The 72,089-nt window shown below is 38.8% G+C and overlaps 1 long non-coding RNA gene across 1 annotated transcript; it reads left to right on the top strand.

Moving 5' to 3' along the window:
* The first annotated feature begins 37,825 nt into the window (after positions 1-37,825).
* Positions 37,826-40,470, top strand: LOC131492815 (uncharacterized). The gene is made up of 2 exons (XR_009252303.1): positions 37,826-38,072; positions 40,311-40,470. It is a non-coding gene; the product is annotated as an uncharacterized LOC131492815 (long non-coding RNA).
* Positions 40,471-72,089: the final 31,619 nt, after the last annotated feature.

Below are 72,089 nucleotides of genomic sequence, written 5' to 3'. Positions count from 1 at the left end.
GAGAGAGGGGGACACAGAATCTGAAGTAGGCTCCAGGCTCTGAGCTGTCAGCACAGAGCCAGACATGGGGCTCAAACTCACGAGCTGCAAGATCACGACCTGAGCTGAAGCTGAACGCCCAACTGATTGAGCCACCCAGGCACCCCAACAAAGACTTCTAAAGATAAAAAGTCTTATCTCAAATTATATAATGTGGACAAATGAGTGACTCTCTGATGGTGAGTATATCACCCACAAAGGCAGAGACTTCCTTTGGGGAACTATTATGAGGCAACAAATCCAACTCTTGGGTCACTTAATAAGAGTTGTCAGCTCTACTTTGATACAAGGTTTGCACTAAGAAGCTGAGTGGTAGGTTTAATTGTAAGGACTATGCAAAAATGAGACCATTTCTCTTCTTATATAAAGGAAAAAAGGAAAGTGAAATGAATATTAGCAACTTTGATATAAGAAATGAGCAGATACTATAATAATTCTTTATGTATATAAGGAATCTCCATTTAGATATGGTTTGGGCATAACTTGATATATTAAAACTTAAGCAGAAGTCTCAAGAGTATGAAATTTGATGTGTTTTGTATAAAGCCAAGAACTGCTGGATGATTTGGACTATTTTTAGAGTCATATTTCTTTTTATTCCTCTGATATGAAAAGTTTGGAGTGTCATTAATACCCATAGCCCAATTTCTGATGGTTTGCACTATTATATATTTGATGTCATTGATTCAGCACCCAGAAGTGTTTTACATACCTTTCTTTTCTTTTTTTATTGGCATGTAGTTGACCCACAATGTTGCATTACTTTCAGGTGTACAACAGAGTGATTTGCAAGTCTACATGCTGTGCTCAGCACAGGTGTAGCAACCATCTGTCACCAGACAACACTATTACAATGCCATTGACTATATTCCCTATGCCTTTCATCCATGTGACTTAGTCCATAACTGGAAGCCTGGACTTCCTACTCCCCTTCACTCATTTTCCCCATATCCCCAGCCCCCTCCTATCTGTCAGGCATCAGTTTATTCTCTGTATTGATGAGCCTCTTTCTGCTTTTTGTTTGTTTTACATACCATTTCTTAAGAGCTTCTGTGGATGATGGCTTTCAGTTCAAACCCAGATTAATGAACAGATCTCACTTTGTCTTACTTTAATCCAGTTAGATGAAGGCATGTGTGTAAATTGCATCTAAGAAATATTTTGTTAAGAAACTGCATGTCAATTCATTTGCATGGGGTAGGCTTAGTAATACTCTTCCAGGGTCAATATCTGATTTCTGGTAGCCAAGTCCTAAGTCTCTAACTGGTCTAGAAGCAGGATAAGAGAACATATAGCCAGGTCTCAACATGGAGAGAGGGAAGGGGAAGCCTGGGGGAAAGATCTGGGTATGAGTTGGAGGGAGGCTTGCCAGGAAGGAAGCTTAAAATAAGCACCATCCTTTGACAACCTTACCTAAAGTTGTCAAATACTGGTCATCAATGTCTCAATAGAATATTTTGCAATTTCTTTTAACAGTTACCATTCATTTATTCAGCAGATATTTTTTAAAAAATTACCCACCAAGGGGTGCCTGGGTGGCTCAGTTGGTTAAGTGTATGATTCTTGATTTCAGCTCAGGTCATGATCTCACAGTCATGAGATCGAGTCTCATGTTGGGCTCTGTGCTTGGAATTCTCTCCACCCTCCTCTCTCTCTGCTCCTCCCTCTGCTCTCAAAATAAATAAACAAACATTAAAAAAATTACCCATCAAGTACTAGGCATTGTTCCCTGTACTGGGGATGGATCAGTGAGGGAAAACGGATACAATAATTCTGCCTTATAGAGGGAAGAGATGGGGAGAAAGACCATGAACAATAAATATAATAAATAAGTAAGCTATATAGTGAGCTAGAAAATGATGAATGTTAACCATAAAGAAAAAGAACTGGATAAGAAGATTGGGAATTTGGGGAATTATAATTTATGTTGAGAGACTTTGTTGAGTAGTTGACATTTGAGCAAAGACTTGACGGAGATAAGGGAAGCGGTCATGCAACTACTCCTTTAACACAGGCCTACCAACCATTAAATCAACATGTTAAAGCAGCTCTGTCCACTTGGAATATAATGCAAACCACATAGGTGATTTTAGATTTTGTAGTATTCACAGTTTAAAAAGTAAAGGGAAATAAGGGTGCCTGGGTGGCTCAGTCGGTTAAGTATCCCACTTCAGCTCAGGTCATGATCTTGCAGTCTGTGAGTTGGAGCCCCACGTTGGGCTCTGTGCTGACATCTTAGAGCCTGGAGCCTGCTTCAGATGGTGTGTCTCCTCCTCTCTCTGCCCCTCCCCTACTCAAGCTCTGTCTCTCTCTGTCTCTCAATAATAAATATTAAAAAAAAATTTTTTTTAAAGTAAAGGGAAATAGGTGAAATTAATAAAAACCAAATGGGTTGTCCAACTAAATATATCTCAAATATCATTTCAGCATGTAATTAAGATCTAGAAAAAAATCTTAGATGTTTTGCATTTCTTTTTTTTAATAAGTGTTTAGCATGGAGTATTATTTCATAATTACAGCGCATCTCAATTTGGACTGGGCACATTCAAGTGCTCAATAGCTATACTTGGTTAGCCGCCATCATATCAGACAGTGGAGGCTTAAAGAGCACTGACAAATTGCCACTTTTGAAGAAAACACTTGAGGGGAGTGAGTGGTCCCTCTCCTTTCCCATCTCTCTAAGTCAGGCTCATGGGCAATGGGGAAGAAGCTAGCTTAATTTGGGGTTGGGGAGAAATTTATTGCAAACAAAGCACGAGGCAATTTTTTTTCTATTTTAATCCAATAAGGATAACATATTCTATCCCCTTTGGGTCGACAACTTGGCATAAAGGGTCACATTTATTCTCAGATGTTTGTATATGTCTTCCACCAAAACCTTCCTTTCTTTTAGGAACTGTCTCACTCAGAGACTGGTTTTGCTGGATTATCCATTCAAGGTCAAGCCTTTGTGGTATTTTGTGTTTGTTGGACATGTGGATGATCACCTTAAACTACAGGTTAAGGATATAAATAGGAATTTTAAGAATGCAACTGTTTTCAGAATGCCTGAGTTCTGCTTACAAGATATCCAATTCAGCAAGAATAACGAAGAAATAAACCATACATTAATGCCAGTGTTGTAGATACTAGTAAGATGAGGAACAGTTGTTACTAGTTTTCCCCTCTGCAACTAGATTGGAAGTCCCAGAGGATAGGAACTAGGTCTCCATGATTTTCTGTTTTCTTTTGTTTTCTCCATAGAAGATGGTGCTGAGCACATAGATGATATTTTATAAATATTTATAGGTTTCTCCAGGGGTTGGCAGGGCCAGATCATAAATATATTAGTCTTTGAAGGCCATACAGTCTCTCTCACAGCTACTCTACTCTGCTGTGGTAGCACAAAAGCAACCATAAACAACATGTAACAAATGGACTTAGGTATGTCTCAATAAAACTTTATTTATGGACACAAGTTTTTATGTAACTAATAAAAACTAATAAGGCTTTTTTATGGACATGCAATTTTGTGTGTCATAAAATATTGTTCTTTTGGTTTTTTTAACCAATTAAAAATGTAAAAACACTTTCCTGGGACTGTGCCTAGACAACAGGCTGGGTTTAGTTAATGAACCATAGTGGGCCAGCATCTGGCTTACAAGATCCTCAGTTTTTGTTTCCACCTTTTTCCTTGTCTTCATTTCCTTTCTTCCTTATTTCCAAATTCATTCTCTTTTCTCTTTTTTTGGCTTTCCTTCATCTCACCGCTGATTCCCCTATATCCTCCTTTCTTCCAGATCTTTCTTTTATTCCTTTCTTCAAACATCATTGCCATTTTCTTCTCTTAGTTTACATCATCACTGTCAACTCAGGTGGAAGGACTTCCTGAAACACTGATTCATTCAATTACGGGGGCGGGGGGGGGGGAAGATAGATGAGATTGAAATCATATTTAAAACATGAAGTCCTAAAATTATTATATTATGACCTCCCCTTCTCGTTCTTCTTCTCCTCATTTTTATGCTTCTCCATACACCCAGTACAAGTGTAAAAGAATAAAAGTGACTTATATGTATGTATTGACAGAAGTGCCATTACTAATATGTGCAAGTATGTGGGTGGGGAATGGACATTCCAGTTGTGCTATTTATTCTGCATTAACCTGTAATAACTGGGCCTCTCAGCTATTTATTCTTTCACCCCTTCTTGCAGATTCAGACACCTATTTGAGAAAATTATCTTGATTCATTAACAATTTTGTCTTTGCTGAAAGTCAGGTTTTTTTTTTTTTAATTTTCAATCATTCCAATTCATAGCTTCTAATTTTACAGATGGCCTTATTCAAGTCTTTTATAAATAATTTGCCTCAAATCTACCAGGTTTGAGCAATAGCCTTAAAATTCAGTTACCAGGGCAATTTTAGAAAGTACAGACATGACAAAGACAAAAACAAACAAAATAACCTCCACAAAAAACCCTGCTTTGGTTCTTGTCCACAAATGTTCAGAGCATGTCTCTTTGAAAATAATGCTGTTTTAGAGCTTTGTTCCTAAAACAAAAGCAGCAGATTTTCCTTTCTTGTCTTTTCTTTCTTTACAAAATTACCAACTTGAAAAATATGATAGAATTTTACCCTTGTCAGCAGTATGCAGAATGTTGCCCATAAATCTAAGACGCTTCTGCCTTTCCTTCATTTTTTTGGCTACTCTAAGTGTTAGGATCAACAACCCTCCTTTTCTGATAGAACTCTTTTCTCCCACTAAGAAATATCCTCTGAGTTAAGGTGAGGTGGTCATTTTCTTCAGCTGTGTTTATCATTGTGTTAGGCACAGAAATCTATCTTTTTAAGATATTCCATGATTTTTCTCCTTAATTCAGAATATATGACAGAATGTGATATAGCACAATTAGCAAAATTGAGACCAAAGCAAAATATTTACAAAAGGTATGATAGCTTCATAATCATCCCATCCTCAAATGTACACACTGTATGATTTGAAATACCATTACAGCTCTTGTCCTCTTTGGGAAAATATTGTCATTTCACTGAATCTCACCAAATCATCTCAATCACATGGATTGCCAAAAAATGTTGACCTTGATCACATCTGATATGTTACCTAAAAATTCAAAGATAAAATGATTATTTTTGGTTGCATAGCTTTTTTTTTTTTTGCATTGCAAACAAATCACATTCACTCACTTGATAATATTTCTAATAGGTGAAAAGTATGAGGAAAATACTAACACTAATATTTTCAAACAAAAAAGCACAGGCATCCAGCAATAATGGTATGTAATATAATTTACACATTATTGTAAAGCTAATCATAATTGTTAAAATTTAATCTATATACATTTTATATGTACCCCTTAGGTCATTATAAAAATATTTCTAGGGGTGCCTGGGTGGCCCAGTCAGTTGAGCAGCAGACTCTTGATTTCAACTCAGGTCATGATCCCAAAGTCGTGGAATTGAGCCCCTCGCTGAGATTCTCTCTCTCTCTCTCTCTCTCTCTCTCTCTCTCTCTCCCTCTCCCTTGCTCACAGTTTATCTCTCTCTCTAAAATGAAAAATAATAAAAATAGAGAACAGGATTCTCATTAAAAAATATATTTCTAAAGACCACAGACATAGGAAAAGATACTGTCTATAATACACATAACTTTGCCAGTCATATGTCCTATAATCTTTCATTTACCTTATATGGAATGTTGCCAATGTTAGAGTAAGAGAAAAAGACTTAATCTTCTCTTTGAATCCGGGAAGGAGAAAGAAAAATACTTTCATAGGCATTCTCCAAGAAACAGAGCTGAAAGTAAAGCCTCCCTAAAAGTGTCATTGCTCTCTTTGGGCAGACTAAAACAATGTGCAAAGAAACTAGTAGGCCTTTGTGGCTGATTGTATCTTCCAAAGATTGTTTCACCAACATTTATCCCATTTCACAAGTTCTTCCCACACAATTGCATTGATGTGTCTCCATTCAGAGGTGAGGTCTGCTCCAACCTTGAATTTGCATATGTCTTTCTAACTGCCTCAACTGATAGAATGTGATGGATATGGCGTTGCATGATTTCCAAGGCTGGGACGTAGAAGGAAATCCAGCCTCTGCCTGGTTTTCTTTTTCTTTCTCAGGGAACCTGCCCCTTTGGAATCATGCCATCATGTTTTAAGGAAGTCTGGGTCATATGAAGAGGCCACATGTAGGTGTTCTGGTTTAAAGTCCTAGTTAATAACTTGGCTGGCAGTCAGCATTAACCATCATTTATGTAAATTAATAAGTACAATTAATAATTGTAGCCCTCAGCCTTTGAGCCACACTGGCTGATATTAAGTGGAATAGAGATGAACTATCCTCCAAGCTATTTTTAATTTTAGATTTATGAGAAAAATAGGTATTATTATTGTTTTAAGCCTCTAAATTTTGGAGTAATTTAACATGTAGCCATAAATAACTGGAATAGCCTTCAACAAGATAGTTCTTTCATGTTGCAAAAATTACATTGCTTGTGTAATTTGAGTTCCATTCTATCTCAGAACTAATGCTGAACCATAGCAACCCCTGGCATACTTAATATATCTCCCCTTTTATTGAATATACAGTTCCCTTTTTGTGATTGCTTTGGGAACAGAAACAAATAAGACCACTTCAGAACAAGAAGTGGCCAGAGAATTATTACTTTATGGTTTTTGTGAGTCCTCAGAACTAGAAAAAAAAAATAACTAGAAAAGCAGTAAAATGCTTCCATTAGTTGAGCTCTTGGAGGAAAGCCTTCACAGCTAGCAATACTATGACACCACCCCTGTGTACCTATTATGAAGCAAGAATGATCTAGTCCCACCTTGATCTACCTTTGTCATCCCAACAAAAATAATTTTTGGGGTGCGTTTGAGTAAGCGGTGTGTACAGACAGAGCAATAACTTAATTTATGTTCCTATTTATTGTGCAAGTCCTCAGGTAGGCTGGAAGCATATGGCTATAGCAAGTTTAGAGTTATTTCCCCATTTGTAACTCAGTAGGTTGGCCCCTGTGGTTGGCCTTAGAGTCACAGAATGAGCTAGTGAAATCTGTCAAGATGTGTTGGCCAGCTCCTTGGATAAGCACTTCAGTTAACTTAGAGGTCAACACCACCATTTCAGCCGGACTCTCCAATTTTGGAAACTTGGATAAGAGTCTTGACCACAAAACCCTTAAACTTGATTGAGGTAAATTGTTTACAGCAATCTACAATAACTAGATTGCTGAAAGCTTATTTCCAGGTGTTTTAATGACTCCATGTTAATAACAGTTCTTCCTATGATGTGGTCCTGAAAATTCCATATGAACTACTGAGCAAACATACACTTCATAGAACAGAAGAGGCTTATATGTAGCCATGGAATCTACCATTATAACATCTAACTCAATTTCAGTTCGCTAGGCCAAGCTTCACACCGAAGCTTTCACACAAATACTCTCTGGACATGCCACAGAAAGGTGGCCAAGACAATTTAATAACCATCTAGAAGAAAAAGTCAGGGATCACAGTATTTAATAGTATGGACTCTGGAGCCAGTCTGTCTGGGTTCACATTCTGTCTCTGACACTGATTATGTGATTCTAAGGCAAATTCTAATTTCCTAGCATTAGAAAATTAATCTTCCTTTGTCTCAGTTTCTTCATTTTCAAAGTGAAAACGATAAAGTTGTGATGTTTAAAGAAGTTAATAGACATGCAGTGCATACAACAGTGCTTGGTATGCAGTGAGTGCTTACTAAATGTTAACTCTTACTATTATGTTGTGAGTGAACAACTTGAATTACTTGAATTACTCAGTAATTACTCTTTCACCATTATAAAGTGTTTTAGGGTTCTGGGCAGTTAATCATACAACTTGTTCAGATGGAAGATATGTTTCAAGCACATTTTTTAACATCAACGTTTTCTCTAGAAGTGTCACAATCTCTCCAGAAATCAGTTGTGACAGTCAGCTCTGGACATCAAGATTACATACAATCCTTTCCATTGCATTCTAGGCAAGTAGAAAGCACCCTGTGACCACTGAGAATGTGGTTTCAATGCTGTGTAGATTGTGATCATGATAATTAATATAAAAGCCTGCAGTTAGAGCTTCCAATAAGATTTGTATTATATTGGTGAAAATTGAGCAGTGGGGAGAGTTTTGACTTCTGAAAGAACTCATAATATAGATAATATTCTTCAGAGCACTTCTCAGAGCCAGCCACCATGGGTTTTTAGACTATATGGAGCTCCCTCACCATAAGCTGAGGAATCATTAGTGGGGAATTATGGTTTATTCTCAACATAAGAAACTGATTCTGACTGGGAAATGAATGATCATATAGCATTCCCAGAAAATAACATTTTGCTGAGACCAGTTCCATAGGATGGTATTTCCAAGAAGCTGTGAAGTGACCCAGAAATGGCAGACTTTTGAGGAAGAAACATAATAGAAAGCATGGAGCCCCAGGACATTTTAGTTCTGCTTAGCTTTACATCACATCCAATATTGCACATACTTATCTCAGTTGGCTAAATGATGAAAGCAGGGATGGGGTAATCCAAGAAGGTGCCAGTGGAAGTTCTTGTTCCAAAACTTCCCTTATTATGTGGATGCCCACTATGTCCTCCTTTTATGAGATTATCATCACTGTTTCCATCCTTGAAGAAACCTTAGTATTTTATCATTATCAGTACTTATGGGAAACTTTTTGTGAAACCAGGATTATTCTTCTCACTGTATTTCTGAGTTTTTCTGTGGAATTCAGCTTTCTTATTGACCCCTTGATTAACATATTTATTTGAGTGTTAGCCCCTTTTTGTTAGTCACCTGTCTGTTTTGCTCTCAGATGCATTCCCTGCCTTTCTCTGTGCTGGGAGGGCGCTCCATTTCCCAGGTTCCCTTGAACTGTGGTGTGTGGATAGGTTTGGCCAATAGGAGGCATAGGTGAGAGACGGGAGATCAGGAAGAAGGGAGAAAATAAGGTATTTCTCCTCTCTCTTTCCTCTGAGCAATATCTCTAACAAGTATGTCTCATCTGTGGCTCCAACTCCCATTGAGTTGTCTACCTTGGTTCTATTTGGCATTGGGCCTTTGCTTTGGCACTTTAGTAACATTGACTTCTCCCTTTCTCCTTCTACTTCTAGTTTTGCTAACCTCTGGTTTTCTCACCATCCTTTTGCCTTTTCAGATATTCCAGTACTAGTGCAACAAATTTCCTGTATTAAACTCCTCTTTTGGAAATATCCAGAGTAATTTCTATTTTCTGGCTGGATCCTGACTGATATATACATGTAGAACTTTGTAAGAAGTCTGAAAGACACTCTAGAATTCAAGAAAATTCAAGATTTTGAAGGATGACAGAAAAGCTGGCTGCTATAACTGAGACTATTTCTGAACCATTGATTGCTTGGACATGTACAGTCATGCCATTAATGATCAGCTATTAATAGCCATAGAGAAGGCCAATTTTTACAAAGATCTTGTCCTCAGTAAGGATAATGAGAAGTTTACTGTATACAAACACTACATTTGGGGCTTCTTAAGGACTTTCTTTAAAGTCTTTGTACTCGGGGTGCCTGGGTGGCACAGTCGGTTAAGCATCTGACTTCAGCCAGGTCACAATCTCGCGGTCGGTGAGTTCGAGCCCCGCGTCCGACTCTGGGCTGATGGCTCGGAGCCTGGAGCCTGTTTCCGACTCTGTGTCTCCCTCTCTCTCTGCCCCTCCCCCGTTCATGCTCTGTCTCTCTCTGTCCCAAAAATAAATAAAAAACGTTGGGAAAAAAATTAAAAAAAAAATAAAGTCTTTGTACAGTCTCTATAGAGTTTAACATAGAGCATTAGTGACAGTATAATTATATTAGTCTATAGTATGCAAAATGTATTCAATGTTATGTTAGTTGACCAGAACCTCAAATATCTCTTCTATATTTTTACTTAAAACAAAATGTTCATTTCTGACTTGGAGTAAATTATTTCAGAGGCTGAATGTGGGTAGAATGGCATACTTTTTAGTACAATTTTTCAGAGACATCATGAGAAATCTGTTACCATTTTGTTGAAGCTGGGATTTTCCTATGGTATTGGATATCTTGGAAATTAATTCCTAAAATTATGAGACAGTTTCTTCCCTTCAGTGTATTTTCTTGACAAATGGAAATGTGTCTATCACCACAACACAGTTTCTGATAATATCAATTATCTGATTTTTATAATCTTAAAGAATTACGCTGAGTGGTCATAGCAGTGGGGTAAAAGAGCTTGAACAAAATATTACAGAAGGGTCTCAACCATACCTTTAAACCATTCCTATAACATCACCTGGCATTTATTCTGCAAGCCACTGCAATCTGGCTCCCACCCATTAACCCTCACCCTATCTTCCACCTCTTTAGTGGAAGCGTCTTGAGAAGGCTATCAATGACCTGCCAAGTTAAATCTAGTCCCCTTTTCTTAAAAATTTCTTTCTTTGGTTTAGGCTTTTTGAATCTCACTTTACTCTAGAGATACTTAATTAAGGATCTCATTTTCTCTTCCCTGAACAATACAATGAGCTTGTGTTGTATTGTATTGTATTGTACTGTATTGTATTATGTCTCTTTGCCTCTACTGTGTTTTCTCTCCAATTTATCCTTCACATTGTCACAGCATAGAAGGCAACATAGTACAATGAGGAGATCATGGGCTTGAAGACAGAAAGACCTATGTTCAAATCTCAGCTCTTCCATGTAAATGATTTGATGCTGACCTCAATTTTGACACATCTTGCAAATATGATAATAGAACTTACCTTGAGTAGCTGTTTTCATAATCAAAAACAATAATGTCTATGAAGTGGCTTGTACATAATATAAAGTCATTTTGATTTCTATGCACATGTCTATCTTCTCTTAGTTATAGGATAAGTCCAAGCCTCCTTAGCCTGGCACACATAGCACTTAACAGGCTATAGCTTCTTTTCAGTCTTAGCTTCTGTGCCATCATCCCATGTTCTGAAAATATAGTTGGGCTTGCTCTTTTCCACACTCAGCCTCTCATTTATGTTCCCGCGTATTTGCATATTTAGTTCTCCATCTGTAATGTCTTTTGCCCTCCTGTCTGAATGGATGGCTCCTAATTTATTCCTCAGAGCCCTATTCAAATATTATCTCTCAGTCCTTTGCCCTATTCTAATAGATTTTGAGCAGTTTATGCTATTAAAGTGGTCTCCTATTCTTGAAGATTCCACCCTTCATATACTGGAATTTGCAAACACAGTGAGTCTGTGGCATCACAAATTTAAGAAGTAGATAATCTACAAAACCCAGCAGATATTGTGGGACTTAACTTTCCAGACAGTCTGTCAACCCTGCTGTCAAGGGTGTGCTATTTCCATGTTAAGAACAGATATTTTATTTAAAATTACTCATTATAATAATTCTTGGTGCTGATGAAGATATGACAGCTATTCCCATATCACCTATGATGGGGATGCAAATTTTAGGATAAACAGTTTGTCAATATATGTCTAAACTGATACTTAAAATATTCACCCAGGGATTCTATTTCTAAAAATTTACTTAAAGAACATAAAAAGATACGTGCAGACAAATTTATGCATAAACATGTTCATCATATAGAGTGAAAAATTAGATAAAACTTAACCACCCCAAATCGGTTTTAGTTATATAAATTGTAATACATACATATAGGGGCTCCTGGGTGGCTCTCAGTTAAGACTCTGACTTCGGCTCAGGTCATGATCTTGTGGTTTGTGAGTTTGAGCCCTGCGTCGGGCTCTTTGCTGACAGCTCAGAGACAAGCCTGCTTCGGATTCTGTGTCTCCCCCTCTTTCTGCTCCTCCCCTGCTTACTCTCTGTCTTTCTCTCTCTCAAAAGTAAATAAACATTAAAAAAATTAAAAAAAATATATGTACACACAACATAATACTATGTAGTCACTAAAAGTTACATTCTTGAAGTATTTATAATAAAACAGAAAATCCTATGACATAATGCTGAATTTTTTGAAAAGTCAGTACAAAGGCATACAATTGTATTGAATATATATAAGGAAAAAAGACTTGAAGGATGCCTGAGTGGCTCAGGTTAAGTGTACAACTTTGGTTCAGGTCATGATCTCACAGTTCGTGGGTTCGAGCTCTGCATTGGCCTCTTTGCTGACAGCTCGGAGCCTGGAGCCTGTTTCAGATTCTGTCTCTGTCTCTCTCTCTCTCTAAAAAGGAAGTAAAGAAAAACTTTTTTAAAAAAAGAAAAAAGACTTGAAAAAATGCTGAATGTTAGTGATTAGCTACATTAATCAGAGTGGGGTACCTGCTGGAATAAACAATCCCCCAAGTTTCTGTGGGTTAATAATGATAGTTCATTTCTTGTTATGTCATAGTCCAATGCAGGGTTGAAGAGCAGCTCTTCTTCATGCAATTATTTGAAAATCTAGTCTTTTCCTATCTTCTAGAGAAAATTCAATCATTAGGCAAGTAAAGGAAGGAGGTGTGGGAGGTATGGCTTGGAATTGACACACGTCATTCTGTCCACACACCACAGGCCAGAACTCAGTCATATGATCCCGCCTATGCTCCTAAAGTTTTGGGAACTGTATTCCCGAGAGGAAGGAAAGGAACTTTCTCATCTCTGAGAGTAAATCTAACAAATAATTTCTATTTCTTCACATATTTCTGTATTTCCCAGTTTTTCTCCAGTAAGTATGTATTACAAGAAAAAATGTAGAATTAGAAGCCTTCACATTTTTAAAAGAAGCTACTCTTTTAATTTTTGTGACATAAATTAATATGGTCTAAAGTACTTTCTTTGACACTCAAAGGTTAAATTTGGTTCGGGCAAGAGTTGCTATCTCGAAATGTCACTATTAGCACCATAATGAGAAATCCATGCGATATGAACAATCGCTTGAACTCATGAAATTTATATACCTAAATAGCTTTGAGAACTACATTGATTATCTCACAAATTCATCAAATATTGTTTAAGAAAATGAAGTGTTAAGAAATCTAACTTTATGTAACTAAATCACGTTTTTAATAGAAAGAGATGGAGAGGTGGAAATGTCTGACCCAAACACTTGAACCTCAAGCCCTCTGTTAACTGCACTCTTCCAATAGTTCTATTGTTCCCAAATTGTCCTTATCCTTAACCTATCTGCATCAGCGCTCTTATTTGGGAATAGAAAAGGAGTAGAGAGAGAGCAGGTTGGATTAGTACAATTGTCCCTTTCTTTAAGTTCTCCCTTTGACGTCCAGGGGCTAACATATATTCTGGATAGTACTGAAAATGTTGACTCTCTTAACTGTTGAGGTGATGGCAACCTTTTCTTTCTTTCCTTCTTTCCTCTCTCATTCTCTCTCTCCCTCCCTCTCTCCTATCCATCCATCCATCCATCCATCCATCCAACCATCCATCCATCCATCCATCATTGAAGAAACATTGATTGAGCCTCTACAAGTAGCTAGGAACTGTGCAATGTAACTCTATTTTCAGTCTTTTATTTTTATTTGCTACATAACAAATGAAAGTCTTTCTCAATGTGCATACAGGAGAGCAGGTACACTGATGGAAATTCTTTCTACTTCCTCTAGAACAACCATTTTAAACACAGGATCTGCTCAGATACCTGAGTGGAGATAATATTTGCTTACTATTCTATAACACTTGAGGATGGATCTACATTGCCTGTTGGACACCTTTCTCTCTTTCTTTTCTTTTCTTTCCCTCTTCTTTTCTTTTCTCTTCTTCTTCTTCTTCTTCTTCTTCTTCTTCTTCTTCTTCTTCTTCACACAATGGCCTCAAACCTGTGTGTGTGTGTGTGTGTGTGTGTGTGTTTTAATATTAAATTTATTGTCAAATTGGTTTCCATACAACACCCAGTGCTCATCCCAACAGGTGCCCTCCTCAATGCCCATCACCCACCCTCCCCTCCCTCCCACTCCCTCATCAACCCTCAGTTTATTCTCAGTTTTTAAGAGTCTCTTATGGTTTGGTCTCTCCCTCTCTAACTTTTTTTTTTCCTTCCCCTCCCCCATGGTCTTCTGTTAAGTTTCTCAGGATCCACATAAGAGTGAAAACATATGGTATCTGTCTTTCTCTATATGACTTATTTTCACTTAGCATCACACTCTCCCGTTCCATCCACGTGGCTACAAAAGGCCATATTTCATTCTTTCTCATTGCCACGTAGTATTCCATTGTGTATATAAACCACAATTTCTTTATCCATTCATCACTTGATGGACATTTAGCTTCTTTCCATCATTTGGCTATTGTTAAAAGTGCTGCTATAAACATTGGGGGTACAAATGCCCCTATGCATCAGCATTCCTGTATCCCCTGGGTAAATTCCTAGCAGTGCTATTGCTGGGTCATAGGGTAGGTCTATTTTTAATTTTTTGAGGAACCTCTCAAAACTGTGCTTTAAAAAAACAAAAACAAAAACAAAAGAAGACAAACAAACAAAAAACCACACAGACCCAAAATGGTGTCACTTAGACTGAGTTCCCAAACCAGTGCTTAATACATAATTGCAGTTTTAAGTTCCTCCAGAAATGTAGTCTTAACTAGTCAGTCTGGAATTTTTCAATCAGCAGCAATGAGTTTGCTGAGTGGCCCCTCTCCATCGCCAAAGGAAGATGAGGTCATCTGCCCGGTAAGACCCCTTGCTATTTTCTCTAAAAGCCCTGGAACAATCCTTTTCTTTTGCTAATAATTTTCTTGCCCCCACTGTCCTTCTATAAAAACCTTCCACTGTGCACAACTCTTTGGGGCACCTCTCTACTTGCTAGATGGGGTGCTGCCTGATTTGTGAATTGTTTAATAACGCCAATTAGATCTTCAGATTTACTTGGTTGAATTTTGTTATTTTAGCACCACCCATTCTAGAGATCTGAAAAATGTGGAATAGCTGTTCAAAACAAACAAACAAACAAACAAACGACAGCAAATCTCAGCAGGTCTACTGCAAGGTGATTATTATTCAAAACAAAACACCGCTTGCCACTGTAAAGTCTCAGAAAGGCTCTCCAGCCCATAACCCAGAGGATATGGGGATGTGTGTTGAGCCTCAGTGAACATGGGGTGCATGAGCCATGGATTTTGCCACCACATGCTTATCAGCCCGGTGCAGTATTGGCACAGAGCAGCTGCCACATTGAGGTTGTTATAATACATGTGGGTGTCCTCCTCCCTGGGGGCGGGGCAAGCATGCTCTTTCTACACTCATTAAAAACTGTGTTCACATAGCAGGCTTCCTTTGTTTTCCTGTTATTTAAGGAAATTATGTCTAGGATAAAAGTCCCAAAGAAGAAATTGGATTAACAACTTGTTTTATTCTATAATACTCTACCTAGTTAAACTTAGAAAAGTCACATTTATTGCCCTTCTTGGTTTATCATATTGAGCAACATAGATTTTATTACATATGACCTCCTGGGTCACTAGGACTTCACAAACATTAACATTTCACTACAGCTCTTTTTCAGAGCAGAGAAAGTCACTGGGAGCATATGTGAAATGTTTAGGAATCTTGTATAAAATGTACACGATTTTTTCTTTTAAATATAAAAGAAAAAATCCTCTTAAAATGTCTTGTTAGTTTCCCACTAAAATTTCAAATTCTTGGGGTGCCTGGGTGGCTCAGTTGGTTGGGTGACTGACTTCCGCTCAGATCATGATCTCACAGTTTGTGAGTTCGAGCCCCACGTCAGGCTCTGTGCTGACCCCTCAGATCCTGGAGCCTGCTTCGGATTCTACCTCTCTCTCCCCCTCCCCTGCTCACGCTCTGTGTCTCTCTGTCTCTCAATAATAAATAAACGTTAAAAAAAATTAAAAAAAAATTTTTTTTAATTCTTCGTTAAATGCTTAAGTCAATGATGCCTGATTGAATGGACTCTGCCATCTCTCCATCCCTATTCAGTCTTCCATTTCTCCTATTTAAATTATTGTTTTCGTATGGCTGGTTATGTCTACAGAGCCAGGAGAATCGGGACATAGAATTTTATTATATGTGTTTGGGATCATTCGGCCAACCATTCCACATTAGATTAAAGCAGAGAACATTGAATTTTCTAAATTGTCTGCTAAAATAGGTTCAAATTTGCTAAGTGTTTTTCCTACATCCTCCTTTTTCCAGGAGCCTACCTTAGGGTTTATTCACTGTATAAGTGTGCTGATGGCTTTATTGAGTATACACGGTTAAGTTATGCACTATATAAAAAAATTCATTTTGGATTCAGTCTCTGACCAGTAGGTTCACAGCCTTTATTTAGCACTCGTACTTACAAGGGAACAGAAATAACTGCACTTTTGCTGAAACCTCATTGCTATTGTATACTGGGAAAGAAATTAAGACTTTTTTTCTTTCAGTTAGCAGTTCCTGGTGGTGATAATTCTGAGCACACATTTAAGAGAAATAAAACCTTCTTTATTTCACAAAAGCATTTTTAGTAATGCAGATATGTTCATTTTAAGTGAGTATGCTTTGAAATTAGAATTAGCCTGGTGATATTTGAAGCAAGTATGAACGCCTACTACTTGAGGTTAGTGTTTCTCAGTGAGGTTGAGTTATGTGAGAGACCCACGACCAATTTATCCCCAAAGAAACAGTCTGATTTGCCTCGCAATATTATTTTCTAATAACAATGAGTAAATTATATCTATAAACTGTTCAGGAAACTTAACATAACTCTATATTGAAGCTGACAGGCAAGAATATAAATAATTGGTGTTTCCTGGCAAGGGTTTGGTGGAAAGGACAGTGTTAATTCTCTTTTTAAATGTGATACATTTTCTGATTATCTCCCTGCTCCCTTGAGATGAGAATAAAGGTCTAGTCACGAGGAGGCATAGATTCATCTTTCCCTCTTACCTTTGACTGGTTTAAAAAAAAAAAAAAGCATTCACAGTTCTCCTCAGAACCGAGCTGGCTTACTTTGGCTTATGTTTTTATTTGCTCTTTTCTCCTCGGCTTTGCCTTCTTTGTGCCTGTTTTTCCCTTTCCACCTCTTCTGAGTCATATGTTGACATAACTTGGTGTGAAGCCTGGGGTCTGAAGAGACTTGGACACGGAGTCCAGGTACACAGAGATTTTTGTCTGATAACACCACAAACACTCGGCCTGTAGACTTCCTACACGCGAGACATAATATTTGCCGACAGCAAGTTGCCAGGCAGGTTGGCTGCGAAGATGCCAGCCTGCCAGTGGTTTGTCAGAGCTGGGATCCTCTCTCTGTGCCTCTGATTTTTGGGCTTAGTTCTTACTTTAGCCACACTAATAAATATAGCTTCTTTTTGAAGTGCAGAGTCTGGGAGAGTTTTCTCCCCCAGGCTGTGGAGAGAATAATAAAAATGGGCTGCTTTATTCCGAACTCTATTTTTGATGGAATACAACTCACGACTGATGTCGGAAATAAAAGCTTCTCAAAGTTTGAACTGTCAGAGTCAGAGGTGTCGCGACCTCTTCTTGATCACTTGATAACTTTATTTCCTGTCTTCCCCATGGCTTCACATTTTGGAAGTTGTGTGTACGTAGAACACCATCACTCCTGTTTGATGTTTTCAAATGTGAACAGCAGTGACTCTTCTGTTCGTGAGTAAATCGTGTCACTCCCACACCACCCTTGCATTTTCACTAATTTTTTTTTCCCTGCTCCATTCACATAATGTACGTAGATACAAGATACAGTGAGTGAAGACAGGAAGCAGGACAGGGAAGATAGAGGGACAGAAAGGAGTGGACAAAGTAAGTGAGTAGAAAAGACAATGAAAAAGGAAATGGGATAAGATTTCTACTTTAAAATATGGTAAATTTCACTAGGAGTCATTAGACAGTTTGGCTTTTTTCATGAAACAAAACAAATAAACCTGCTGAGCTTTCATAAAGCAATTACCTGCATTTTAAGACTGGCAAAAATGTTTTAAGAAAGAACTAACGACTCTCTCTCTCTCTCTCTCTCTCACACACACACACACACACACACACATCCCACAATGGGATTTGGTGATTAACACTTAACCCTGTAACGACAAGTGGTGTCAAAGATAATGATTCTGAGTCAGCAGAATTCTTCTGCCTTTGATTTAGAGCAAATGTCTGTTATTTGACTTTTGATGTGTCTTAAGGTCCCTTTTAAGTCCCTTCTTGCTGAAGCCAAGAGCTTATGGCAAAAACAAACATGCTTTTGATGTTCATGCTACTTTAGCACCAAAATATACCCAACATCTATGATCACTTAACTTTAAGATGGATAAATAGATGGTATTTTCTCTTACTCGGCACTGGTCAGATTTTTACAAAAGAAAGTGCTTTCCAGTTTGGGTTCTACATATAAAGAGAACTCTGAAATTTGGGGAGGATTCAGAAGAGACTATGAAATGTTGATGAGAGGTTGGAAAATTGAGCTTATAAGAAAGAGTTAAAGACATTGGAATTGCTTATCTTGGAGAATAGAAGAAAGGTACCCTAATAACAGTCTTGCAGTGTTTGAAGGTATATAATATACATAATGGCTACCAGCTGTTTTCCTTCTCCAGCAAAGAGAACCAGAGGCCAAATTCTCACACTGCATAGATCAAATGTAAGAAAATGCTTCTTGGTGGTGGTGGTATTAAAAAGATAAACGAGTAACTGTTGAATTTGTAAAAAAAAAAAAATCACTTTTCTGGAGTTATTTAAATATTGAATGGATTTAGGCCTCTTGTTTTCTGGGAATTGGAGATAAAATTTATGTCATGGTCCTTAATGTTGCATCATAAATTATAAGTCTGTAAGAACAAAACTTATTTTAAGAGAATGCGTGTGATAATGGCCAAGAATATATGAACTACTTTCCACAGAATACATGAATTCAAGACAAGGAGATGTGATTTCCATAAGAACATTAGATGTCAACTGTTTACACTGTTGCCCTGCCTTCTCAGAAAAACACTGCTGCTAATTGACATAAGAAAAGGAAATATCAAGAGACAGCAGAGATGGAAAAAGTATACAATAGATACTAAAATCATTTAAGCACTAAGAACTTCAGTTAAAATTATACTGACACAAGAAAAGAATCCTAGACTTTTTTCTGTTCTTTTTTCTTTTGTATTACAACAGACTAAGCTAGTTCCAGTAGATTCACAACTAGGTTTGCTTTTATGCAAAAATCTATGTGGAAACCAATATGATTGATTGATTGATTTAAAACTGGACAGCCACATGCAAAAGAATGGAACTGAACCACTTTCTTATACCATACCCCCAAATAAATTCAAAAGACCTTAATGTGAGACAGGAAACCATTAAAATCCCAGGTGAGGACATAAGCAGTAACCACTTTGACATTAGCCATAGCAACTTCTTACTAGATATGTCTCCTAAAGCAAGGGAAAAAAAAGCAAAAATAATCTACTGGAATTTCATAAAAATAAAAAGCTTTTGCACAGTGAAGGAAATAATCAACAAAACTAAGAGGCATCCTTTAGACTGGGAGAACATTTGGAAATGACATGTCTTATAAAGAGTTAGTATCCAAAATCTGTAAAGAACTTATACAACTCAACACTCAAAAACAAATAATCCAGTGAAGAAATGAGCAGAAGACATGAACAGACACTTTGCCAAAGAAGACATCCAGATGGCCAACAGACACATGAAAAGATGCTCAACCTCACTCATCATCAGGGAAATACAAATCAAAACTACAATGAGATATCATCTCACACCAATCAGAATGGCAAAAATTAACAGCACAATCACAATATGATTTAAACATTCCTCCTATTCCTGAGCCCATTAGGTAAGCTGATCAATCAATAAAAAAATTAAAATGCCTATCTACTCTATTAGCAGCTGGTCATATTGGTTATTTAATGACCTCAAGGAAGAAATAAAACATCCAATTCTCTGGCAAATTTATACTAACATAGAAACTCAGTGTCATTGTTCATCTGTTTTTTAAACTCTGATTGACATATGCATCATATGATTTAGATGGAATATCAATTTTCACATAATGCTAGTAAAAGTGGGATTAATTACTATGCTTGAGTATTATATGTTTTTCACAATGCAATGTTATATTTTTATATTCATTTAGTTTTTATCACACAAATTCACTTATTCTGGTTTCACTACTTTATCACTGGAAGCCTTTTCTTTTTCTCTTTTCCAACCTCATTGAGAAATAATTGACATACATCATGGTGTATGTTTAAGGTATACGGCATGATGGTTTGATTTACAGACATTGTGAAATGATCACCATAGTAAGTTCACTTAGCATTGAGCATCTCATATAGATAAAAGAAAAAGAAAAAAAGAAACAAATGTGATCTCCATGGGATTCACTCTCTTAACAACTTCCCTATCTATCATCCAACAGCATTAACTATAGTCATCACATTGTAAGTGCCATCCTTGATGCTTCTGTATCGTATAACTAGAAGTTTGTACTTTTTGATCACTTCCTCCAATTTCCCTCCTCCCACACTTCATCTCTGTTTACCACAAGTCTGATCTCTTTTTCTATGAGTTTTGTTTTGTTTTTCAGAGATCATACGGTATTTGTCTTTGACTTATGTTACTTAGCATAATGCCCTCAAGGCCCATCCATGTTGCTGCAAATGGTAGGATTTCTTTTTTATGGCTGAATAATATTCCATAATATACACAACTTTATACATTTTTCCATCAATGAACACTTAGGTTTATCCATGTCTTGGCTATTTCAATGATGCTGATATGAATATGGGGGTGTAGGTATCTTTTTGAGTTAGTGTTTTCATTCCCTTTGGATACATTTCCAGTAGTGGAATTGCTGAATGGTATGATAGTTCTATTTTTAATTTTTTGAGTATCTTCCATACTGTTTTCCATAGTTTCCATAAATCGACTGTACCAATTTATAATCCCACCAACAGTGCACAGTTCTCTTTTTCTCCACATTCATGCCAGCATGGATGATGAAGGCCATTCTAACAGGCATGAGGTGGTATCTCATTGTGGGTTTAATTTGCATTTGCCTACTGACTAGTGATGTTGAGCATCTTTTTGTCTTGATGGCCTTTTGCATGTCTTCTTTGGGAAAATGTCCATTTAGATCCTTTACCCATTTTTTAAAATTGGGTTATTATTTCTTTGCTAGATGTATGAATTCTTTGTATATTTTGGGTATTAATCCCTTATAAGATATATGATTTGATAATATTTCTTCTCATTCCACAAATTGTTTTTTCCACTTTACTGATGGCTTCCTTTGCTGTACCAAAGGTTTTTAGCTTGATGTTATCCCACTTCTTTATTTTTGTTGCTTGTGCTTTAGGTGTCATATCCAAAAACCCTTGTCAAGACCATGTCAAGGAGCTTTATTCCTATGTTTTCTTCTAGGAATTTCATGATTTATTAATGTAAATGTTTAATGTAAATGTAAATGTCTTAATGTAAATGTTTAATCCATCCTGAATTTTTTTGAATGGCATAAGATAGGGGTCCAGTTTCATTCTTTTACATGTGAGTATCCCATTTTCCCAGCACTGCTAATTGATGAGATTGTCTTTTCTCCATTGAGAATTCTTGACTGCCTTGTCAAATATTGGTTGACTGTATATGCTTAGGTTTATTGGTTTATTAAATACGGCTTTATTTCTGGGTTCTCTCTTCTGTTCCATTGGTCTATTTGTCTGTTTTGATGTTAGTACTACACTATTTTCATTACTAGTATAACTAGTATACCTTTCTAGTATATCTTGAAATCAGGGAGTGTTATGCCTCCTGATTGGTTCTTCATCAGAACTTCTTTGGCTATTTGGGGTCTTTTGTTGGTCCACATTAATTTTAGGAGTGTTATTTACGTCTGTGAAAAATGCCATTGCAATCTTGACAGGGATTGCATTGAATCTACAGAGGACTTTAGTAAAATTCATATTTTAAATCTGTGAACACAAGACACCTTTCCACTTATTTATGTATTTTTTGATTTCTTCCTTCAATGTTTTGTAGTTTTAGGAGATGAGATCTTTCACCTCTCTGATTAAATTTATTCCTAAGTATTTTATTGTTTTTGATGCCACTGTAAATTTCATTGGTTTATTTATTTCTTTCTAAGGGAATTCAATTAGTAGGAACATTTCTTTATGCCTAGTAGAACCAAAAATGTTCACATAATCCTCTGTAAGTAGGCACAGAGAGTTTTGTATTTCAGACTTCGGCAGAAAGCAAATCATCTGCTATGAAAATATGGTATTAATCTCCAGTGGAAATACACCAATGCCAAAGGCTTCAGATTAAATCAAAAGAGGAAAAGTTTAGATTTTTGTCTTTAGATTTCATTCACAGAGAAACAAAATGCAGAGTATTTGTTTATATAGTAGTGGCTTTACTTAAAGTGTCCCTTTTGAAAGATAATTAATGAAGGAGATTAAAATATTTTTAAATTTTGTTATGGGCATTTTCCAGTATTCAGAAAAGCATATAGAATGGTATAGAGTCTCATTACCCATTACCAGCCATTCAACAATTGTCAATGGTCTATATTCCTGTTTCATCTGCCCCCAGTATCCCCACTCAATTTTTGTTTTTTGTTTTAGTCTTTAGTAACATTTAAGTGCACTTAAACTTCCTTTGGGGATCTGTGATATATTTGTCAGTATCTAAAATATAATGATATTAGTCAATATACCCAGACTTTCATACTGATTAACACTTGTTTCAGAATACCAGCTGTATTAATTTTCTATTGCTGCTGTAACAAACGACCACAGACGTAGTGGCTTAAAACAACACATGTGTATAATACACATGTATGTTACAGCTCTGGAGGACAGATGTTTGAAATGGTTCTTACTGGGCTAAAAACAAGGTGTCAGAAGAGCTGTATTCCCTTCCGAACATTCTATGGAAAATGTGTTTTGGTTTTGGTTTTGTGTACCCCCCTGCTGCCCCAGCTGGCCCCAGCTTTTATTTCGTTATTTATTTTTTTTAATTTTGTAAATTTATTTTTGAGAGAGAGTACATGAGCAGGGTAAAGGCAGAGAGAAAGGGGGGCAGAGGACCCAAAGCAGTTTCTGTACTGAGATCAGAGAGCCAGAGGCAGGGCTCAAACTCACGAACAGTGAGATCATGACCTGAGCAGAAGTTGGATGCTCAACAAACTGAGCCACCCAGGCACTCTGGCCCCAACCTTTAGAAGTTGCCACATTCCTTGGTTCAGGGCTCCCTTCCATCTCCAAAACCAGCAATTGTCAATCTAGCCTTTCTGATACTGAATCACTATGACACTCACTTCTGTCTCCCTTTTTGTCATATAAGGACCCTTTGATTAGTTTGGACCCACCTGGATGATCTTCCCATCTCAAGGTCAACTAATTAACAACCTTAATTCTACTGCAACCTTAATTCCCCTTTGCCACGTAACCCAACGTATTCACTAGCTCTGGGCATTAGGACATGGATGTCTTTTCCCTCCACAATGGACATATTTCACATTGACTCACAAAAACACATTTAAGCCTCTTGTGTTAAATATATAATATAGATTTAACAGTTATAGAAAAATTGTCAAAAGTGTTTTGCCAAATCCAATGGGTTGAATCTATCTCTAATTCTGTGGACAAATTATTTAACTCATTGTTAAATCTGAATAAGCACAGTAGTAATTATTTCAGTTTGGAGAGTAAAATTAAAAACAGCAGCAATAAAAACAAAAACAACCATTTGGTACGCAACAGATCAATTACAGATAGAACATTTTACAGATGGATTGGACCTTCTTAGAATCCTAACATCACTAACATTACTCTCTATAAGTTTATTTATCCCAGAGTATTTTTATAGCTCTGTTGCCTAGGATACCTCAACATCTGAAATGTTAGGTACTTTCTATCTGGAGTCTCAGCTTTTTCTTCTATAGACCGCCCAGACTCCCAAGCCATGTCCAAACACATTTTCCTTCCATTTTGTTACCTTACCTGCTCATGTAAGAATTAGAGAGGTGCCTTACAGCAGACAGAGATGGTGTGATTTCGCTGTTGCCACAAGCACAAAGACCACAGATGTGGAACAGATGTGTATAGTAATCATTTAAAAAATTCCGTGTAGCACTTTTATAAGAAAGTGACTGTGATAAGGATTTGTATTTATCACAAATGGCGCTCATATTCTTTAAACAAAACCATCAACTTATTGTGTCTCACAATCTTTCTTATATATTTCACTAAAAGCAATTTATTACTATGTACATTTTTTCCTCGTGCACTTGGGAGCATGATAGCTTTGCCTTCCCTCCAAATTCAGGATGAATTGGTTTATCTCCTTCCTTTTCTGTTTTAGATAGAGATGTTCCAAAGGGAAAGGGAAACACCTTCCTTGAAGAGAGCATGTTCCATCAAGGTAGCATTAGAATCCAATTAAATCCCAATTCAGCCACTTGAGCTGGTAATATTTCTGAGCCTTTGTTTCTCAAATGCAAAATGGGGCTAACAATATAGTTCATTAGATGGTTGTGAGGAAAGCTGGGATGATGTCTAGGAAGCAGCCAATGCAGTATCTGGGGCATCAAATGTCTGTTCTCTACCCCTTCCTGTAAAGGAGGAGGCTGTTCCACTAGGAAAACACTTTTAGGACCACATACATTTATTTGTAAATAAAATTAATTTTTCTGTTTGTGAGTATCATGTGAAAATCCCCAGAGAGACCTTCACAAATTTCATGAGGTCTTGTTTAGAAAGGTCAGATTTAAATTTTAGGTTATGTGGTATATCATAAAAATTACTTTAGAGAGTCCTGGGACACTTCAGAAAAATAGGCAGTCATCACCTAGTAGCTGAAAGTGGAGTTCAATGAGGGGTCTAAATAAATATCATTTAAGAGAAACGCTGTCATATTTAGTAATATGTCACAGATGAAATATAATAAAACTTTGGTTTCAAATAGGTCCCCCAAATAGCAAGTCACACGGGTAAGTGCTCTACAGAGCAGGTATGATTTGCGACCAAACTACTGCTCACATGGGCAGCTTTTTTGTGGATTTCTCTGGACAGAAGTACAGCATAAACCTGCTTTTTTATGAATGGTGGTTAAGGAGTCTTTCAGGCAACTCAAGGTGGCTAACATAAGATGTATGCTCTCTCTTCGATTTCTTTACCATCTGTAAGTCACAAATTCTGTGGTTCTTTTGTACAGTCCCATGACCGTTCCTCTGCTTGTGGGGAGACATGTTGTCTTCTGAGGAAAGAGGAGACACAGGAGCAGAAACTATCCAAGAAAAAAAAATCTGCTGAGTAAACCAGAAGACAGAGCAGAAACTATTTTCTGTTAAGATAAAGGAGAACAGCTTGGTAAGAATAGCAACGCAGTTAAACGGTTGTTTCCAAGGCTAGGAAAAGACAGGCATTCTATGTGTTGGAAGGAATGCGAGTTTCAGATTTATTAGCATGGATTTGCGGGTTTAGGGTTATTTGTGTTTGTGGTAAGGAGTTCAGACTGGAAGTCTTTGTTTACTGCCTGAAGATTTAATACGCCAATTTGTTTCCTGTTTTCTGTCTCATCCACAGACAATATCTTTCTAAATAGGATACTAGATTGCATGCATGAAGTTAAACAAATATGGAGTAGGAAAATTGCCTCATTGAAATAGATCTTGGGATGTCCTTAATTTGCAGGAGTATTAAGAAAGTCTCAGAATGGCTTCACCAACTGAGGAGATAAATGTTTAAGGTGATATTTCATGCTAAATAAACCTCTGTTGCTGGAATAAATTGTACTAATGACAAGTTCAGTAGAAGACCACCTCCCAACTCAGATCTGCACCGAGTGATGGAAAAAGAAAATGAGTTGAATGAACCAAATAAACAGCTAGAGATATCCTCATGTATAACCAAAATTTAGAAAGAGGGTGTTCCTGAATTTGACTTGGATTTGCATAACACACAAAACAGGGAAGAATGGTTGGACTCTGTTTTAGAAAGTTAGGTTAGCTACAATCTTGCGGGTAAGATAATTTCACAGATAAGATAGTTTAACAAGCAAAGGTTTTGAAAGCATACATGAAAAGAAAATGGAATCATCAAAGAGTAAGCAATTAAAGCATTTCACAAGAATTTTGGAAGAACAGGGCCAAGATACCGTCACAATCTGGCAGCCTTCAGGAGGAGGTGGAAAGCAGACATAAGGATAAAGCAATGGGAAGAGAGAGAGGTCCAAGTGCAAGGTTCCTGTAAGGACTTCTGCAGAGTCAGCAAATCTTCCTGGATTAAAAGAATCCAGGATTCTTTGGACTAAATCCTCAGCTCAAGGAAGAGCTCCTGCTAGGGACCCCGAAGGGGTAACATGTGTGTGAAAAGGACTTTGATGTCTGATACCCAAAGCTGGATTTTTGCTGTCAGAGAATTCTCTAACTCAAGTCAGAGAATTGAGATAGAAAACAAAAAATGGCAGTGACCCTGCTTTGAAAATAAAATCTTATCTTTGCTAGTATTTTATACTTATCAAAACCTCTTGTGACCTTTATATTCTTAACTACTATGCATCAGTGATACACTCAAAAAGGATTGTGAATATGACAGGAAGTGAGATGGGAGAAAGGGAACAAATATTCTTAGGCCGTGGTTCTGAAGAAAGCGAGGTTGGATACTGTTCTTACTATGGAGCAAGGGCATCTGGTGGGCAGGGCCAAAGAGAGGTTGGACGGGGGCTACTTTTTTTGGAAAGTTGTGACCATTTGTTTCTACTCACAGACTACTGGCTCGTCTTCTTTTTAACACTGGAATGAAGCAGTGTAAGTCCTATTATGGGAGAGGAAACCAGTGCTTGGAGACATGGAATAACTTGCCAGATAACCACTAGGGGTGAAGCTAGACTTTGTGTTCGTTCTGTCTGATCCAAAACCCATGTCCTCCAACTGTGTGTCCTACCACACTGCATTTTCATCATTTTTGAAGTGGTGTGCACTATCAAATGTTTACTTCACCCAGATGAAACATGGGAGAAAAAATACATTTCAGTGTTATTTTTAGCTTACCTACCATTTTACATTGCTTATCACACTGCTCCATTCTATGTGCAAAAGTAATCAAGTTAAGTATGAATTGAGCTCAATGTATTTTGCTATCTTGCATCAGTTCTGCAGTTCTATTAGTGTATCCATATAGTGCCTTTTCACCGAGTTTGAAGGAGGTGAGTACAATTAGGGGAAATCCTAAGTTGCAGGGAGGCCCTATCTCTTAGTAACCTCTCAAAAATCAATTGCTCAAGTCTTATAGTAAAGGGAGAAGCACTCCCTTTCTGCCAATTCCTGGATATAATATCATATCGGGAGAATTACATGATAGGGCAAACTCTGAAAAATCAGAAACACTGAATGTTTTAAAAATCAAAGAATAAAACCCACAGAGGCCGTGATGGACCCATTCATTGGCTGTGGTTCAGCCACACGTGTTCCTGGCTGGCACAAATTTCTAGCCCGTTGAATGGAGACTGGTTTCTATATTCTTGACTTTTATCACTTTGCTGTCAGGGTCCACGCGATTTAAACTCGGTGGTCACCTCTCGGCTTTTCATACGATAAGTCAGTTTCTAGAATTCATTGGGTGAATGGCACAAAGTTTCGTTTTAGGGAATCCCCTTACTAAAAGACCACGGGGACTAATATAAGAGGAAAAATCCCCATTATGTATTTTCATCCTGTTTGATTAATTTTCCATTAGAGGGCTTACAAAACATTTTGATCTGTCATGAGAAATTTGGCTGAAAAGAGGTGAGAGGCCTCGGGTAATATTTTTACTCTACTGAAATATGCATGAGAGGCACTAGGATAAAAAGAGAGGCTCATCCTCCACATCTTCATCTGATTTCTTATCAGTCTTTCTCTCATTTGCTGTGTTGTGTCCTTGCTGTTCAGAGCCTCCTGAAAAAAGCATTATTGTGGCAATTTAGTCAGCACATTCTAATTATAATGAAATAAATTTTTCTTCTGTATTAAAATCCATGACAGATAATATTTTTTTTATTTTTTGACTTTGAAACAGTTTCCAATTTACAGAAAAATTGCAAGAAGAGTACAAAGAATTCTTTCTTTTCTTTTTTTCTGCCCTGCACCATTTGGGATTAAGTTGGTGGGAGGATACTCTATTACACACAAAAACCTTATCGTGTATTTCCTGCAAACAAGAACGTTCCCTTGCATAACTGCAATGTCATCACTAAAATTAGGAAACTAACATTGCTCTATTATGATGCTCTAATTCTCAAGCTCCATTCAGGTTTTGCCAAATGTCCCAATAACATTCTATATGGAAAATCCAAATGAGAATCCCACGTTGCCTTTAGTTGCCATCTCCAAACATTATGTCAGATCAGAACAGTCCCTTGGCCTTTCCGCGACTTTCATGACCTAGGCACTTTTGTCCCCCAGATTTATTGACATATAATGGACATTGTGTAAGTTTAAAGTGTTCAATGGTTTGATATTGTAAAATGATTACCACAATCAAGGACACTACAAGGAAACTATAGGCCACTATCTCTGATGAATAGAGATGCACAAATTCTCAGCAAAATCCTAGCACACTGAATTTGACAACACCCCCGCCCCCAGCACACACACACACACACACACACACACACACACACGCACTCCCCATGTAGATGTCCTCCTCCTCAGCTGTTTGCATTCCAATACTCTGTAATGGGTTATCCCTGTGTGGACACAAATTCAGACTTTGATACTGCAAACCAGGTCAGCCCTGCAGAACCCCTCCACTTCCTCATCTATGGATGCTACTTCCAACTTGTCCAGGCTCCAAAACTGTGTGTCACTGATTCCCATCCTCCAAATTGTGCAGACACTTGCCTCATTTGACATTCTGTATTGGGCTGACTCCTGTACAGACGTCTTTCTGACTCACCTCTGGGTTCACTACCTCACTCTGGGCCATCATTCCCCATGACAACCGTCTCTTCACACTGCTCAGGCTCTACCGCCCCACGGAGGGCACTGCATTTTCCCAGGGGGCCCTCACTTGACTCAGGCGCCAACATCCCATTGTGGGAACCGAATGCACCATGTCCTTCTTAGCTTCTTGGGCTTTAGCACCCTGCTCTGCCATCATGGGCTGCCATCTCCCTTAAAACACAGGGCTGACTTGGTCAGCCTCACCTAACAGCATTCAGATAGAATTGTTCAAGAATTAAAGAGGAGACGGGAGGGGTGCCTTAGCTGGTTAAGTGTCCGAAGTCGGCTCAGGTCACTATGTCACGGTTGGTGGATTCTAGCCCCGCCTCGGGCTCTGTGTTGACAGCTTGGAGCCTGGAGTTTGCTTCTGATTCTCCCTCTCTCTCTGCCCCTCTCCTGCTCTCTCTCTCTCTCTCTCAAGAATAAACAAACATAAAAAAAAATTTTTTTTTCAAAGATGGGCTGATCATTAAAAAAAAAAAAATGGAGGAGAGGGGAGTGAGGGGAAGAGGGAGGGAGAGAGGAGAAAGAGCATTTTGGGAAAAAAAATGATGTTCTGAAGCTGAGTAACATCACAATTATAAGAGAGAGGCAATTAAAAGTCACATCATATAACAACCAAATTGAGTTTATAATACTTTCAAAACCAACAACATAAACTGGACGCAGTTGAACAGCGCCAGAACCTCACTGAGAAAAACCTATACAATTAAAACAAAATTGAGAGAAAGCATACTTCACACTTTCAATTAAAGTGTGAAGAGATTTCGTATAATTTTTAAAATACAATTTACAAACTTTTCCAAAACTGAATATTAAACATTGAATATCTTTATTTTCCAAATAATGTGTTCTGACTTTAAGAAAAAGTAAAAACACTTTGGGGATGTTTGCATTTTTCCAGAGGAAGTCTTAGAGGAAAATAAATGTCAGTCCAATATAAAAACGAAGTCGTTTGCATAGCTACTATGGAGAAAAACACCAACACCTATTACTTTTATTACCAATAAAATGAAATTTCATTTTTCGAATTAGAATTTTCTCCCAGTCCTTGTAAATGCCACGGTTTTCTTTGCTGTGTGTTTTGTGTCTGCACAAAGCCTTTTGTAACAGCAGAAAGTGTCCCTACCAATTGTTCCAACAGCTTGAGGGACAAACATAACAAGATATATTTAAGAAAAGAACTTCTCTCTGTAGTCCAGAGTTTTCTCTCACTCAGTGAAATAATTAAGGTTTGAGAAACGACTATAGTATGAAAATGAAGAAGAGAAGGAATATCACAGTTTGGAAGTTATTTGCATGTCAGCATAGAAAAGGGTGATACTAATAGAAAAGGGTTATTTGCACATCGGTATAGGAAAGGGAAAATTCTTGTGTAGTAATAAACTCATATTCTTCAGGTCTGTCAGGCTCTGAAATTAGAAAAAAAAAAAAAAGCTTAGTATATAGTGTTATTACCAATTTCAAAAGATTCTGATTTCAGGTCTATGTAAGCTATATAGAGAGCTTAAGAAGTGATTTAAATTATTTTATTTTATTTTTTAAATTTTTATTAAAACTTTTTTGATGTTTATCCATTTTTGAGAGAGAGAGACAGAGCATGAGTGGGGGAGGGGCAGAGAGAGAGGGAGACACAGAATCCCAAGCAGGCTCCAGGCTCTGAGAAGTCAGCACACAGCCTGATGCGGGGCTTGAACCCACGAACCGTGAGATCATGACCTGAGCTGAAGTCGGATGCTAAATGGACCGAGCCACCCAGGATCTCCTAAAAATTTGATTTTAAAGCACATCTACCTCATTCTTTGGTATTTGTTTAGAATACATTCAGGCTCCTGGATGATTAGCTTAACCACTTTCTTCATTTGCTTACAATAGGAGCAACTGTTCCTATAGCTTTATAGGCCTTCAGGGCCTTTAAAATATGCAGATGCCTCAGGGCTCATGGGCAAAATACTCAGTGGCATAAAGTAGGCCACTCTTTCCTCGGGATGCCCCTAAGAGCATACTCTCAGCAAACTGGCATGATCCCCTCATGGTGTTAGCTGACAACAGGAAGTTTTAATATAGTATCAGGGAGAGGGATAATAATTTAGGGTAGACGATTGTCTTAGAATAGCCTAGAAAATTAGCCTGAGATGAGGAACCTTGTGCAGAAAAATCTATAGAAGACCCAGACCCTCCTTCCTGAGCCTCTGAGTTCCATGCCTGTGTTAGGTCATGGGGATGGTGGTTGGCCATAAAATAACCTCAGGGTAGCAAGAAATGGCCCAGTGAATCCCTTAAGTGCTGTACATATTCCTCCTTACCTTCTTATGTAGAAACAGTTCTATCTCCTCTCAACTATCAGGGTCAAACTCCCTCATCAGTGAATGAACTCTTTCTTCACCTATTGATCTGCCATAAGAAGTGACCAGGTAGCAGCCAAAGCTTTAGGTGTAGAGTGGCTTTTACTGTGTCTTCTTGGTGGAAGTATTTCCTCTCTAAAATTCCTTGAGTTGATCACGGGGTGTGATGGTGAATGGGGTCATTCCTACCTCCACCCTGTGGGGACCAGAACCATACTTTCTAGTTATAGGGGACCCAAGACCAATGCAATCACCATCAGTTAAAATTCTATGCAGCATGCTAAAGTAGTGCCTCAACTGTGTCTCTAAGAGGTCATGCCACTGCTTCATCATACCAGTAGCTTCTGGATGGTGTGGCATGTGACATGACCCATAGAGCCCATGATCATGTGCTAACCATTGCCCTTCTTTGGTTATAAAGTGGGTTCCTTGTTCCAAAGTAATGTTATGCAGGGTGCTAAGCCAATGAACCAGAAATGTATAGAGTAAAGGCAAGCCCATCTCTGAAAGACATATCAGCCCTGGTCAGGATAAATGATTGCTTCTTCCAGGATGGAGGTATTCATCCTTGGATGTATACTTAGAATGTATGTTGCTGGTCTTGCCTTGGGAAGGAGGAAAATTCCTAGGCACTCCTAAGCAAAGCAGTTTCGATCACCCAAGGACAATGTTCCAAAGAAGTTTGCAAGTGTGAGCTATTACCAGCAACACCTACAGCAGCCAGTAATAGAGATTTCCAAGCATCTGGACTTTTCAGCCCTTCCCCTCATCTCATGAGAAATAGGGATCGTGTTCTCAGATGGCCAGAGAAGCCAGCCTGGTAAAGTAATCAAGTGGAATATGCCAAGTGGGGGCTGTGGCCAACTTGAGAGCTAACGCCCAGTCTAAAAGGGAGGTGCCAGTTTATCATTGCCAAAATTGTTGCCAGATCTCCTAACTTCTCATGACCACCTGACAATCCAGATCTATTTTCATGCAAAATCTCTCAATTTTTAAAATGTTGACAATCATATCATCAGGTTTTCTAATAGAAAACAGATGAAATAACCAAACTAGGGTAAACGCCGGAGGGAGAACAGTGGACAGTGGATCTATAGGAGCAAATGGAAAATGTACAGCACAATGACAAATCTAGAGTTTTTAAAAACACTCTGAATCAATAGCATGCAAACATTGTAGTCGTCTGCTTGGGCCACCATAACAAAACACTGTAGACTGGGTGGCTTAAACAGCAGGAATTTATTTTCTCCTGGTTCGGGAAGCTGGATGTCTGAGACCAAGGTTTCAGCATGGTTGGTTTCTGATGAGATCTCTCTTCCTGGTTTGCAGTTGGCCACCTCTCACTGTGTCCTTACAGGGCCTTTCCTTGGTGTGTTCACAAAGAGAGACAACCAACCATCCCTCTGTCATCCTCCAACCCCCCCCCCCCCCAATGGATTGAGAGAGAGAGAGGGAGAGGAGAAAGACCTTTGTCATGTCTGTTTTTATAAGGACATTAATCCTATAGGATCAGGGCCACCCTATGACCTCATTTAGCCTTGAGTACTTTTGGAGGCCCCATCTCCAAATACAGTCACACTGGGGGATAGGGCTTTTAACATATAAATTTGGGGACAGGGGCACAAACATTCAGTCTATAACAGGCATCAAATAAAATACTCAGATAAAACAAAACAAAACAAATGAAACATGTCCTCTAACTAGCACTGGAACATCGGTGTTTGACTACAGGTACAAACACAACCAACTGCCTACATATAAGGCTGACCTTAAGTTGGCCGCATTTGTGAGTCCCAAGCCATGATGAGTTAGACAGTATTTGAGGATCACAATATTTGTTTTACTGTTTAATTGATTACCCCAAGTTTTCACCTGTAAAAAGAAATAATGAGAAATCTGGAAAAATTATAGAACTAGAAAATATGTTGCATGCTTTTCACTTGAGATGAATTATTTGGTTCAACAAGTATTGACCCAGTAATTTTCTTGTTCTTTTGATTTCAGACTGAGCTCTGCATTTAAAAGCCATATGCAGAGGAATAGAGAACTCAAAACAATGTAGAACTGAGGATAGAAATAAGGTGTGTAGTCACTACAAATATCAGAGTAACATGTCTCAGCTGATGTATTTTAATAGAGTTTCAATTGGAAACCATAAAGGGGCTCAAAAAGCTGAAGGCTTTGTCCTCCAGCACCCAAAAGTAATTGCTCTATATCTACAATAACATCAAAAGTGTGGTCCACAAATACTTGAACATCAAGTTTTGCAGTATTAGAAATGCAAACCTTGGCCCTACTACAGACTCATTGACTCAGAAACACTGGGGATGGTGCTTAGTAATCTGTTTTACCAAGTCCTCCAGGTGATTCTCGTACATACAGCAGTTTGGGAGCCATTGCTCTATATTAACACGTTGATGGAAACAAGTAGAGGCAGGAGGAGAAGGGTAGAAACTGACATTTCATGGGGCTTCTACAATGTCCCAGGCACCTAATTAGGAGACTTAGGGGTGGCAGATACAAGCCAAGTATACCCAATTCCAAAGACTATGTGTTCACCTCCTTTAATCAAATTCCCTTCCTATACTGAGTGTCCTTTTGGGCCTAAATCTTTCATATATGGTATCTTAATCTTTACAAAGGCTCCTGAGAGATAGGCTCTATTATTCCCGTTTTATAGGTCAAGAAAGTCAGGCTAATAAAAGTTAAGTCATTTTCTCACTTTGGCATGGATGGGATTTACACTCAATTTGAATGGTCATGTTCTTGCCTTGCCTCCTGCTGCCAAGCTGCTTCCTTAGTTTGTTAAATCTTCTGTCTCTGGTTGCCATTACCTACCTACTGCTCATCTGTTTTCTGTGTTACAGGATTCAGTCTTTCTCAACTGGCATGTCTCAACCGACCCACAGAACATAGGAAATGATTTGAGTGACTATTTTCTCAGTTCTCTCAAGGATGGACTTTAGTGCCAGGCTACCTGTATGGTTGGGGGTGGGGGGAACCAATTCATTACCCACAATGGACACCTTAGGCATGAGGACTCAATTCTTTCACAGAACCCCCTGAAGAAAGCCTAGAAGACATATGGAAAACCATTCTTATTAACCCATCTGGCATTTCAATTTACTCTTTTCAAGTACCTCTTTGACTATCTTCCTTCAGTCAGAAAATGTACCAAGAGAAAGCACAGTATAACTGAGAAAGGACTGAGCTGAAGGTCAGGAATTTTAAACCTATCACCTCTGCTAGGTAGATGTGTCTCACTTGATAATTCATTTCTATTCCCTGGCCTCTGTTTCTTCATGGGAAAATGTTGGGATTAATGAGCATCAAAGACCATTCCATCTAGCTCTAGTATTCTACTGATCATGAAAAGAAATCAAGCAATATTGTCAAATCATCCAATCATTCCAATGAAGAAAAAAGAATCCAAAGAAGGGAATATACAGATCTTGTTATTGCGGATCTTTTTGTGTAATCCCCTGGGACCCTTTGGATATTATTGCATATCATTTTCTTCCTGATAATAATGGATTTCAGGACACACTTATTCTTCCACAGTGTTCACTCTTCACCAATGTAGCATAAAAATGCACAGGTTTAACTGTTTCTTTGTGTTTCTTTGGCTCCCATGTCACATAAGACTTACATTAAATAAATTTGTTGGCTTTTTGTTTATTAATATATCTTGGTCACTTTAACTTTCACACCCAGCCAGCAACCCTAAGAGGATTGAGAAAAACTTTTCTCTCTCCTGTAATACACACAAGTATTTTCCTCAATTATGTTTTTGTAAAACTCTTTGTTCATAAAATATTTTCATTTAGTATTCGAGCTAGGATTAAAGGTGAGTATTATGGTAACCCTAACAGTTCTTAAGAAGTCATTATGATGTCCCAAATGTGACCTATTCATGGCACTTCAATTGATTTAGTTCAACTCAACCAATTTTATTCTGTAGCATTTTCCCAAGTGCATCCCTATAAACATTACATTAACTCATGGAAAACGGGCTAGAAATTCCCTTCCAGTGGAAAAGTTAATGCCATGAATGACTAGGCCTGCTAATTAATAATTTTAGAGGTTATGGTGAAATGTTCCTTAGTAGAAAATTCCATTTTGGAAGAACAGAGTCCATTTTTATTCATGATATAAAACTTCTCATATCTCTAAAGGCTTAAATCAGAAGCTATTGTTGGTTGACTTTTTTAAATGTTTCTTCTAGAAGGAGAACAGTAAAAAGTATTGCCTTTTATAATAATTCACCAGCTAACAGTCCATATATTCACCAAATTAAAAAAAAATGTCATAAAGAAAATTCAAAATATACTAATCAAGCAAACCTAAGCAAGTTTGCATATTTTTACAGAAAATTAGATTAGTCAAAGTAAGACTCAGAGAATGTTCCAAATCTCTGTCAACTGGGTTGTTTGTAGGTTCATCAGAAGAGGATTTAAATGACCAAAAGGAGGGGGCAAGGAAGGAAAAATCTCCCAATGCTTAACTACTTGCAGGTGCTATCTTAGCACCCAGCCAATAAAGAGTTATAAACAGTACATTCTTTGTTTCATGTTGAGGTCCCTCAGTATACACAGTGAAATTCAGCATGGTTACTTTCAGCATATGACAATTGGGACCAAAGGAACAACTTATAGAGGACAAAAAATGAGAAAGTGGCACTTGGAGAAAGAATTTGGTATCAAGAATTAAAAGGAATGACCTCTTATAACCATCCCTAGGATAGCCAACTGTAATATTTATGTGCTAATAAGTACTTTTGCTATAGCATTTAATCTGTGCAGATATTAGGTCAATAAAAGCATATGCTGTGTTGTGTTTTTTCCCCCCAAAGTTGCAAATGCACAAATTTGCCAAAATTATCTAAAGCTCTTGCAAATAAAATCAGTGTTTTTTCTCTTTCTAAGAATTGGAAGGAACAACCTTCAGGCATGATTAACTAATTGTGACAGACTATACAGACATGAACACTAAGCATATGCATGTCATAGGTATATAGGGTGTTCTATTGTGATTAAGTAGAATTAGGAACAAGGTTTCTCTAGCATATTGAAAATTAAGCTTAATTGTAGTTGGGTTAAATGGCAGGTAGTTGTGTGTTTTTTGTTTTGTTTTGTTTTTTGTTTTGTTTTGTTTTTTTGTTTTTAGTTTTTGCCATTTTGCTACATATAATCTATTTTTAGTTTTTGCTATTATCCTACATATAACCTATTATATGATTTTGGCACCCATTCTTTTATTCATTCATTCAGCGATGTTTATTGAATACTTACCATGCTAGGCAATATGAACGCAAGTAATAGGGCCGTCAAGATCCTCACTTTTGCATTTCAGTGGGGGAGACAAACATTAAACACACAACTGAGGAAAATTAATGACAGAGACTCAAAAGGTGAGAAAGAATCACCACATGATGAATTAAGGAAAAAATATTTTAAACAACCAGACAAGACAGAGGCTGGTGTGACTGGAGTGAGGTAAAGAGGAGGGTACTGTAAAATACATAGGAGGGGCAGGGCCATGTGGAGTTTTGTAAAATCTGGGGGATAGTTTGGATTTTACTCCAATACAATAGAATGCCATTGGAAGGTTTTTAATAAGAGAGTACCATGAGAAAAATCTCTGTTTAACAATGATATCTGACAGCTGTGTGGAGAATATATTTGAGAGGTACTTCAATTGAAGAAATAAAGATACAGATTAGGGAACTATTTCAGTAATTCCGGTCAGAAATGTTGAACAAAAATGTGTTTTGTAGGTAGGACCATCAGTATTTGCTCAAGATGACCCCCAGACTCTGACTTTGGATGGAAAATGACTGTGCCATTTCCCAAGGTGGGGACTACTGGGTGAGGTCAGGTAGATGGGGGTGGCAGTGGGATTAGGGAAAACATTGAGAATTCCATTTTGTATGAGTTCTCCAACTGCAATTGGGTGTTCAAGTCTGAAGCTGAGAATCAAAGTCTAGACTAGAGATATAAATTTGGGAATTTCCAGTATACAGAAGGTATTTAAATTAATGTGAATAGAATTTACTTTCACTCTAACTGAGCCTCTAATGAAGAAGAAAGAGGGACCAGAAAGGAGTTTTAATTATGCCCATATGTTTTGGTTGAGAGAAGGGGAGGAACCCATGAATTAAACCATGCAGGAGAGGCTGAAGAAAAGTTACACAGTGGGAATTGTGAAGAAGTAGGTTTTAGGAAAGAGAGTACTCAATTAATATTAAACAATTAGAAATTGTAGTGCAGGAGAGACACTTTGTAACAACTAGAAAAAATCAAAATTTTAACCTTTTCTTCCCACTTACCCATTATTTGTAATCAATATTAATATTAAAAGCTTTCCCTGTACATATAGACTAATAAAGTACCTGTGTCATCATCATACTCACCCACATTCATATATATTCACACAGATTCTGGACCTTGCAATAATTTGAATTCCAAGATTCAAGTTCCCTGTTCTGTTCAAGTGTTCTACCCAGACAATCATGCCCCTCCCCCCACCCTCTACTCCAGAATTCTGAGCCCTAGCTCAGTGGGTTCCTTGGGAAGATAGCATGGCCATTTTTGCTGGCTGAATAGGCCTGAGGAGATGAAGAGAAGGTCAAGATTTGTGGCACAAAAAAGGGACCAGGGACACACAATTCAAATGGGCTTTATATTGCAGACATCATAACTCAGAGGGATCGGAGGAGAAAGACAGCAGTGAAGGAAAGGAGCTGACTGAATTCTCTCCAACTCTGTAAAGTAGGTTTTATTTTTGTGGGTTAGCTAAATCTAAATCTTAGTAAGAGAGTATAATACACTGTGAGTAAGAATCAATTAAACAGAATCTCCCTTGAGAAACAACAAACACAAGGGTTGCCAGAGAACAGCAGGAGAGACCATTTTAGGGAATATTTCAGCCGGGAAGTTGTATTCTCTCCACCATGGATTTGAGGAGTCTATAAAACTCCACCCAGCACAGCAGAAAAGATAAAGAAGGCATTCTCCCGGATTACAGTAATGTAAAACCTTCAGCTTCAGCATGAATATGTGAAGTAGAAAATGGATGGGGTGGGGGTTGGGCACTTACAGAAACACAGCAGATGAAAACTCTATGTTTATGTCTAAATTGTGAACAATTGGTTACAGACTGAGAATTCATGCCTGTAACATGTCCACTGTTTGGCAGGAAAGTGGTTCCTTTCTCCATAGATTAGCATGTGACACAGAAGACATTGACAGGGGACCCAGAACTGGAGTGACCTTGGAAGAAGGTGACCTGAACAGGAACCAGTATAGCCACATTGCCTTGACCACACCCTCCCAAGGGTTATACAAGTGTCTCTGTGAGGAGGGACAAACATTGAACTCCAAAAATGATGGGAAAGAGTTATAAAACAACAAGTCACGAGCTGTTATAAGTTATAAAACCATAAGGGAAACTACAGAATGTCAGAGGAGGAAGGAGAAACATAAAGGGGACCCTAAAGATGCAAATGACAAACTTCAGAACCAGCTTTTTATTTTGTATGTACATACTGATGTGTACTTTGTTCTAGTTCCAAAAAGATAGGGAAGTATTTTTAAATTTTGGTTAATGCTCCCCACTTCTTTTTCCTCCCCCATATAATCTATTCCTTAAATCTTCCAGGGTCAAGGAGACCTAGAGAAACTATGTGATCGAATATTTGATTCAGGGAAAAATTAAACTTAGGAATACAGTTAGAAGTTTATAATTCAGGCAGCCATGATAATTACATTACTTGTTGATACTGACAACTTGGCTGAAGCTTCTCCTCTCCAACTTTTTGTAGCAGACAGAGAATTCATGACCCAGCTGGTTAGGGTATCTTGTTTGAGGGCTTTCACTCCAGCCTATCAGCTGATAGAATGCTGGAGATATTAGACCACCTCTGGGATTCTTTTTCAGCCTTGTTCCCTGAAACAAGAATCAAAAACACATATACAGGAGAACAAGGGACCCTAGGATCCAGGGCTAAAGTGTAATGTAATAACATGAGTGAATGACCCAAAGCATGAATCTTCTCATTGTGTTCCTAGCTCCATAAAAAGTAAATGGCTACAATCCTACATTGGACACTAGATCATTGCAGGGCTGAAAACAATGTTTTGTTGGCATAAGATTATGTATTTAACAAAAGGAAGGTTTTTTTGAGTAGAAAGTAGAGGGTGACATCGACTATTTGGATTATCTAGCTACATTGCTTCAAGATGAGCTTTTTCCCCCTACATCTTATCAAATCCTTTTGAATTAATTTGTATTGTATTAACAAATATTCTAATGATAAGCCACTTTAGTAAAACAATTAAGTTGTGCTATTAGGACTAATACAAACAAGTAAAATCATGCTGACCTTTTTTGTTAGCTACATAATTTGTTGACATTCCCCTTGGTTTTAGAAGTCTGTTTAGTAATTGATATCTTAAATGAAGTCTGCACTAAACAAGGGGAAAAAGAATGGAAAAATGTCTTTTGAAGTTAAGTACTGTTAATAGTCTGGATTTCAAGGCAGTTTCTTTAATTAATTGTGTGCCTGTACAATCTGATTACATTGATTACAAAACATTACTTGTTTTACTCCTTGTCCTGTGATATCTATCTATCTATCCATTGTAGCTGTACGTATAGCTCTGTATCTCTTTCTTTCTCTCCTTCTCTCTCCTGAGTTGAATTCTGATGTTCTTTCTATATTTGCCAAAGGTATAAAAGAGAGAAATGTGGGTTAGCTAAATCTAACCCTAATGCCCTAAAAGTATATATTTTTTGTACATAATTTTTTTCCTAATGGCTCAAAAAGTGTGTAGGTGGAGGATTTGGTTTTACCCTGAATGAATCATATCTTTAGAATCAACTAGTTCCTAGTGGAAATGATTGTGGGGGATTATTCTCATTTTTACATGCTGAATCTACTGTTATAGAAGCTCTGGGCTGATTCCCAACTTAGTCGTTGACTCATTAGCTGTTATTTTCCCCCACAGGATGTGAGGAGGTGGTATGTCTGGAAGCCATGAACATCCCTAAAGCATCACCCCACCTAACCCCAGGACATAGATTGAGTTTTCTGCAGTACATGGCAAGGATTGGCCCTGTATTTCATCTATTCCTTCTGGAAGCTGAAATAATAAACTATTGTGAGGATGGGTGTAATCGCTTCCTCTTCAACACAGTTAGATAGTCTGTTGCTAAATATTCTATCCTCCTGCCTGTAGTTCATCTCATTTATTCACTCTTTTCTACAATTAGCATATTGGTAAACTTTTGTATGTAGTGGAAAGCATGTCGGAATTATGTGCACGTATAGAGTAAGAAGCTTATAGTCCTTGGAACAGGTAGAAACCTGAACTGAAAAGAATCTGTAAAAGATCTGTATTTTGACCTTGTGGAGTGATTATAATGGGTGAATTGTGCCCGCCACCCCCCCCCCCCCCCCCGCCCCATTCATAGGTTCAAGTCCTAACTCCTGTATCATAGAATGTGACTGTTTGGAGACAGGGTCCTAAAAGAGGTAACTAACGTCATATGGGTGGGCACTAATCTAATCTGACTGGTGTCCTTATGAGGTGAGGAAATCTGATTATGAGGGTGCAGATATCTTTTCACGTTAGCATTTTCACTTCCTTTGTATATATTCCCCAAAGTGGAATCGTTGGATATTAGAGTTCTACTTCTAATATTTTGAGAATGCTCTATACTGTTTTTCATAGTGGCTGCATCAGTTTACAATCCCATCAACAGTGCACTGCACCCCTATGTTTAAAGCAGCATTATGTACAACAGCCAAGATACGGAAACAACCTAAATGTCCACTGATGGTTGAATGGATAAAAAGGTTGTGCTATACAACACACACACACACACAGTGAAACATTATTCAGACATAAAAAAAAATGAGGACAGCCTACATTTGCAACAACATGGACCTTGAAGGCATCAATGATAAATGAAATAAATCAGAGAGAGAAAGACAAATACTGTATGATCTCACCTTATGTGGAATCAAAAACAAACAAATAAACAAAAACAGACGAATTCCTAGAAAAAGAGATCAGACTTGTGATTATCGGAAGTGGAGAGAAGGAGGGGTACTTGGGTGGCTCAGTGGGTTAAATGTCCGACTGTTGATTTCAGCTGAGGTTGTGATCTCATGGTTTGTGAGATCAAGCCCTGCATCGAGGCCTGCATTGGGCTCTGAGCTGACAGCACGGAGCTTGCTTGGGATTCTGTCTCTCCCTCTCTCTCTGCCCTTCTCCCGATCTCTTTCTCAAAATAAATAAATAAACTTAAAAAAAAAAGAAAGAAGTGGAGAGAAGGAGGAGGGGGAATTGGTGGAAGGTGGTCAAAAGTTACAAATATCCCCGGTTATAAGAAGTACTAAGGATGTAACGTACACCACAGAAACATAGAAACACAGAAAAGGGGTGAAGAGAGAGAGTCCTGTGAGTTCTCATCACAAGGATAATTTTTTTTCTTTTTTTCTTTTCATTATATACACACGTCTGTATATGGATGTTAGCTGAGCCTGTTGTAATCATCTCACAACATATTTAAATCAGACCACCATGCTGTACACCTTAAAATTATACAGTGATGCATGTCAATTATTTCTCAATAAAACTAGAAAAATTATCTATTATATTCTAAGTTTTTGGGAACAAGGAACCACGTGCTATTCAGTTTTGAATCCCCAATTCCCCTCCTATCGCTAATGCCGAGCACTGAGTGTGGTACACAGAAGAAATCAATAAATATGTATTGCACTGGAAAAAAAAAAAAAAGAAGAGGAAATTTGGACCCTCAGAGAGACATCAGGGATGTGCTCACAGGGAAGACCACAAGAATGCCGTGAGATAACAGCCATCTGTAAGTCAATGAGACAGGCCTCAGGAGAAACCAAAGCTGCCAGCACCGTAATCTTGGTTTTCAGGGTTCCAGAGCTTCCAGAAAGTTAATTGTGATCAAGTTAGTTTCTGTTGTTTAAGCCACCTACTCTACGGTATTTTGTTACAGCAACCATAGCAAACTAATCCATTGGTGTAAGAGGAGAAGCTCAGCTTTGAAGTACTAAAATCTGAGTAGAGCTTGCAACCTTAGTGTCATGGGGGAAGTTGTTTAAACTCTCTGAACACCAGATTGCTCATTTGTAAATTGAAGAAAATAATAACTATCAAGGTTAGCTTGGGGTCAGATGAATGTAGGTAAAACATCAGACATGAAGCAGGTAGATAAAGTAATTATCTATTTATTAGAGGTAGGATATCCATTTTATCCCCCCTCTCTCCCTTCCTTTCTCTCTCATTTCTTATGCTCCTAAAACAAAAGTATCTTTCATGGAATCAAATACCCAGCTAGGAAAATGTACCATGCTTACCAGTTCAGCTCAGAAATATGCAAAAGGTGAAGTCTGTTTAGCGTCCCAGAACATTTTCCTTTTCCTCACTCCCAGATCTGTGAGTCACATTTTGTGTAAAAAGTTTTCAGAGTGAAATTATTCCTTGGCAAATCATGTTGTTGAACTAACTTCCCTATCACTCAAAGAGATGACCCTTATCTCTTTCTTGGCTGGAAGAATGTCTTGTGGAGGCACTTAATCTAGTCCAGAATGACTCTTTATGCTTCTCGGGGATTGCCTACACTAACTGCTCTTAGCGTACCCACAGGTTGTGTAAACACTACTGCTCATTTTAAAGAAAAGGACTGTTGTTTATTTTCTTGGTTAGTTGACATTGGTAAATCCCCTCAGTGTGGTTTTATAAAGAGAGACCCAGACAAGCAGTTTTACTAAGAAAACTGGTTTAATACAATGATTCATGAAGCCATGTGCCTAGGTTAAAGTATAAAAAGTAATGAAGTGACTAAATAACATGCCATTTCACCAGGGAGTGTAAGTACAGAACATCGTAACATCTTTTGAATCCATTGAGAACATCAAAACCATCAGTCTGAGAACTTAACAGATTTCCCGATGATACGAAATATGTTTTAAAAATATATGCTCATTATAAATATGCCCTGTTCCTGCCTACCCTTTCCCACCCACATCCTCCTCTCCCTACCCTCCAAAAAGCAATTACATTTTAAACGTGTACTTTAAATGTTTGCGTTGACAATCAATTTGACTTTAAGGTAAGAAAAGAGATTTTTAGTAGCCGCTGAGCTGGTGAAGTCACTCTCATGCTTGCTCCAAGATTTAAGGTGTTATATTGTCATCGTTAACTAGTATAACATTGAGGGAATTTTATTGCCTTTTTAAGTACCGTTCTTATTCCATTTCTCTCCTGCTCTTCTAAATGTTGATGATAGTTTTGATTTTCATTTTGTCTGACTTATCCAGGAGATGTATTTCATAGTTGCTTTTCATGCTGTAGCATTTCGGCAACAAATCTCTGAAGAAACAATTTCATTTTCATGATGCTTCCAGATGACAGGAGGATAATGCAATTATCATAGGTGTCCATAACATCTGTTAACAATGCATCTAATTGACGTGTTTGGGCAAATCCGACCTGGGTGCCTCCAATGAGCTACGGTGACTAGTTGACGAGTAAGTAACAAGCAGACGAGAGAGGGCACATAGTTTCATGTCCACATGCTCGCATGAGGAAGTGGCCGAAGGGTGGAGTGTGTATTTTGGTCAAGAAAATGTTTTAGTGATGTTTTCTTTTCCGTGTTGATTATAATTCAGCCATCCCAGAAATCTAAATATATTCAAGTTTGCAAGTATTGTTGGCTTTGAAAACCCTGATTTTTTTCCCTCATATACCTAATAAACAGTACATGGGTCTTCTTTTCTGAGGAAAGAAAAAATAATCAAGCTTTATAACAAAAAGAGCCCTATTTGGGATGATTTATGTGTACTCAATATTAGGAAGAAAGGATTCATTTGTTTTAGGTGGTAAAGTAATGTGGTATTTGGGGGAATTGGTTTTCAAAAGGCATAATTTTCTAAACATGTTGCCAGAAAATTCCAGGGGTGGATAACTGAGATGTCACTCGTTACCATTGTATTTCCTACTTCCGTCAGTGGGAACAAAATTAATACAAAGAAATCTATGGTAGTGCTTCAGAGTTTAGAGCCAATGGCTATTGTTCCTCAAGAGGCTTTGCTTTTAGAATTTGCCCTGGGAATACCTCTGTCTCTTCACTGAAAATTTGCACCTACGTCCCACAGAATGTCCCTATATGAGTCGACCCACACCTCGTGGCTGATGATCATTCCCTCCAAGTCCACACTGCCGTTAAGATAGCAGTGAGATGTGCAGGTGCCTCCACGCCCCGTAGACCAATATGCAGAATTTTCAGGTGTGCACGGAAGGAAAAAATCACGCATTTTAGATACACGTAAGAGCATAGCCAACCCTGAGGTCACACACACTCTTTGGACACAGTAACAGACGCTTTGTTAAAAATGTATTAGGAAGATAATACATGTCCATAAATCCAAACACATCTGAAATCTGTAAAGTTAGAAGTTTTCAAAGGTAATAACTTCCAGAGTTTGGTATATTTTTCTAGCTGTTTCGTTTGGCCTGTGAAAGGAAAAGTATATACATTTGTATATTTTTTTACAAAAATGGAATAAAATTGCACACATTTTTGTAACCTACTTTTTACCATATTTAACAATGGTATTATTGATGTGTTGTATCATTACACAGAGGCCTGCCTCGTTCTTTTTCGTGTCTTCATGGTCTTTCATTTTAACACATGCTCCAAAATACATGACTCATCCCTTCATGACAGATTTTTATTTATTTTTCTTTTATAATTTTTTTAAATGTTTATTTATTTTTGAGAGAGACAGAGTACAAGGAAGGGAGGAACAGAGAGAGAGGAAGACGCAGAATCTGAAGCAGGCTCCAGGCTCTGAGCTGTCGGTGTGGAGCCTGATGTGGGGCTTGAACTCAAGAACTGTGAGATCATGCCCTGAGTCAAAGTCAGACGCTTGACTGACTGAGCCACCCAGGTGTCCCTCATGACAGAGTTTTAAATAATGAACTGGTTAGTTTCTGTTTGCCTACCTCACAGAGGGTTCTCTGTTCTTACTTTAGCTCTCTATCTGCAGGAGGCTGACCCTTTGCTGCTGATTGTACTTAGCCAATGGGATTTGGGTGTGTGAAAAGAAATCGTGGTCTTTTTTTTCACTCCCTTCCTCTCTGAACTGCAGGTTCTGGAAGTGACTGAGCTCTTCCATAAAGATCATTCCTTATGGACGGCTCTTTTGCCGTGCCTCTGCTCCAGTGCTGGTAACATATTATCTTCCTCTGCCTAGAGGTGACAATGGCTTCCTGCTGTTGCTAAACTGCTGCCCGACCATCTCTTTCTGTTCCCCTAACCAGTGGTGGGCTGTGAAATGTTTGGTGTTTGGCAATTTCTATGGGTGTATTACTTCCACAATGACTGATTTCAAGATACCTACTTGAAATTACTGAATGCAATATTGGGAAAAGTTGTGCAGAGTCAGCTCTTGGGAGCCAGTGTGAACCAGCTACAGAATACCACCGCCCTGTCCATCCTGGCACTTTGTAAGTTGCTCACTTTATGAACTTGAATGACCCGAGTTGATTCTGTTTCCTGCCATTTCTTTGCCATAAATAATTTCTTTTTTTTTTCTATTACAAATATTTGCTATGTAACAGCAAATGTCCATCCATATACACGTGAAATATATATGCCCAAATCTGAATATATATATTTAGGAACATGTGTAAGAATTGCTGAACATTGAATTCTGAGAATTGGGTCAAAGGTATGTCAATTCAACATTTTCATGGATTTCCCCCAATTGCTTACTGACTACAATGTTATATCAACTTACAGTTCCCCTGACAGCTCTAAGAATGCCTCTTTCTACATAACCTCGTCCACACTAGGGAATTTTAATTTCTTAAATCTTTACTAATATATTAGTACAAATGATACTTTTTATGCATTCATTCACATGTTATTAATTATTTCTGGGGCTGAAAATCATTTTATAATTTCTCATTTATTGAATTTATCGTGTGAATTGGAAGACACGATAAGCAGGTGTCTGAATCCACTTGGAAGTTTAGTGGAGGTTTGGTGACTGTGCCACTGGCGGGAGTAAAGGAGAGATGGCTATTAGTTTGTCTGGGAAATGCTGTGTGAGTGTTTCCCATTGCTATGGACAGACCTCTGTCCCCACCCCCAAATTCATATATTGAAGCCCCAACCCCTAATGTGACTGCATCAGGAGATAAGATCTTTAGGAGGTGATTATCTGGTAAAGATTATGCTCTTATAAGCAGAGGAAGCGATCTCATCTCTCTCTCTCTCTCTGCTCTCTTCCAAGTGAGGACACAGCATGGAGGTGGCTGGTAAGTCAAGGAGATCTCACAGAACCCGACTGTGTTGGCACCCTCATCTCAGATGTCCATCCTCCAGATCTATGAGAAATAAAATTCTGTTGTTTATGTCACCCAGTCTGTGGTATTTTTGTGGCCTAATCTAAGATACACATGGATCAGAGGTGGGCAACTCTCAAGAAAGAATAGCATGGACATGTTTTAGATCCTGGTCAAAAGCAAAACATGGATGTAGTGTCCTAGACTCCTTAGGGGCTATGGAAGAAGGAACTGACAACCCAGGGGGGGCAAAGTTCCCACTAATGAGGGCTTTTGAAGGAACTCGCAGAAGTGACCAGGGAAGAGTCAGGGTCAAATATCTCTTAAGCCCAGAGAAGCACAAAGGCATCTTAAGATGTCTGGTCCATCTTAAGTGGACTTAAGTGGATTCTCCATCCACTGATGGGGAAGAACTACCCTCACTGGAAGTATTTTACAGGGACAGTGGAAGATGGTGATAAATTAGCTCTCTAATCATTCCCCACGAGTCTCAAGTGCTCATAGGAGTGACTCCCATGCCCAGACCTTCTTGTGAATTCCAAATCCATGTTTCTGAATCCCAGGAACCTCATCTATCTGCTCACCGCTTAAGATGTGTTTGAAAATGCAAATGTGCAACATCAAAATGAACTCTTGCCATTCCCGCCATTATAGTTTCTGTCAAAGTTCAATAAAGAGACTTGCTCTTCGTGCTCTCGCTCATTTTATAAACTTGGGAGTCAGAGTCATCTTTGCTACTGTCTGCTCATTTACCTCATCTCCATTCCCCAACTAAGCTATTGAATTGAACCTCCTAAATATATTTCACACCCGCTCCTCTTTATCATCTTAGTCCTAGCCACCTTTATCTTCTTTGTAGAGATATTGAATTAACATAGTCACTGTATCTCTTCGGCTTCTCCTGGTTCATTGTCACACACAGCAGCCAGATCTTAAAATACTGATTGGGTCAGGTCTCCTCCTTAAAATTCTTCAATTGTTTCTACACGGTCTTGGAATAAAGAGCTACGTTCTGAACATGATCTGCGAAGTCCTGAGTAACCAGCACCTGCCTACATCCCCAACATTCACTTTTCCCATGCTCACCATCACCCATTATTCTTCACCCCCTACAGCCTCCTTTCAGTCCTCAGAAAGCCCAAGCTCATTTCTGACCAGACCTTGGAATGTGCTCTACCCGATACAATCTTCTCTTTCCTCTTTGGCTAACATCAAACTCCAACTGAAATGTGATTTCTTTCCTGATTCCCCAAACCAGAGCATATTCCCCTAATATGCAATCTAATAGTACTTTATTCCCCCCACCTTTATGATGCTTATTGTAATCTAACTAGATAGTTATGTAATTCTTTGTTTAATGTTAATTTCTGATGCTAGATTATAAGCTCCATGTTTAATGTTAGTTTCTGATACTAGATTATAGAGATGATATCTATTTTGTTCCCTGCTATATTACCAGCACCCAGTTCAGTGCATGACACACAGAAGGGACTCAATAAATATTTGCTGAGTAAATTACTGAAAAAAATTTGTATACTGGAATCATACTAGAGAAGGTCTCAGGGAGTGTATCCGTAAGTCAAAGATATATAATGATGCTCAGCTTCTGTCCTTCCTTCTGTCTCCTAGCAAAACAAACTTCACTTTGAGCCTATACATTTTCCTTGAGAGTTGGGACTCAGATACTAAGAGGGTAACCAACATAGACATAGAATTGTTTCCAACATTAACTTGATATAAGCAAAGATACACCCATCTTTATCTAAAGTCTCATGCAGATCCTGGATCACCCTTACCAAGAACATCAATCAGAGGTGGCAGCAAAAGGAAGAAACATATTGATTTTAACACCATTTTCAGAAAGTCCCGTTACTAACTATAACATATGATTACCTTAAAATGAACTTGTTTATTTAATGTGTGCCATCCGTAACATGGTGATTTAACTTTGTATCGAGAAAAAAAATATGCTTCCACTTTACTTTTCATTCCAGAAGAACCACAACAATCCTTGCCCAAATATGGTGACATAGCACTTTAGGTTGAGGAAATTCGCTTGAACTTATAGTTTGAAATCCGGACTGGATATAACAAGACCCAGTGAGTCAATGTGTGTGATTGTTCCAGAAGTTTGGATTAAGGCCAATTGTTCATAGCTTCCCATTTCCAATGAGATTTCAAAACATGAATAATTTTAGGCTCATCATTAAATAATAACAATTAAAAAAATCCAAAAATCAGGAACAAATTTCAGTTACAGATGTAAAATATACAAATTGCTTAAAATAATCAGAATTTAAGCTACGTTCACCTAGATTATTTTTAATGGCAAAGTCCCCATATCATAAAACCTTACAAGACAGGAATTAAAGACAAGGTGTTAACTGTTCAAAATAGGATATAGAGTCACAGAAACTTGTCAACACACTCAAAATTAGAATTTATATAGTCACCATTTATTTTTGGACTTTTTCTCGAATGCCAGGTCAATATTTATAGAACCTGGGCTGTGCTTCGTGGCAGCTAGTATCGTGTGGCATGTGGCTGCCTTAGATGGTGTTTCCAAGATGATCTCCACTTCAGCTCTGCCCTCCCAGCCCAAAGTCTCTTTCATACCTGCACAGGGCCTGGAATTTTACCATTAGATATGGATATCTTTACATTCCCTAGGGCTAGAGTATACTGCCTTCTATGAAAATCCAGACATTGTTAGCAAGGGCAGTTAACACATCAGCTTGTCGTCAATCACTGCCAAGTTATCTAGAAATAAAAGACCGCACGGTCCATTATCAATAGTTTATTCTTCTTACTTCCTCAAATTAATTTTTTTAAATAAAAAAATTATTTTTTAAAAAATAAATAGCATCTGTTTTACTCTACTTAATATTGAATGCTGTGGGTAATACAAAAGACCTTGTAAAGTGCCCTGCTGTTTGTAAAGCATTTTGACATACACTCTGTCTTGAGACACAGCATAGAAGTTTTGAGAATGAAAGGAGGGAGGCATGCCTGGAATAAACTGGCAGACGTGAGGAATGACAGCATGAGAACCCTGTGTAGCAGGTGGGTGGGGGAAAGAAAGTTATAAAGAGAAAAGGACAGGAACACACAAGAGCCTTGAAATGGTCTTTGAGCACATTACAGTTTTTTTCAAGAATGCTTCTGATGTTGGGTTTGCATATGCTTATCATGTGGGGGGAGATGGAATTAAAGTGATTTTGAAGAGTCAGAGGAATAATCTACAGTTAGGTCTATCCCTCTATATGATGCCACCGTAACCAATGGAACAGTGAATAGTTTAGTAACCAGTTAAAAGGTCTATACTCTCTATAGAAAATAAGATAAAATAAAGTCCTTTTCCTGTTTTCATGCTTGTATTGACAAAAGCTGTGGCTTGTTCTTCATCTAATATATTCATCTTTAATCAGAAAGCCTTGTGGGGCACCTGGGTGGCTCAGTCAGTTAAGCATCCAGCTTTAGCTCAGGTCATGATTTCACAGTTCATAGGTTCAAGCCCCACATTGGTCTCTGTGCTGACAGCTCAGAGCCTGGAGCCTGGTTCCGACTCTGTGTCTCCCTCTCTCTCCGTTCCTCCCCCACTTACACTCTCTGTCTCTGTCTCTTTCAAAAATAAACATTAAAAAAATTTATAGAAAGTCGTGCTACCTAACTAGTTTTCAGGAGTTTGCACTGTTCAACAGAATATATGGAAATTTCACCAAGGCACATATTAGAGATGAAGCAGTTAGTCATCTTTCAGTAGGCTTATGCTCCCTTTAGCAGCAACTGGTGATGTTTTGACTTTGAATTATTCCTGTAGAAAAAAAAAGTAACGCATCTATATTTTGATGGAGCAATAATTTCCCAAATTGAAAGTGACAACTTAATCCTCTTGAGTTTCCGCTTATAAACTTTTATGTGATATGTCTAAAGAAGCCCTATACAGTGAGGTCATGGTATACGTCTGGTTGAATAATGCCTTCTTACTGTGTTTTGATATGCCACACCATGTCTGGACAGCTCATTACAGTGGTAGATTTAAAGAAATTCACATCTTGAAGCAGGCTGACATGAGGCTTTTCTAGTAAACTCTAGAAAATTCTATCCGTGGTAAGATAGTTGAATTATTAATGTGATGAACAGAAGTTTACGCTATAAGTTGAAACATATCAAAGTCTAAATAGTAAAAATTTCCATTATTATGTAACCTCAAGCTTGTAACCTCAAGCAAACATAACAGTTGGCAAATGCAGTCATTCATTTTACCCATATTAGCACATATTATTTGTCCATAATAGTACATATTACTTGCAGCCATGTATTATACTTTTTATTTTAAAAAGATTTCTTTCAAGTGTGGAGAGTTGAGTTAATCATGATGGCCTACTGTTGTCACTGGACTGGCAAGCATCTTCTCTTTTTCATTGATATCGTTATATTTTTCCCCCAGTCTCTACTCAGCAGACCTCTACTTTAGTACATATCATTTATAAACCAGGATTTTTGTATATCTTTGAAAAATATACAGTGTTATTTGTATTATTGAATGTTTTAAATTCCACAAATAATATTAAATCACAGCAACACATTCTACCTTTGGCACTTTCTTTTTTTTTTTTTTTTTAACTTCTTTAACATTTATTTATTTTTAAGGGTGGGGAAGGGGAAGAGAGAGGGAGACAGAGGATCTGAAACAGGTTCCATGCTGTGAGTGCAGAGCCCTATGTGGGGCTCGAACTCACGAACTATGACATCATGACCTGAGCAGAAATCAGAGTCAGCCACTTAACCAACTTAGCCACCCAGGCGCCCCTACCTTTGGCACTTTCGATGGCACTTTTAGCACTGTGTTTTGAGACCTATCCACTTTGTTGTATGTAGTTGTAGTTTACGGCTTTTGATGCTGCACAGCCTCTTGTAGACAGCAAATAGATGGGTCTTGTTTTTTTATCCATTCTGATACCCTGTGTCTTTTGGTTGGCGCATTTAGTCCATTTACATTCAGTGTTATTATAGAAAGATATGGGTTTAGAGTCATTGTGATGTCCGTAGGTTTCGTGCTTGTAGTGATGTCTCTGGTACTTTGTCTCACAGGATCCCCCTTAGGATCTCTTGTAGGGCTGGTTTAGTGGTGACGAATTCCTTCAGTTTTTGTTTGTTTGGGAAGACCTTTATCTCTCCTTCTATTCTAAATGACAGACTTGCTGGATAAAGGATTCTGGGCTGCATATTTTTTTCTGTTCATCACATTGAAGATCTCCTGCCATTCCTTTCTGGCCTGCCAAATTTCAGTAGAGAGATCGGTCACGAGTCTTATAGGTCTCCCTTTATATGTGAGGGCACGTTTATCCCTTGCTGCTTTCAGAATTTTCTCTTTATCCTTGTATTTTGCCAGTTTCACTATGATATGTCATGCAGAAGATTCAAGTTACGTCTGAAGGGAGTTCTCTGTGCCTCTTGGATTTCAATGCCTTTTTCCTTCCCCAGATCCGGGAAGTTCTCAGCTATTATTTCTTCAAGTACCCCTTCAGCACCTTTCCCTCTCTCTTCCTCCTCTGGAATACCAATTATCCGTAGATTATTTCTCTTTAGTGCATCACTTAGTTCTCTAATTTTCCCCTCATACTCCTGGATTTTTTTATCTCTCTTTTTCTCAGCTTCTTCTTTTTCCATAATTTTATCTTCTAGTTCACCTATTCTCTCCTCTGCCTCTTCAATCCAAACCGTAGTTGTCTCCATTTTATTTTGCAGCTCGTTGATAGCATTTTTTAGCTCCTCCTGGCTGTTCCTTAGCCCCTTGATCTCTGTAGCAAGAGATTCTCTGCTGTCCTTTATACTGTTTTCAAACCCAGTGATTAATTTTATGACTATTATTCTAAACTCACTTTCTGTTATATTGTTTAAATCATTTTTGATCAGTTCGTTAGCTGTTGTTATTTCCTGGAGATTCTTCTGAGGGGAATTCTTCTGTTTGGTCATTTTGGATAGTCCCTGGAGTGGTGAGGACCCGCAGGGCACTTCCCCTGTGCTGTGGTGTATAACTGGAGTTGGTGGGCGGGGCCACAGTCAGACCTGACGTCTGCCCCTAGCCCACCGCTGGGGCCACAGTCAGACTGGCGTGTGCCTTCTCTTCCCCTTTCCTAGGGCGGGATTCACTGTGGGGTGGCGTGGCCCGTCTGGGCTACTTGCACACTGCCAGGCTTGTGGTGCTGGGGATCTGGTGTATTAGCTGGGGTGGGTAGGCAAGGTGCACAGGGGCAGGAGGGGCAGGCTTAGCTCACTTCTCCTTAGGTGATCCACTTCAGGAGGGGCCCTGTGGCAGCAGGAGGGAGTCAGACCTGCTGCCGGAGGGTGGCTCCGCAGAAGCACAGCGTTGGGTGTTTGCGTGGTGCAAGCAAGTTCCCTGGCAGGAACCGGTTCCCTTTGGGATTTTGGCTGGGGGATGGGCGAGGGAGATGGCGCCGGCGAGTACCTTTGTTCCCCGCCAAGCTGCGCTTTGTCGTCCGGGGCTCAGCAACTCTCCCTCCCGTTGTCCTCCAGCCTTCCCACTCTCCGAGCAGAGCTGTTAACTTATAACCTTCCAGATGTCAAGTCGCTCTTGCTGTCAGAACACACTCCATCTGGCCCCTCCGCTTTTGCCAGCCAGACTCTGGGCCTCTGCTTGGCCAGCGGGCCGCCCCTCCGCCCCGGCTCCCTCCCACCAGTCTGTGCAGCGCGCACCGCCTCTCCGCCCTTCCTACCCTCTTCCGTAGGCCTCTCGTCTGCTCTTGGCTCCGGAGACTCCGTTCTGCTAGTCTTCTGGCGATTTTCTGGGTGATTTAGGCAGGTGTAAGTGGAATCTAAGCGATCAGCAGGAAGCACGGTGAGCCCAGCATCCTCCTACGACGCCATCTTCGATGCTGCACAGCCTCAAAAAGTAGTTCATAGTATGTGCCTGCCATATTTTACCTAGCCATGGCCATGTGAGTTTTCTCTAATTTTCAGGCCATCAGCTTGGGTAACCGAGTAGATAGGAATACTATTCTTCATACAGAAAGTCCTAAGAAGGAGCAGGTTTTATGGGGAAGACAGTGGTTTTAGCGTTGAGGTTGAGTTGCCAATGGAACATCTAAATGATATAGAGAGGAAGCATTGGGCTCTATGAGCAAGCCTTCAGGTTATAAAAGCCTGGATCTCCTGAGGCTGGTGATCATGATTTTAGAGTCCTCAGCATAAAATGCGAAATGGATGAGATTACCTTGGACAAAGGCAGTGTGAGGTGTGAGAAGGCTCCACGACTGTTGATAGAGCTCAAGGCCACACCAATATGTAAGTGTGGGCAGAGGCAGGGGCATTCAAGGCCGATGAGATGTGGTGGGCATGTAGAGACATGATGCACAAGACCGGGGGTGGGGGGTGGAGAGTGGCCAGCAAATCACTCCCTATAGACCACATCTGGCCAGCTTCCTGTTTTTTTGAAACATGTTTTATTGGAACACAGCCACACTCATCCGTTTTCATATAGTCTGTGACTGCTTTTGCGATAAAATGGCAGAGTTGTGTAGTATCGACAGAGACTGTATGATCTGCAAAACAGAAAATATTTACTATCTGCTTCTTTACTGAAAACACCTGCTGATCCCTGAAGTAGACAATGAAATTAAGGGCTAAGACAAGTGACTCTGGGATTCTTTATATTTCTTCTTTGTACTCAAAACAGGCCGTATCATTATGAGAGTTTCCTGTATGCTCAATAAGCATAAATTTCATACTTGTGTAAAATGCCTCGTGTTCCTTCATTTCATTTGAACGTATCAGTTTCTTAACATAAATCCACTGGAGTTAGATTTATTCTTCTGGAGAAAATATGACTTTGCTTCTGTTTGCTTGTTCTTCCCTGCATGGTATGATTAAGTTTGAAGTTTCCACCTTTTATATATTTGAGCTCCTCTGGGCATGATTACCCATGATTTTATGTAGTGTAAATGCATCAGTAAGAATGAAAGCTCTTTTCCATTATATTTTGTAAAAAATGCGTCATAAAAGTGACTGAAGCCTAGAAGTGCTGGAAAGTAGATATCTGTCAACTCTCAGAGAAGCAGCTGTTGTGTTTTACTTCAAGTTTGAGATTCTATTCTCACATAGCTTATTGCTCCCTATTTTCTTTTACACTATTTGGAAGGAATGTATTCACATTGTAGCACTCAGCTTTCTGAGACGGTCCTTTGAAGCGAATCTGCATCAGAAACGATTTATAAATATGAAAGAACCCAAAATTTTGTTTTTATTAATGAGTTTTTAATTTCCCCCCTTTTGGTACTCAACTTTACTTTTAAAAAAACCGTATTTTCAGGACGGCATCATCATTGAGCTAAGGCATTGTCAACTTTTGTAGATATTGAATTCCAAGAAAAAAAAATGCTTATTTTCTTTGCCTGAACGAGTATATGGATTTTTAAAGTGTTGAATGGATTAAAGAGTACTTGATACACAGGTGTGTGTATAAGCAGATCCTGGATTGAATTTCCAAGTTTAATAAAGATGTTAAAATATGATGCATATATATTCTATAATATCATGGTTCTGAACCCTGACTGCACACTGAAATCAATTAAGAGCTCTAAAAAAAAAAAAAAAAAAAACACAAAAAAACAAAAACAAAAAAAAACCCCACAAACTTATGCGCAAATCCCACTCCCAGATATTTTGATTTATTTAGTCTGGAGTACATTCTGGGAATTGGGACTTTTCTTTAAAGCACCTCCGTGTGATTCCAATATGATGCTCAAATTGAGAACTATTGCTGTAAATAAATACCTAATAAAATGAATGGCTGGGTCACAGGAGGAAAAATCTGAGATCATAATAGAAATGTCATTCTAAGAACTTGTTACTTGGGCACTATTGGAAAGAAATAGACAAAAATCTTACTGAATTGGACAAGTGGAAATTACCATAGCAAGTTATAAAATATAGAAATATAAATTTCTATAAAATGTAGAAATATAGAAATGCAATCTATGAATTCAGGAAAGCATCTATGTGGCATCAAAATCTTGTGGAGGAATTAATAAAATGAGGAGGGAGATGCAGCAGAATGTTTACATATTGCAACCCTTAAGAATCCCAAAGTGGTTGGACTGTGAGCCCCTCTCTCAGTTACCTAAGTGGTAGACCAGCTCTCCCTTTGCTACCTCTACAATGAGAAATTCCTAAACGTAAATGAAGCAAATTGTAATTAAGGTGAGAGCAACATATGACCTGACTATGTAGTTCTTAAATTTTAGTAGGCATCAGAATCATCTGGTGGGCTCCTTTAAACAGTTTGCCAAGCCTTCCCCCAGAGATGCTGGTTCAGTAGATCTGGGGAGGGACTTGAAATTTTATATTTCTTATAAGTTCCCAGGAGCTACTGATGCCACTGGTAGAGGGCTCATATTTGGAGAGCCTCTCACGTAGCAAGTTGCCACCAGGGATGAAGGCCTGAGCAGGAAACTGGGAAAGGTCTTTTGGAGGTAAAGGGATAGTCTGCACTTTGTATTGGCTTCAGGTGACAAGACCATGCAACGTGTTGGTTCACATTGGGTTTGTGTGTGGCTGAAAAGTGCTAATTTGGTCTGTTATCTCAAAATTGTAAGGTCACGTCCTTACCTTTAAATCTAAAGTCATGAGAAAAAAGTGCTAAATCATTTAGATGTTTGTGTGGATTTTTCTTATTTCGTATCAGTGGCACAAATTCTAAGTACTATACTTTTCCCCTGGTGCTATTAAAAAAGAGGTGGCCACTTGACCCAATCATCTTATTCCCTCGAAACTGGATTAACTACCCACCTACAGACATCCCCTTGATTTTCAACAATACCATCTGGTACTTGGTAATTTAGCTATGACAGCTGGTTTCCTTTAGCCTAGTCATACTGGAGAATGTGTTCATTCCAGTACAGTTTCGCGTGCCAGGTTTGACACCTGATTGGGAAGCAGAGACCTTTTAATATAACTAAGGCTCTGTTCACACTTTTGGAAACACTTTATCTATGGCCGGCACCCATTCTATGCACAATGCCTCCAGGAAAAGGAGATTTCTCATTCCAAGTGTTCATGTGGCTGGCAAATGAGGCAGTCCATGGAGGATGTGTTTCCTACAAGGAAAACTCTTGCTAGAGTCTTCAGGATAGTTACCTCAAGGGAGACTTTCAGAAAATTCAAATAGACTTGACAGACAATGAACTATAAATTTTACAAAAACTTACACTGTTTTGTTAGCGCCAAGATGAATGGCAATGTCTAAACCTACCTTAAGTACAATAGACATTTGGATGGATTTGACTTTGAGGTTCATTTTTTGCCACCGCTTTTGAAACCTAAAACACAACATGTTACTCTAAGATAAAGAATCCATTAAAGTATAAGGAGTTCTCCATGCAATAGTAATCATTTGCTTCGTTTAAGATCTGAGAAGAAAAATCAAAAATTATTTTGGTCTTTAAATAAGGGAGAACATGGTGGATGAAAACAACCTTTTAAAAACACCAGACATGCTCTTGAAAAACAGGTAAATGAGAATAGAAGGCTGCATTAGATTTATTCTGTGAAGCCATCCTGCTGGAAACTCACTGCTAGCAAGTGGGAACAAGATGTTATTTGACTTGGTCTGGCTATTAACCAGAATTTTCGGGAGCACAAATTATAAGTGGTATGGTTATTTTTCTGTTTGGAAACACCCCCACCCTGCATAATTCAAATTCAACAAAGGAAACACTTTTCCCCTCTCTAGATGCCTAACAAAATGAGTCAACATTTTGCCCAATACAGCTCCCTGATTGTGAAGTGTCCAGTTCACAATCTGACAAAAATAAACAAATGAACCGAATTAGGAAAAGAAGCTCAGAGACAAAATTAGTAGGCCATTTATATGAATCCTATGTGCCTGGAAAACAGGTGAGAATGGGCCTTCAGTCATGCAGCAATTCTGGGGAAAGTGTTCCAGCTGGGAACAAGATGATTAATTAGAGGTGTGCTTTTCACATCAAACATACACACACTTGGCTCCGAACAATTTGTCCCAGGTGCTTCTTGAATGATGGGAAGAATTGCACGTCTGTCCCCAAAGACTGAGAATTCCAGAATCTCAAGCACAGCTTTTTGTTAGAACTCACGCTTTCTTAAAGTGAAACAGACAGCAGTAACATGTGGTGGAAGTGAGTCTACAGTGCAATCAATGTTGAGTGAAGCCTTGTCTTCCTCTGGTGGCATTTGCCTTCGATATATAGGCGCCAGATAAGATTTGGGCTCTAAATCACAGATTTAAAACGGAAATCTTCCCTATGAAGTGCACTATGCCATCAAATAAAAGAACGAGGTACCAGTGAGTTTTCAAATTTTAGTACACCTGAGATTCCTCCTGGAGTAAGTATTAAAAGAGCAAACTGCGGGGCGCCTGGGTGGCGCAGTCGGTTAAGCGTCCGACTTCAGCCAGGTCACGATCTCGCGGTCCGTGAGTTCGAGCCCCGCGTCAGGCTCTGGGCTGATGGCTCGGAGCCTGGAGCCTGTTTCCGATTCTGTGTCTCCCTCTCTCTCTGCCCCTCCCCCGTTCATGCTCTGTCTCTCTCTGTCCCAAAAATAAAAAAAAATAAAAAAAAAAAAAAATTAAAAGAGCAAACTGCCAGGCCATAGCCCCTAGAGATTCCGATTCAGAGCCCAGGACACTGCTTTCAGTGATCCCGATTCTGTTGGTTTAGAACTATGTTTGAAGCAAAGTTAAGAACTGCTGCTTTCATGCTTCTTTAAGGAAACAGACCCTGTCTATTTACAAGTGTAGAGTTTTTCATTTTATCCATTCAACAATATTTATTGAGTACTTAAGCCCTATACTAGGCTATGGGGATACAGTGGTGAACTAAACAACAACCAATAATGACAGCTTAGAGTCAGGCAGCTGATAGTCTTGTCTAGTTCTCCAGCTAGACATGCATCTCAGCATCGTATAGATAATTGTGAAATTACACCTTTGGCAAGTTCTATTAGAAGTGGGACACGGTGTTATGTGAGCAGACAAATCAATATGATAGGATGCATCTCATTAACTCCTCAAGGGTAAACAAAACTAGCTCTTAAGTTTAAACTCTGAAAGGTTTCATTTCATGTCTTGCTCCTAGGGAAGCTTATCTGTCAGCAAGCTATTCATGCCCCGCTGTGTTACAAGATGCTAGAAACGGCACTTATGTTCTACATGCCCATGCTGAGATAACATCTAGGGCTCTAAGCCACAGGCTGAAATCAGAAATCTTTTCTTTGAAACGAATCATGCAATCAAATGAAAGAGTCCAGTGTTAGCATCTGTGAGGCATCCAGCAAAAACTCGCACATCGTGATCTAGAAATGTAATCTTCGTGCAAAAATGGTGCACTCTGAAATAAGTGGATCATGAAGACTTCAGAATCTATTGCTAAATCCTTCTATCTCCAAATGCCCAAAGTTGTTGGATAAGCTGATGAGGGACTGTGGCTGTAATACTCACCCATGTGTATTCACTAGGTTTGTCTTGAGATGTAAGTTGTGGAAACAGATTGCAGACAAAAATGCTTTCAATCTAAACAGAGTTGTAACATTATTAAAAACCTGACAAGCCACCATTCTGGACTATTCCATCAAAAAGTTATCACCTTAAAAATCGGCTGAAAAAATGGTTAAGAATTGAAAGGTCTTGTGGGCTAGATACTGTTGATGCAAGAACTCATTCATGAAGCATTTTCTTGGCACCTCTTCGATGTCAGGTCCTGGGCTAAGTACTGAGAATGCTGTGGAAAGCAGAACAGCATGACGACCCTGCAAAATCTAGTACCGCTATGAATTACTTGTAACCATAATGAGTGACAAATGCTTTATTGAACATTTATCAGGTGCCAGGCACTCTTAGGCTTTGGGGAGTGGAACATGTATTAACAAGTTCTCAGTCTAGGGGACTGTATCTCTCAGTGGGTATCTCAAGTTCTCTTCTCTTGTTCCTTGCCGGGCATGGTTTGTAAATCTTTCCAGTTCCTTATCATAGCTCTCATTCTCTCTGTTTTTAATGCAAATTTATTTAATTTGATCTAAGCTCCTCCAGGCTTACCTACCCACATCCCTCCTGTCCCATATTCTAGGATCCTTAAAAGAAAAAAAAAGAGGGATATAAATATGTAAATATTTATATATAAATAACAATTTTTCCTGTCCCAGAATGTTTAGAAATAATGCACACAAGATACCAGAGTGCATAGAAGATGTTGGATAAATGGTCCAGAAACACTATTAGGGCTTTGATTGTCCCTCCTTGTTCTGATATTCTATAATAATAATAATCGTGTATTTAGGAAACATTGTTTCATTTGAACAGTTCAAAGCAATTTGTAACCTTTATTATTTATTATATAGAATAGATTGCATAAATAATTGTTTTATGGATGAAAAGATTGTAGCACAGAAATATCCAAATGCTCAAAGTCTAGTGATTAGTTAGCTCCAAGAAGAAGAATAAAGCACTGATTTGCTATCTGAAGGGGGTCTTGCATAGGGGAATATATATTTCTAAGTGAAAAATAAAATTTGTATTTATTTTTTCAGGTGCTTATTCTACATGATGTTAAGTAGGCAGATTTTGACTTTCTGAATTCACAGACCAGATCTTTAAACAGTTATTAAAATGATTTAATATTTTGAAGAGGTGAATTATCTTCTTACTGCCTGAAAAATAAGTTTTTAGATTGATTACTACATAGCATCTATTTAGCATTCTGTTTGTAAAAATATCAGCAAATTACTTTTTATACCCTTAGTACATTCACCACCAAATCCACTTTGAAAATCTGATTGTAACTGTTCTTTCTGTAAAAAAAAAAAAAATCTATGATGAAAGAGAACAAATTTCTCCAATATCTTTTTTGATGTGATCTGTCTGAGTAGTTCAAAATGCATGTGCTTGGTAAAGCAGATGAAAAAAAAAAGTTGTTCAAATCGAACCTTCAATCCTGTGACTGGTTTTAAAGGCCCCTGATTAGCAACAAATTCTAGAATCTTCTTTAACAAAAATAAGTCCTCTTTGATTTGACTCCCCTCCGGGACAGACTTTAAAATAATAAATATGCAGAGTGTGGTTTCTCTAATTTTATGAATCAGGGTCTTTCCCAACTCTATTTCTCAAAAGGTTGGTGTTATCCAATAGCTTCAGCCCCAAACAGCTTTTCCGTGGAAGTGCCTTTGCTAAAGTGACTGGTTTCATGAAATCTGGCTTTGAGAAACCAACTGTCCCCTAGAACGTGTGGAAGTGTAGTTTGAGGTTACATACTGTGTAAACAGACCCCCTGAGTTTGTTGGTAGCTACTGACAAACACTGTCCTTAATTGCCTTTATTCCCCTTGACTCATTCCTTCTCTCTCCAACTCTCCAAGGGCTAGAACCCCAATAATCCACCTCGTACAAATTTTGCAACTTGTTTCAAATGATTTATATTATTGGGAAGGCCAGATGTAGAATATTAGATCATTACATACTACTTTAATTCATTACATTACTTTCAGTACATGTGAGGATAATTTGTAGTCTGTGTGTGAATAATTTCACATTCATGCAATAAGAAAATAATAACATAATAAGATTCTTCATTAGAGCTCAAATATTAGACTGTTCATTCAATTATTTATATCAATTAACTTTATACATATTGTGCTTACCACGTGCCAGAAGTGATTCTAAACACTAGCCACGGATTTGCTAGCTAATCCTCACCCCAACGAAAAAAGACAGTGTTAGGATTCTCTCCATTTTACAGATAAAAAACTGGAGGCACAGAGACATTAAATCAGCAAATAAGTGGCAAGATTTGTCCCTAGGTGGTCTGCCTAGAGGAGACCACACTCTCCTCTGTGGTTACTCGGCAATTTGTAGGAGAATGTAACTGGGGTTTAAGCTTAAAAGAATTATGTCAAAGGAATACACATTAACAGGTGAGTGAGGCTCATTTTGCTTCTTGTTTCATAGTAGTAAGCTGCTCCCACTGTATTAATCTTAGATTTTTCAGGGTAGACAAAGTCCTTAGACTTAACTTCAAGCCAGGAGAGTATAGTCCACAACATTTTACAGGTGGGCGAAGCACAGCAAAGCAACATTGCCTGGACGAAGTGCCTCCCAGCCAGCAACGCTTACTCTGTGCGCGGCCCGCTAACTCTCAGCATGAGCCGGGATATTGTCATGTCTCATGATCGGTGGAGAAGTATTAAAGCATTACAAGAGAGCTCTGGGTGAGATGTGTTATTAATAGCGACTTGAATTTCTTATTTTCAGAATGTCTTTTTTATGCCAAAAACTCAGTTCTTGAAAAATGACCAAAACAAATGTCTGCATGGTTTTTATGAGAAATTTAGATAGATTGCCACTTCAGGGCTGAGTGAAGTAATCCCAAACTCATGCTCGTGTTTAGATCATCTGTAGGGCAGTGTCACGATTCTGGTGTTTCAGTATAATATAGCTTGTGCTAAAACCAAATTAGGCTTTCAGCATGACTGAAAGGAAGTAATGTCTATGTACATGGGGAGGGTTCACATTTTTTCTTTGGTCTTTATTCTATAGTCTTCACAAGACTGGCTAAATTTTCAAATATATAAACCATGAATTCATTAAGGCACTGTGCTGAGAGACAGCCCTTGACACAGGCAGAGCCTGACAAAACAATGGCCCTGTATGTGTAATGCAGCATATATACATAATATAATATAATTGTGTTATTGTATTAGGTGATATATATCATTATATAGTAAACTGAATATATATATTATATTATATATAATATATATTATTATATGTATAACTATGCTATACTTTTAAAAATATACATAGATATATATAATGCAATGGGGGCAGTATGCTCATAGCTTAACAGAACACCTCCAGAAACAGAGTCATCAGGACCAGAGTATTTCAAAGCAAGAGACAATAAGATGCAGTGAAAAGGGCACCGGCCTGATGTTGTGAATTGAAAGTGCAGCCTTGACCAAGTTCCATGTTTATGACCTTGGGCAAGTTTCTCATCTAGAGACAAGTCTCAGCTTCCTCACTTGTAGGATTAAACAGGTGGGACTGGATGGGCTCTCAGGTCCTTTCTGGTTCCAAGGAGGGATGAGTCTCAGGGCAGTTGGATGGACACAAGAAATACAGAGGTCCTGTCCCTACCTCGTGTGCAATTTTTCTACCATGTGACCTCTGGTTTGGACATACGCAGGAAAGTCTACATTTTAATCCAGTGTTTCTAAATTCTCTTAAATTATTGAATGAGAACAGTGTACACGGGGAGGGTTCACATTTTTTCTTTGGTCTTTATTCTACAGAATGCAGCTGTCATTGTTATATGTCACCAAAGCAAACCTTGTTCTTCCAGCATCATCATCACCTCGTCCTTCTTTAGGGAGATGCTTCAGTTGCCTTCCGAAACACCTACTTTGGCTAAGGCAGGGATCCAGGGTAGTGCGGCAAAGGGGGAGAACCACAATCTGATTTTGGTTTTGCCCGTATCACCCAAATGACCAGGATGTAGACATCACACTGGCACCCTGTGTGATCTGTCTGAATGACTGTTGGCCAAGGGATGAAGGTGGCCCAGAATGTCAGATCAACAACATCATCACTGAGGAGTTAAGTCCAAAGATCTGCCCTGTTTGTAATGTACTGAAAGGTGTCTCTCCAAAGTTCATATGTTAAAGACATAACCCCAAGTACCTCAGAGTATGATTGTATGATTATATTTGGAGATAGAGCCTTTAAATACGTAATTAAATGAGGTCATATGGGTGGACCCAAATCTAACACGACTGGTGTCCTTGTGTGAAGGGCAAGTTATGACACACACATAGAGCTAGAGGTGACCACATGAAGGACACAGAGACAAGGCAACTACAAGCCAAGAAGAGGGGCCTCAGAAGGAACCCATCTTGCTGACACCCTGATCTTGGACATCTGGCCGACAGAAGAACAGTGAGACAATAAATTTCTGTCCTCTAAGCCACCTGGCCTGCGGTATTTTGTTATGGCATCCCTAGCAAACTCATACAGTACCCAAAGTCATTCTCACCAATTCAAGCACAGTAATCTTTTTCTGTATCTATGTCTATATCACCCATAGCATCTAGTTAATATCTTTAAGAGGTGTTTCTTATAAAAATATTTTATTTCTAGTCTAATGCTTTTAGGGAGGAAATGCAAAATATTGACATTTAACAGGATTACCTTCTAACTGCATTGTGTTTTCAGGAGTCATGTTTCCTTTGAATCTTGGAAAAGTTGATGGAAAAAAATATACATAAATGAACTTGATGTTCCTGTCATTCGTGGAATATCACCTTGCAGATGTATTATTGTTTAAAACATCTGGATAGAATAATTTATTTTCCTTTATGAAGAGTGTGTGGATTTAAAGCAGATCTCTCCAACTTAGCAGCACAGCATGGAGCGTCGAGCATCCAGCCTTTGTCCCACCAGCAGGGAGCACAGCACCAAGTGAGGAGATGTAGTTTAACAAGGGATTCCCCTCATGGCCTGGACAGGTTCCCAAGTGCAACAAAACTGGGGGGCCTAAATGGTTTTGTCAGAAGCAGTTAACTAGAGAAGAAGTGTGAGGGGCAAGCCACTGTTCTATTCCATTCAGTGCTCACCCAGCAACCTTTCTACGAGCTTCAAAAACATGTGAAGTGTTGAGTACAAATTTCATTTCTTGTTAATGTTTATTTATTTTTGAAAGAGAGACAGAGACAGAGACAGAGACAGAGCATGAACAAAGGCGGGACAGAGAGAGAGGGAGACACAGAATCTGAAGTAGGCTCCAGGAGGCTCGAACTCACGACCTGTAAGATCATGCCCTGAGCTGAAGCCAGAAGCTCAACCAACTGAGCCACCCATGTGCCCCTAAAATTCCATTAAAAAAAAATTTTTAATGTTTATTTATTTGAGAGAGAGACAGACAGACAGAGCGTGAGTGGGGGAGGGGCAGAGAGAGAGGAAGACACAGAATCCAAAGCAGGCTCTAGTCTCTGAGCTGTCAGTGTAGAGCCCGATGAGGCCCGAACTCACGAACCATGAGATCATGACCTGAGCTGAAGTCCGACGCTTAACCGACTGAGCCACCCTGGCGCCCCTCAAGTTCCATTTTTAATAGGAGTATCATGGCCAGGACTTGAGAGCAAGGACTGGGTCCAATTTACTTGTTTGTCTCCTCTCCGCTCAGAAGCATGAGAGAAACTTGCCTACAGCCAGTGCCCATGTGTCTGTTGAATTGAATCTATTATAAAAGTGGAAAATTTCCCATTGTCATAGGTGCCACAGGTAGCTGTGAATGTGTGTACATGTATAGTATGAGTATTCTAGGTATAGTATTTAGAACTTCCCATAAATAATTTAAGTATAAATTTTCTTCTTAGTGAAACAAGTATTACCATGATTATTTTGATCAAGGAAAAAAAAAAAAAAAAAGAAGCAAACAAGTCTTCCAGAGCTCAGTAATGTAGTAAAGTGAACTCAGAATTTGGGAATGGTTGCTCTGAGGCCCTTACTTCAAGAGCCCACCAGGGACCCCTCCCTTCCAAAGAGGCTAAATGATGATGCATTTCCAACTAACTGCATTCAAGCGTCTGGAGAACTAGGACTAAATCATTGCCCTAGAATATAAATGAATGTTCTCTCACCAAAGGACACCATAAACAGATGTTATTCCTCCCCCTTCTTTAACTATAAAACACTTTTGTTGTTGTTTTTAAAAAGGATCTGTAGTCATATTTCAAGGGAACTTTCATTGCCTTAGGGGCAAAGGGATTAATATTTATTATGTGGTACTACTTGCCATGAACCTGGCATATGTTATCTCATTTAATTCTCAGAGTAACCCTTTGAGGTAGGAACTAGTAGCTCTCATTTAAAGTTGAGGAAACAAAGGTTCAAAAGGATTGTAAGGCCACTGAGGAACAGATACGCAGGCCAATTTTCAACCTGGATCCATAATCCTGCATAGGCCTTGCTCCTTTCTTCTCCATTCACTGCTTCCCAAATTCCCTAAAGCTGATTGTTAGACTCTAAGCATAATCCACAAGAATTAAGTTACTTTTCTGTTTGCTTAACACATCATGGAAAACTGGCTAGAGAGGTTTTCATCAAATTTGGAGGCGATGTATGGGATGGTCTGACTTTAAAAATAGACCATGTGGCACTTATGAACGTCACTATAGGGGAAACTGAGGAACCCATGGGTAATGTCTGAGGGCAAGTGGAGAAACGGTTCTTTCAAGGACAAATAAGAGGAACATCCCATAAAAAGGCATTTGATGATTGTCTAGAGGAGGGCTGCTTAATCAAGCATGATTGAGAAGGATGCTGTATTAATCTGCTCTGTGGCCATAATAAGCACCACACACCGGGTGGCTTTAACAGCAGAAATTCATTTTCTCACAGTTCCGGAAGCTGGAAGTCCAAATCAAGGTGCTGGCAGGTTGGGTTTCTTCTGAGATCTCCTTCTCTCCTTGGCTTGCAGGTGACCACCTTCTCTTGTGTCCTCATGTGTGTGCATGTCTGTGTCCTAATCTCTTACCCTGACACTAGTCATATTAGATCAGGACCCACCCATATGACCCCATTTTTCCTTAATTTATGTCTTTAAAGACCCTTTCTTCAAATACAGTCCCATTTGAGGTACTAGGGGTTAGGATTTCAACAAATGGATTTCGAGTGAGACACACATTAGCCTGGAACAGATGTCTAAAGAATATCTAAGTGCCAAAAAAGGGAGTCAAGACATTCTTCAGAGCACCTGAAAAGAAAATGGAGGATACACCCAGGGCATGTCAGAGGGAGCCTGCTCTTTTCCAGAAAGAGAAACCAAAGCCCAGTAAGAGAAACATACTATGTGCCTCGAATGTCACGGACAAACAGATTATTAAAAATGCAATTGGGGGGGGGCGCCTGGATGGCTCAGTCGGTTGAGTGCCCGACTTCAGCTCAGGTCATGATCTCGCGATCTGTGAGTTCGAGCCCCACATCGGGCTCTGTGCTGACAATCTCGGAGCCTGGAGCCTGCTTCGGATTCTGTGTCTCCCTCTCTCTGGCCCTCCCCCTCTCATGCTCTGTCTCACTCTCTCTCAAAAATAAATAAACCTTAAAAAAATGCAATTAGGAGCGCCTGGGTGCTCAGTCGGTGAAGCATCTAACTTCAGCTCAGGTCATGATCTCATGGTTCATGAGTTCAAACCCTGTAAAGGCTCTCCTCTTCAAGGGAAAGTTCCTATTGGAGCCTCAAAGCCTCCATATCTTCAACAAAACTGTATCTGTAGTTCAGACACTATTAAAAATGTGCTTTCAGGATTTACATCAGTGATTTCAATGTGGTGTGATAACAGGCGAGCAACATAGATCCCCTGGATAAGGGCAATTTCCTTCAACTACTTTTTTTACTCTCAAATTCCTAACAGTTTCCTACAAGTGTCTGTTTCACCAGGAGTAAACTACAAAGCCAACATTCCAAAGTGCAGGTGTTCATTTCTGATTGATACATTTCAGAAATGAACAAAGGAGGATCCAGAATGAGTAGCAGCATAGGTGCCTCAATGCAACTAAAAGTACCAGAGAGATATTTAGATAAACTTCATTACAAATGTGAAAAAAAATTGAGGTTCTATATTCACTCTGTCCAATAGAAATATAATGAGGATCGTATATGCGTAATTTAAAGTTTTCTAGTAGCCACATGGAAAAAAAAGTAAAAAAAAAAAAAAAAAAGAAAGAAACAGGTGAACTTAATTTTAGTAACATTTATTTAACCCGAGATATCTAAAATATTACCATTTCAACATGTCAGCAACATAAAAGTAACGAGGTATTTTGTGTTCTCTTACTCTGTACTTTCGAAGTCTTTGAAATCCTGTGTGTGTTTTATACATACCACTTTTCACTGGAAATACTTGATCTTTGTTTAGATTTTATAAAATTTCTGCCACAAAAGTACATTCATATAACCACATTTTTTCAAACTTACTTTAAATCATTTTATTGAATTTATTATGAATTAAACTCATTTAATTATAATAATTTAATCAAGCACGAGTTTATAAATTTAAATTTAAATTCAATGAAGGTAATTTCTAAAAATTTAGTTCCTCAGTCCTACCAGAGACATTTCAAGTGCACATTAGCCACGTGTGGCTGGTGGCTACCATATTTTCCAGCACAGTTTTGAACAAAAGGACTACAATTTCATAAATAAATAAGTACAATTAAGGAAAATTATTAGGTTCCCCAGTATTCTTTCGTGTTCCTGTTATGCTTTAATGAGGGTTAATAACTTTTCCGACCTAAAGAAGTCATAGTAAGAAGGCAGGGTGATCTAGTAAAATCACACAGGAGGTTGGATGACAGCCCTGTCCTTGTCCCAACTCACTGCAGTGGCCTTGAGCAAATCACCTCACTCCTCATGCCCTGGCTTTCTCCTCTGGCAAAAGAGGGAGTTGGTCTAAAATCTCTTCCAGCTGTGATTTTTTTATAACCTTAAATTCGCTGAGGAATTGAAGTTGGCTTGTATGAGAGTAATTCTATTAGGAGAAAAAGATTTTGTTTACGTTAGAGAAAATCTATCTTCCTCTATTCACTCATTACATTCCCAGCACACTGGACAATACAGACGGACTACACTAAATTTTGTCAAGCTATCAGTGGTTAAGCAACTGAAGGCCAAATCATCCAGAAACTTCACATCCCCTGAGTCAGTCAGAGAGCACGTGAGAGATGTCTTCTTCCAGGGGAAACCAGTTGAGTGCTAGACCCTCCCGTGTCCCTTTATGTAACAGCCAACTCGAGACTTTCTGGGGGCCTGTCCTGCATCAGGCAAGGCTTTCCAAGTTTTGAGATTCATTGCCCATAAGAGATGAACAATGTTTTTCAATCAGATGCCTTATTAAATGATAGCAGCTTTTATAGTAAAAGGCATTGATTAAATAAATGAGAATTTATTCTTTGTTTTCATGACCTTGAGTTTTTAATTTGTTAACATTTTAAAAATCCTGTATTTTTCTGACTAAAATAGAAACATTGTATGGATTTATTTAAAATTTTTGAGGCAGGCAGGATGATACAAGAAACAATAAAATCTTCCATAATCTTCCTACTACACAGAAATAAACATTTTCAGGTATTTCTCTTTGCCCTTTTTTTCTACATCTGCTTTTGTTTTTACATTCACTTCTTACAAAACTGGGGTCAATTGTACATAGGTGCTCTAAGAAGTTCTCTAAGTGGAGATGAAGGTCTCTAATTAATCTTAAGGACAGGAGATCACTCTGGATTATCTGTGTGGCCTGATTCCATCAGTTGAAAGGCCTTACAAGTAGGCTTTCAATTTTTTTTTAATGTTTTTTCATGTTTGAGAGATGGAGCACGAGCAGGGGAGGGGCAAAGAGGGGAGACACAGAATCCGAAGCAGGCTCCAGGCTCTGAGCTGGCAGCAGAGAGCCTGATGCAGGCTCCAACTCACGAACCATGAGGTCATGACCTGAGCCAAAGTCAGACACTTAACTGACTGAGCCACCCAGTCGCCCTACAAGTAGGCTTTCAAAAGAGAGAGAGAGACTGGAAGGAGACCCTGCCTGTGAACACCAGCATCAGTCCATGGGCTACAGTGTGCCTGTAATTACCCCTTCCTGACAGCCTACTCTATGGATTTCAGACTCAGAATCATGTCAGCCAATTCCTTGCAATAAATCTCTCCATATATGTACCTGCTGCTGGTTCTGCTTGTCTGGTCCAATCCTGGTTGAAACAATATATACTTTTATAGTCCACTCACTGAGCGTTATATCTGGAGCGCTCTCTCCCACCACTAAATTTCCTTCAAGACGATTTTACTATCTTCGTAACAGTTCGCTATAAGGATAAAGCCATATCCTTATTATTTGACATTTAAGTGACTTGTAAATTTTCTTCATTATAAATAACACCGAACTGCAAATACCTGTACACAAATCTTTGTGTACATTAGAGATTCTTAGAAGGAAGATCCCGGGACTTTTTGAGGATAAATCGCTTTTTCGAAAGGCTGCATCAATTTGCATTCTCAGTTAACAGTCATATAGGATCTATCTCATAGTACTCTCAATAACATGAAGCATTATCATAATTCTTCAAACACGCTTTTTTTAGACAAAAAAGGTGTCTCATATTGTTATAATATGTACTATGTGTGTGTATGCATGTACATATATATCTATGAAATATGTATACACACATACATGCGTACGTATAAAAATGACAGTACCAACTGTCCTTCAAAACATTGGGGGTGAAAATTTCCATAGTGGGCGATCAGTCAGGGTTCTATCACAGAAACGGAACCAATAGGAAGGACTGACTGATTGATGACAAGGAATTAGACTATCTATGATTGTGGAGGCTGACCAGGCTAGTGCCCCAACCACAGGACAGCCATCGGGGAGGGCAGGCGGGACCTCTCAAGTCTGAGCTGAAGCCGCACTTCTCTCCACAAGTGGAATTTCTTCTTCAGGGGGAGCCACAGCTCCACTCTTAAGCCCTTGCATCTGATTGAATCATGCCCACCTAGATTACTGAAGGTAAACTCCTTTACTTAAATGTGAATTGATTAGAGACATTAATGACATCTGTGAAATAGTCACAGCAGCACCAAGATTAGTGTTGGATTGAGTTATTGATTGAATAACAGCCTAGCCAAGTTGATGCAAATGAGTAACAGTGGGTTATGTGAAAGAAGTTTCCTGCTGCCCACACAGCGTATTACCTTCTCCATGGTAGTTTTCAGTTACCATAACATTTTATTCTTCCAAATCCCAACTACCAAAAAGTATTTACCTCAGCAGGTAAATATGAAAACCTTGTAGATGCAGAGCACCAGGCTGGCAGCAATATACTTGCAACCTTCCCTCCACCAAAATGTGAGGAGCACCTACTTTGTGAAAATCACCATGCTGGCAGGCTTTGTGGGAGACACCAGAATGAATCAGCCATAAAGGACATGTACAGTTATGATGCAAGAGGGAATGAAGTGAGAAGTACTTTTAGTGAAACAGCAAGTGTATGGGCTATTCTAAAAGAAAGGTGGCTATTGTTGATGGTGGGATAAGGTCAGTCTTCATGAAAAAGGGGGAATTTCACAAATAAATGCATAAGGTATTGAGAGCTGGGCATTTCAGATGAAGGAGGAAATATTAGTGATAGCCACAGAGCTAGAAACTTATTTAAAAAAAAACAGGAACACATAGTATTGGAAGAGAAACAGTGAGGAAAAGTTAGAAAAGGTATGTGGGGGGGCCAGATGTCAGGCTAAAGGATGTGGGCTTCATTCCATACCCACAGGCTGGGGGAGGGGGCAGGTCTGTAGCCTGAGTTCTACAGCATGGGCCTCATGCTTAAGTCTGTAGTGATGGCCCTTGGACCTGGGTCCACAGGGGCCAGGCAGGTGCAGGGGACCAATGGGGTGAGCCTGGCACCTAAATCCTTGAGAACCAATCTGATGTTAGGACCTGCTCAGAGCCTGGTATTACAGGCACCAGTCTGAGGCTGGTTTCGCACAAGGGCAGGCCTGGAGCCTGGGGTGTGACGAAAGTCTGCTTGTAACCTGGATCTCAGGGTGGTCTGGTACTGGGGTGTGTCAGGGGCCTGTGGCTGGAGTAAGTCAAAAGTGTGGATCCTTAGTAGTTGGTCTGAAACTAGGCCCAGCCAGGAGCTTGGGTTTGCAGGTTCCTGCCCGGCAGTTTAGAATTTCTGAGGTCTCCATGGCATAACCAAAGTATAAGAGTTCCAGTAGAATATGGAGGGGATCTTGTCTGTTGGCCTTCCTTAGAAGAGAGCTTTATTGCAGTCCAGGTGCTTTTGTGGACAAGATCATCCAAGGGAGGTTATACTCTCTAGAACTATGGCTCTCCACCTGACAGGGCCTACATGGGGCCTGATTCAGTTGGTGCATGCATCAGATACACCACTAGAAGAAAAACTCCTCCCTTAGTATCAGCCTAGTCCTGAGGTAGAAATCTGTTCCAAAATAGAATGCCATAATAGGTTTCCTGGGTCCAGCTTATGGAAGGGCCCTACCTTGAAACAGCTTTGGAAACTCATTACCACTGATGTGGAATCACAGGAGTGTGGCTTGAGGTCTGGGAGTATTTAGTCTGGGGCTTTTTACACATACCTGTCTGGGAAAAAGAACAAAGTAGACTTGTACTTGGACACTCTGGGGTACTTTGAGTTCATATTCTTATTCTCTGTATCGTTAAGATTTTGGGTATATCTTTTTATGTTTTGGGGATATGTTTTCCTGAATGCTTGCCTTCTAGGACTGGAGAGCAGTTTTTCTTTAAGCGTGCTAGAAATTCATTGTTCACAGAT

Source organism: Neofelis nebulosa, chromosome 2 (assembly GCF_028018385.1).
Source record: "Neofelis nebulosa isolate mNeoNeb1 chromosome 2, mNeoNeb1.pri, whole genome shotgun sequence".
In the NCBI taxonomy this organism is placed as follows: Eukaryota; Metazoa; Chordata; class Mammalia; order Carnivora; family Felidae; genus Neofelis; species Neofelis nebulosa.
This window is presented reverse-complemented; position numbering and strand designations above follow the sequence as displayed.